The sequence below is a fragment of the Quercus robur genome, chromosome 2 (genome assembly GCF_932294415.1).
Source record: "Quercus robur chromosome 2, dhQueRobu3.1, whole genome shotgun sequence".
Taxonomy (NCBI): domain Eukaryota; kingdom Viridiplantae; phylum Streptophyta; class Magnoliopsida; order Fagales; family Fagaceae; genus Quercus; species Quercus robur.
Window position 1 is genome coordinate 4,606,046 of NC_065535.1, and position 72,089 is coordinate 4,678,134.

At 33.0% G+C, this 72,089-nt stretch overlaps 3 protein-coding genes across 3 annotated transcripts; all 3 read left to right on the plus strand.

The window, feature by feature from the left end:
- Positions 1-6,849: 6,849 nt before the first annotated feature.
- Positions 6,850-9,474, plus strand: LOC126710450 (subtilisin-like protease SBT3). Its single transcript, XM_050410918.1, has one exon. The coding sequence runs from the start codon at positions 6,935-6,937 to the stop codon at positions 9,236-9,238; it is 2,304 nt and encodes a 767-aa protein (XP_050266875.1). The 5' UTR covers positions 6,850-6,934; the 3' UTR covers positions 9,239-9,474.
- Positions 9,475-31,567: 22,093 nt separating this feature from the next.
- LOC126710459 (uncharacterized) lies at positions 31,568-33,682 on the plus strand. Its single transcript, XM_050410927.1, has 3 exons — positions 31,568-32,266; positions 32,364-32,549; positions 32,944-33,682. The coding sequence occupies exons 1-3, from the start codon at positions 31,772-31,774 to the stop codon at positions 33,232-33,234; spliced, it is 972 nt and encodes a 323-aa protein (XP_050266884.1). The 5' UTR covers positions 31,568-31,771; the 3' UTR covers positions 33,235-33,682.
- A 12,316-nt stretch (positions 33,683-45,998) lies between these two features.
- On the plus strand, positions 45,999-49,206 carry LOC126710468 (probable BOI-related E3 ubiquitin-protein ligase 2). The gene is made up of 4 exons (XM_050410939.1): positions 45,999-46,195; positions 46,313-46,416; positions 46,722-47,041; positions 48,635-49,206. Exons 1-4 carry the CDS (start codon positions 46,086-46,088, stop codon positions 49,160-49,162), a joined length of 1,062 nt encoding a protein of 353 aa, XP_050266896.1. The 5' UTR covers positions 45,999-46,085; the 3' UTR covers positions 49,163-49,206.
- Positions 49,207-72,089: the final 22,883 nt, after the last annotated feature.

A 72,089-nucleotide genomic window follows, 5' to 3' on the forward strand; every position in this document is an offset into this window, starting at 1 on the left:
TTTTTAACACACACATGGGGAGAGAGGAGAAGGTAACTCTCACTCAGCAAACCTTTAGGCTTCATTGATGTGGCATAACAATGCATGTACTTCGCCAACGGAGGCTTGGCTCAGTTGGTAAGGCTCGAACTCTTCGTCTAACTAACCTAAGTTCGAGTCCCGCTCCTAGCAGGAGTCCATTGGTGGGCATGCACACAAGTTGGTTGAACCTGTCTAACTCTAGCGCCCTACCCAAGGGCTAGCGTAACCTAGCGAACCCCTCTTTTTTTTTTTACCAAAAAAAAAAAAAACAATGCATGTACTTCTTTGTTGTTCAAATAATTTAGAGACACATGTAATTGCTAAAACAACATTATACTCCCTTGATATCTTATCAAAAAATCGTTGAGTAACACATATTTAACAAATGAACAATAACTAAAACTAAGTTTTTTTTTTTATTTTTTTATTTGATTCTTATTATTGCATTAATTATGAGTAAATATAAGTGTTAATTTTGTGTGTGTATTGCAGTAATCCCAAAATGGTACACTAGAATTGACCGTTATCAAAATATTTCGTTCCAATAAACAAACCAAAATAGATTTAACAACATTGGTTTGTATTTGTCTAACCCTAGCTTCTTCACTTTCTAGCATTATTTTTGAAATATTTTGTCTCGCTGCCTCAATCATAATTGTTAGGACTCAAGCCTTAAGACCAAATGCTGTAGGAACTAAGCACTGATTTATAAATTTCTGTATATTTCAGTATTTCACGTTATATTTTTGGTAAAGGAAATATCAGCCCTAAACTCGGCCTTAAAATTAATTGGACTCTATTTCTTGGCCTTGGCCCGCCATTTGGGCCTAATTAGTATTTGTAGCTTTTTTTTTTAATTTTAGAATTTAGTATTTGTAGCCCAGTTGTATAGATTATTTTAAAAGTTAGAGAACATTCAAAGAATCACCCAGCCAATGCAAAATCTTTGTTGTTTCACTTGTAGCTTCATCCACAAACCTTTTTACAATATTTTTATAAATTGTTGAGATTGTAAATTCTTATTGTTTCTCGTATAAACTCATTACTTATATGTTATATAACTTTTTTACTTACTAATAACCACTCACTACAGATTTATTTGGGATCTATTTATTTTGTTGAAACTAAAATTTTTTTGCTGAAAGTACAATAAATAAATATAAAAGTTAGCTGAAATAGTACAGTGGGACCCATAAATAGTACTAAAAGTGCAATGGAACCCATGAATAGTAGTAAAAATAAGCTAAATAGTAAAATAAATTGGCTTTTTAAGCTCCACAAACCTTTTCACAATATTTTTATAAATTGTTGAGATTGTAAATTCTTATTGTTTCTCATATAAACTCATTACTTATATGTTATATAACTTTTTTACTTACTAATAACCATTCACTACAGGTTTGTTTGGGATCTGCTTATTTTGTTGAAACTAAAATTTTTTTGCTGAAAGTACAGTAAATAAATGTAAAAGTTAGCTGAAATAGTACAGTGGGGCTCATAAATAGTACTAAAAGTGCAATGAAACCCATAAATAGTAGCAAAAATAAGCTAAATAGTAAAATAAATTGACTTTTTAAGCTGGAGACAAATGCACATTACATCAAAAATTTGTAATTTTAGCATTTTTCGATATTTGATATCTATGCAGTAACACCACCATAAATTGTGAGCATATTCTTTAGTCCAGCACATAAAAGATTGGAGAACTGGCATGGATTTTTCTATTCCCTATGTTTGGGCCACAGCCCACAGGGAAAAATTTTGTCATCATTCCTAGTAGTTGGCCAGTGGCCACAGATGGGTCTCGCACTATGACAGGAGTCCATGGACACAGTTTCCAGCTTTAGACTCAATTGTCAGTACTGAAACAGATCTTCGACTTTACCTATTCAAAGTTCAGCAAAATCTTATCCTAGGCCATGCCCATGCCTAAGTACAGACTTAGCCCATGTGTGTTGCACACATTCCAAACCCCAAAAAAATGCAATTTTTTTTTTCAAAAATTACAATAAAATAAAGGTTTAGACTTTAGAGTATATACCCGGTTTCATATTGGTCATAGGATTTTAATTTTATTAGTTATATTCTCAAATTTGTGAAATTTTTTTAATTTAAAACCTTTGTCTATTTCTGTTATTTTTTATTCTTTTATTTTATGTAGTAATAAAGTAGAGAAAAATATGAGACCATTGATTAAACTTTCTATCTCACTTAAGGCTTGGTTATAAACCTTTGTCTTTTTTTCTTCATTAATGCATAGAATAATGGCAATGAAATGCCCTAGTCATACTCTGTAACATACAGAAATAATGCTACTCAAACCTCTAACATTGTCCCTAGGAACATAAAAAGAAGAACTTAAAAAAAAAAAATGATTTGACAGATAACGTTGTCCCTAAGAACATAAAAAGAAGAACTTTAAAAATAAAAATAAAAAAGATTTCACAGATAGAGGATATAAATTTTAACCATGGATACAAAATTTGTCAGTTGAATTATAAGACTTTTTGAATTACAAGACTTTTGGAATAAGGAGAACAAAAGAAGAAGAAGAAAAAATTCAAATACCTACTTTTGCTATTTAATAACTTTGATGGAAGTATTTTATTGATGATTTGGATTTTAATTTTTAGTTTAAATGACTTAAATAAAGTGTGCAAGATATTGTTTTGATATATTATTGAAATTCATTGATAAAATATTTGAACCTGATTATTTAGAATGATTAAGTAAAAGATATTTCAAATTCATAACACAAAAAAAAAAAAAAAAAAAAAAAAAATCAGAAAAATCTTTAAAACTCATTCACCAAAATTAATATCAAGAATTTATACTGATAATTATTTTTCAAAACCTTTGATTTTAAATTCTTAATTCTAAAATTTAACATAAGTTTACTTAGTTTCTTTTTAATAAAATAGGGAAATTTCTTTAAAAGAAATTCTCCTTTCATAATATAAACAGAGAACTCATGAATGAACTTGTAAATTAGGACCCAATAAAAAGGAGATGCTTTTTTTTTTTTTTGAGAATCAAAAAGGGAGATGCTTTGTTGTAAGCATAATAATTATTCAACTAAAGTGAGATATATCTAGATACATGCCAACCCTTTATCATATACGCAACATGTTCAAATGCATCGTAATATTTGGTAATTACTATATTGGATTTTTGTTAATGAACTTTCCTATCCATTTTCATTAATGTTGACATGCTTGATCAAAGACATCCAAGGACCCATTTGATGTGTAGTGTTTCCAACACAAAAATATCAAGAATACCACATCAATATCAGGCTTAATTCTCTCCCTTAATTATTCTTCAAAAGAACATTTTCTAGAAATTAATAACGGTATGGATTCCGGCAATTGGTAAAGTCACTCGTCTTCGAACAAGGGACTTGGATTCCAATTAGCACATAACATCTATACCACAGGAGTTAGTGAAATGCTTGGGCTAAGCTTTTTTTCTTTGCTTTCTTTAAAAGAAGCATTGCTTTATTCAAAAGAATTAAATAAATTAATATGGTAATATGTGAGGCTCAAACCCTCAGTTCTATCATTATTGTTTTTTGTTTGTTTGTGAAATTATAAGTTTTGAATCTTATTGTATCTATTAAAATAGAAAAATAAAATTAATAATGGCAAATTGTGCGGTAACTAAAAAACCTTTTCTCATTGCTTTCTTCAAAAGATAAAATAAATATGGTAGTCATAACGAGGATCAAAGCCTGAGCTCTCCATGTTTTACAAATAAGGAGAAATAATGCCTTCATCATGTCTAGTTTGGAATTTGGATCAGAATGAAGAGCCTCCAGAATATTATTTCTCCATATTTAATGTGTCATTTTTTGATAAATATGTTTGTCATGCTGTCATTCTCGGAAGTTAAATTATGATTTGAGAGGTTTCTCCCAAAAAAAAAAAATTATGATTTGAGAGCTTTAATATATAATGATAGCAACTATCTTGAATTTTCACTTGTTGCACAAAAACTACCCATTTTACATGTTATTGTTTTAGAAAGAAAATGAGAGAAACGTCAAGAATTAAAAGTGACCCATAACCAAATCACTAACTTTTTCAAGCATTTAAGATTATTCGGTGCATAATATTCTTTTTGAAAATAATTTGAATACTCTCCATTTCAAATTAAAAGAAATTATATTGACATTATGATTTGAGAACTTTAATAACTATAGGAACTATCTTGAATTTTCACTTGTTGTTCGGAAACTACCCATTTTACATCTTATAGCTTTAAAAAGAAAAATGAGAAAAACTCCAAAAATTAAAAGTGATCCATAACCATAACCATATCAATACATAATATTCTTTCTTAAAATAATTTGAATACTTTCCATTTCAAATAAAAATGAACATTATGATTTGAGAGCTTAATAATGATAGGAACTATCTTGAATTTTCACTTGTTGCGTGGAAACTACCCATTTTACTTCTTACAGCTTTAAAAGAAAAATGAGAAAAACTTCAAAAATTTAAAGTGATCCATAACCATATCAATACACAATATTCTTTCTTAAAATAATTTTAATACTCTCCGCTTCAAATAAAAATGGAATAAAGATTTTCAATTATAGATTTTTTTTTGGGGGGGGGGGGGGGGGGGGGATAATTCTATGATTATAACATGAATGAAGAATTTAAATTCTAGATATCATGGATATACTAGGAAGTTCCAACCGGTTAAGCTACAATGATCTTGACCCCAGTTGTAAAATTTTTTGTTTGGATTCAAGCTCCAATGGTGGTCCACGTTATGTGTATAATTGCCACATTTGCAAGAAAGCTAAAGGCTCTTCCCCTATATCAATATAATCTAGTAACCTACATTTTTGTGCAACATCACGGTTAGAGGGATGATATTCCATGTCTTATAGACTTTATAGTGTATACTAGGATATCAGCTAGGCACCTCTTGATTGTAAAAGCTTTAAAGTTTAAACCACACCAACTTTAAACGGGATTCTTATCGTTTTGGAAGATAAAAAGTGTCAAAGCTTTTAAGAAAAAAAAGTTGTACAAGTGAACAATTATTCAATTTCTTACCTCATAAAGGATCATATGAAAATGTTTGTGACGTGCCTTTTCAGTTATAACAATATCAATATGCACGAAACTTTGTTTTTGATAAAATATTTCTTTCTTTTCTCTTAGTTTTTAATGAATGGTTATATGTGAAATTACTTACCCAAAAAAATTGATTTTCATGGCAATTTTGTTCAAGCCACCCTGGCCCCTGCATAGGATACTTATTTGCATTTTCATTAGTTGAAATGATTTTGTTTTGTTCATACAAATCATGATTTACTATATATGTGTGCGGGGTAGAATTTAAACTTATGATGTCCACTCAATGATGATTACTCTTATCATTAGACTAATATATCAATTGATTTTTAGTGTAAACGAAGTTTGAACTTCAAATATCTTATTTAACAGTAAGAAGTTGAGCAAACTAGAACCTACAATTTACTTCTTCTTTTTTTAGAAGAATGTTGATAATTCTATTAAAGAAAAGTCATATCAACATATGTATTACATCAGAGAAGTGTGGAGGATCATCCTCTATCCACACTGAACATCTGACATGTTTATCATGTCTAGCAAGGTTGTAAGCAACAATGTTACCTTTGTGACGAACATGTGAGAAACTTATATACCGAAAGGAATCTACAAAAAACTTAGCATTAACAATCAAATGACCAAATGAGATTAGAAATATCTCCTTAATTAGTGATTTCTGAATCTCCTTCAAGTATTACCTTAGTAATCCCTATTTTTAGAGAGAGAATTCCAAAGCTTTGACAGCTGTCATGGCTTCAATTTCTACAACTGAGTGAAGAAGAGGAAACGTTGTGAATTGTGAAACATGGAAGCAATGACCAAACCTCTTGCCAAATGATCATTAGTCATTCTTTTACCTTTCTCTTTCAAAAAAACAAAAACAAAAAAAAGATCGTTAGTCAAAACTGAAGTGAGTAGATACAATACAAATGCAAATTAAGCGCACATGGTGGGCTCTAGCCTCTAAGGCCGCAAATCACTGCAATTTTATTTTTTTTGTCCTGGCCATTGTTGACCAAGCGAATTCACGCTACGCGGAGCTGAGTTTATTGACCGTAATCACTGCAATTACTAGTGTAGTGCCGAAAGTGCGTATGAAGTGGGTTGAAGTCCTTAGTATGGGATATTTCCCACCATAAAGTATCTTTTGTAATAGGTATGTTAATTTACCAAATGTAACAATTTGATGGATGAGAGTAATGAGAAAGCTGGTATAATATTAATAAATTTGAGAGAGTTTCAATTTATAGCGTCTGTTCTTGATGATAGTTCTTTATTATCAAATTAAGACACCAATCAGTTCTTGATATAAGCGGGAAATAACCCTAGATATCTTATAATATTATATGATATTCACTTCTCAAGTCTATCAAATAAATACATAACAAGTTGTGATGTATTAATCATAAAAAATGGTACAGAAAATTTGTATTCGTGACATACCTCAGTTAAATGTCTTAATCTCATTTGTCTAACATTCAGTTTAGGAAGAGTTAATTGGTGAAATAAGAAATTTTTAAAAGATAAATTCCAACCAAATGTCTTGTAATTCAATTGTCATTTTTTTTTAGTGTTGCAAAGAGAGACGTTTATGGTTCAAATTTCACTCCTCAAACTATCAAATCATTATAGAAAAAAATAAAATAAAAAAATAAAAAATTCCACAACAACATTGGGGATAAAATCGTAGTGGAGGCCAAGGTCCCCTACTAATATTTTATGGAGAGACAAGTAGTTAGAGAGTGAGTATCACGGGGTTCCCATACTCGACTCTATATAAGTACTCCAACTTTGCTATTGTGCTCTAAAACCAAACGCCATTGATCATGGTTTCTCATACTCCCTACTATGTGTGCCTTATCTTTTTCTCAATCACTCACCTTGTCTCCACCTTAGCAGAATCTGATAACTACATCATTCACATGGATGTATCAGAGAAGCCCAAAGACTTTGGTAGCCACCAAGAGTGGTACTTGTCCACTCTAACCTCTGCATTAGAAACTTCTAAACTTAGCACCACCAATACTTTTTCTACCTCCACTTCTAAACTTATCTATAGCTACACTCACGTTATAGATGGTTTTGCTGCAAGTCTATCACTTTCTGAGCTTGAGGCCTTAAAAAGCTCTCCAGGTTTTGTTTCTTCAATCAAGGACTTGCCTGTGAAGGCTGACACAACTCACTCACCTGACTTTCTTGGCCTTAGTAGCAACTCGGGCTTATGGCCATTGACAAACTATGGCCAAGATGTCATAATTGGAGTGGTAGATACAGGAATTTGGCCAGAAAGTGAAAGTTACAATGACAAGGGCATGTCCGAAGTTCCTTCAAGGTGGAAGGGTCAATGTGAATTTGGCACCAAATTCAACACATCTTTTTGCAACAAGAAGCTAATTGGTGCAAGGTTCTTTAACAAAGGTCTAATTGCCAAAGACCCCAACGCGACCAAGACCATTAATAATTCCACACGAGACACAGATGGTCATGGGACCCACACTTCAAGCACGGCTGCTGGGAATTATGTGCAAGGTGCATCATTTTTTGGCTATGCGACAGGAACTGCTAGAGGCATAGCTCCAAAAGCCAGAGTGGCCATGTACAAGGCCTTGTGGGATGAGGGTTCTTATTCATCCGATATTATGGCTGCCATTGATCAAGCAATTTTGGATGGTGTAGATGTCATATCCATATCATTGGGCATTGATGGTGTACCACTGCATACTGACCCAATTGCCATAGCCACATTTGGAGCCTTGAAAAAGGGTGTGTTTGTGTCCACTTCAGCAGGAAATCAAGGGCCTCTTCTTGGGACCTTACACAATGGCATCCCATGGGTTTTAACCGTTGCTGCTGGTACCATGGACCGTGACTATAATGGAGTTGTTACTCTTGGCAATGGAGTTCAACTCTTGGGCTCATCTTTGTATATTGGGAAATGGAATTCATCTTCCAATAAAATCCCAATCGTTTTCTTTGATGCTTGTGACAATCTCAAGACATTGCAGAAAGTTGGGTACAAGATTGTTGTGTGCCAAGATAAGAAAGGCTCATTGTCTGACCAAGTTCAAAATGTTGACGATGCAAAAGTGGTAGCTGCGGTCTTTATAACCAACGTTACTGACTTGGAGTTCTACATCCAATCCTCATATCCAGCAATTTTCTTGAACATGAAGAATGGAGAAACTGTCAAAGACTACATCAAAACCAGCAAGTCCAACCCAAAAGCAAGCCTTGTGTTCAAAAAGACAACTCTTGGTACCAAACCATCACCAAGAGTTAGTAGCTACAGTTCTAAAGGGCCATCTATAAGCTGCCCATTTGTGCTGAAGCCTGACATAATGGCTCCTGGTTCATTAGTCTTAGCCTCATGGCCACCAAAAATCCCAGTTGCCAGTGACGGCAGTTCCTCTCTATATAGTAAGTTCAATTTATTGTCTGGTACATCCATGTCTTGCCCACAAGCAGCAGGAGTGGCAGCGCTATTGAAATCAGCACACCCTGATTGGAGTCCTGCAGCCATTAGATCTGCCATGATGACCACATCGGATGCATTCGACAACACACTCAAACCAATCACAGACCTTGGTGATGATAACCATCCAGCCAGTCCTTTTGCCTTTGGAGCTGGACACATCAATCCCAACAAGGCATTAGACCCTGGTCTAATATACGATGTGGATGCACAAGATTATGTGAATGTTCTATGTGGTCTAAAGTATACCAATCAACAAATTCAAATCATCACCAAATCAGCTTCAAATAATTGTTCCAACAAGTCCTTGGACCTTAACTACCCATCTTTCGTTGCATTTTTCAATGCCAAGGCCTCCAAATCTAGTTTTAAAAGTGTACGAGAATTTCAAAGAACAGTGACCAATGTTGGAGAGGGACAATCAACCTATGTTGCAAGTGTGACACCCATTAAAGAAATTAATGTCAGTGTCACGCCAGAGAAATTGGTGTTCAAAAACAAGAATGAGAAGCAAAGTTTCAAGCTGAGTATTGAAGGTCCAGAAAGGCTGAAAGAGGAGTCAGTTTTCGGTTATCTTCGTTGGGTGGATAGTGCAAGTAAACGAATGGTCTCAAGCCCCATAGTGGCCACACGTTACACCTCGGAATTTGTGCCATAAACCAAACTTTAATGGTCTTTCTTATTGCTTGTGATATTTTAGCTAAATAAAGCTTGATTAATTAGTTTCAAGTTAATCTATTTCTAACCGGTTGGTAATGTGAAGCCAACGAAAAAAACAAAACCCAGTTGGTGATAAAAACATTTTAGTTTATTTTTATTGGATAGGGTTTTATGTGGTTGTTAAGTTGTAGCTTGTTACATCATAAAACTATCAATCAAAAGAAGTTTCATACATTTAGCATCTAGCTAATACTATAATTATACATAATATCTTGTGGGGGACAAAAGAATCAGTGCCTAACATCCATGTGGAATAAGAAGGTATGGGCAAATTCAATGACACATGGAAGACGGAATATTGCATAATGAAAATTTTTATGCAATGATCATTTTTTTTTTCTTGGCTCCATCATGTGATTAATTATGTATGATAAGGTTTACAAAGTCAAATTCGCACTATCACTAACATCATCACATTATTTGTTTTGTGCTAAGTGGTGTTATTAATGGGGTATCAATTGGCATAATTTTTTTTAAGTTGGGTTTACTGAGTTGGTTTAATAGGTGACTATTGGAGTTATGTGTTGTAAGCTAATACTAAGCCATCTCTCTCTCTCTCTCTCTCTCTCTCTCTCTCTCTCTCTCTATATATATATATATATATATATCTAAAAGCTAAAGTGTAATATTTATTGTTACTACCCTCTAGTTGAGCTGCATTATCACAATGTCACAAAGTTTTTTTTCCTTTTTTTTTGGGGGGGGGGGGGGGGGAGGGGGGGAGTGGGGTTTCCACTTCACACATTCTCTTTAATCAATCTCATTTTCTCTCTCTCAACTCATCATCTTTCCACCAAATAAACAACTAATGTTTATACTATTAATGAATTTCCATTGAATCCAAATTTCCATAAATTCAGCAATCAATCCCTCTCTCTCTCTCAAACAAACGGCTTATCTCCCCATTAAAACATTCAATTGCTTCCCTTTGGATTTAAAACTCACTAATTTAATTTTTAAATATAGATTTTGAATTGCTTTCTTTCCACACCAGAAGTCACCAAATTACAACTAGAATTGAAAAGTCAATTTGAGATCAGTTTTTCTTTTTCTTCCCTTGAATTTCTTTGCCTTTCTACTGCAGTTGTTATGGTTTGTACTGGATTTTCTTTTCCGAGGTTGTAAATACCATGTTTCTTTTTTCTTTTTTCAATTTTCAATTGATAGTCTATTTCTTTGTATTCATGTTTACAATTTTTCTTTACATAATTGTGTTTTACCCATTAAAATTGTTTATGCCTAAAGAATTGGAATGTGTTTTCTTGATTTAGTCCACGATCATTTGCCTCCCATTTGTTTATTTTATTTTCTAAATGAATTTGTAATTTTTAAATTAAATACTACATAAATTCTTGCTAATTTTCTTTTAATCTCATCTAAATCTATGCTAATTTTTAACTTCTTAGGAAAACTTGGAAGAGGAAACAATATATTATGATTGATAGGTATGGACTGTATGGTGTTCACCTTTTTCTTTGTATTTGGGATTTTAACTTTGATTTATATGATTATTTTCATTAATTATTCAACAAATTATGATGTAAATTACATTATGGCAAGTCAAACATACTAAAGTCTTTTTATAAATTAAAAAAAAAAATCTAATCTCTAATTCTTACCATATATCTTCTCCCAAAAAAAATTTCTTATAATTTTTAAGGAAATAACTTTGAGACGCTTACAATGTCGAACTATTGCATCCATTTTATGACTGTGGACATGCATGCAATATTGCTTTATGTTTTCCATGGTAATATTAATGTCCATTACTTTGGAATAAAAATTTTCTCAATTGAAGCATATACCTCGATGTGATCTCATTCTTAGGAAATTCTGCAACTTAATTTAAATCATGCTAACCAATAGATATTTTATATATACATATCCAACATGAATAGAATGATTTTGTACAATCCAACACGAATTTAATCATATTACCTTAGTTAGGTTAAATAAACTTATCTAATTCTCAAGAGAAAAAAAAAATTAAAAACCTTAAACTTATATCTTATTCTGAGTTCAATTTGATATGATATGTTGCGGTTCAATCCATCATACTCCTTAAATATACAAAAATGTAATAGAAATAACATGAGAAATACAATAGGAAATCAACTAGGCATTTCTTTTGTACTTTAAAAAAAAAAAAAAAAATCTTAATTGCATACTATAGGGGCATTGGGCCTCGGAGCCCATTATTTATGTATATAATAGACCTAAGGCCCAAGCCGAGGACTGAAGACGTCCGAGGAGGGTAAACGTTGTCAAAAGAGCCCATGTTAACAAATGGAGAAGTCAGTTTTGATCATAATGGCCTAGGGGGTTGTGCCGAGGATGAGAGCCTCCTCGGCTAACCAAGGCCGAGGTCCGTAAAGGTGGTCTGCCGTCCAAGAGAACGTCACAGGAACACTCTGTTAATACGGATAAGCACTATTGGAACACAAGACAGGGAGGTGTCCTAAAATATCTAATGGAAAAGCTGCTACCACCATATTGAATGCTCTACAGCTAACTTTCTAGCTGCATTAATGTGGAGAAGACCCCTGAACAATGTTGCATTGGCTACCCCAACGCACAGAGGGACTGAGGGTGTCCGATGGGACAAGCACTCAAGTGGTGGCTTAGATGATCAACAAGTGAAGGGCCAAGATTGTGTAAGAAGAACTATATAATAGAAGAGACCCTCCATAAAGAAGGGATCGAGAAATCAAGAGAGAAACACTGTAGCAATCAAGAACCAACTTTGTGAATAAACTTGTAAGAAATATATAAGAACTGACTTCCTTGAACTTTCCCGAGGACGGTTTTCTTTGGATCAATTCAATCTACTTTCTTGTTCTTGTTAATTGAGTTTACTTTATTTGTTGTCCAATTCATTTTAACCCAGTTTTCCAACCTACTCTAAATTTATTGTTTTGGGCTTTTTGGGCATAGGTCCATCCATCGTCTTGGCTAGGGACTCAAATCTAGTCCTTACACATACTATAAATTCCACTATTATAATAATTCTTAAATAATATGTACTTTTTTTTAAAGAAAAAAAAATGTACTTAAATCTTCACTGTTAGCTCTTTTAGATACGCAATCAATTTTTTTTACTCTAAAGTGGGTATAATTTTCCTCTTAAATTATTCCTAAGACATATATATATATTAGTAACTAAAAAGTAAAAAAAAAAAATGGGAGGGGAGGGGAAGGGGGTGGGAGGGGGGGGGGGGGGAGCAAGAGTAACCTAAAAGGCAAGAGTTAAAATAATTAATTTCTACATACAATTTCTCTTTTGGTATAATTGGAGGTAAGAAGTCATTCCCAACCTGTATATTTCTTCTATCTAATTGAAAAAAAAAAAAAAAAAAAAAATCTCATCTATGAAGGAAATTATTTTCTCCAATAAAAAAGTTTTGGGAAAAAAAATAATAATATGGAAAGTCTCAAATTTCTCAAAAACCTATATGGTACCCCAAAAGTCCTCTATTTGGTCTTTCTACTTATCTTACCACATTGGATATGATGAGGTTTTTTTTTTTTTTTTTTTTTAGAATATATATTAACTATGCAACTTACCAGTTATAAACACATATTTACCAAAACATACAAGGTCTCTTCCTCTTTCCCAACCTTTCCTCTCCCTCAACACTTCTATATCGTATATACCTTATTCCCTTCCCCTATATATTTTATTTATTTATATTTATATATGTTCTCTTTTAATCTTTTTTTTTTTTTTAATACAAGATAGAATTTTTACTTTAGCTTAATCTAAGTGTATATATGTGTGAAACTCTCTCCTGGAGACTTGAACTCTGGCCCTTACCCCCCATACCTCACAAGCATTTATACTTATGGTGTGACTACCGTACCAATAAGCATAGTAAAATGCAAAATAATGTTAACTTTCATATGAAACTATTAAGATTCATTTTCATGTTCTAATAAAAATTATACATTTTCCATTTTCTAATTCTGTTGTGTTTTGATGCATATCTCACTCTATTATAATGTATGTCATATATAATAATTGAAAGTAAAGTGCAATAAGATTAAAAAAAATAAGTGCATTATGTTTCCTTGCCAAAAAGAATATGAATACAAAAAAAATCAAAATATAGACTTCTTTACTTAAATAAAATATATTATATGGACAATACTTAGGTACGGTACTTTAGGTATTGTTTATTAGGTTTCCCTCTTAAAATTCAGCCATGTAACTACTTAACTAAAAAATACACTTTCTTTCCATGAAAAAAAATTCACATAACAGAATCTTAAAATAAGAACCTAAGGAACAGCACCTAAGTACTGTACCTAAGTGTTACTCATATTATATATATTACAATGTAATCACATTATTGTAAGATGAGTTTGGGATTATTACTTATAAGGTTTAACCACTATTCTTATTCTTTACTTAACAAAAAAGAATATGATGTCAAATTTTCCTGCTCCTTACGCAGGTCTGCGAATAGTTATCTCTTAATATTCATGCACGGTCAAGACACCATTAGATATCCATCCATCAAAATTTATCTCATTCAGGAAATTATTATGGTGTTCGCTCCATGATAATTGTTGCTCTTTATATCTGACTAAGATACCAATAGATTTTTTATTTGACGGAAATCGAATAAATTAATTTACAAACAAGAGAGTGTGAAACATTGAACGAGACAGTAACAATAAGAGGCAAACATAATAATATGTATAGGCGGTATAGCGTTGAATCGTAGTCGACAATAAAGATAAAGATTTTGAGAGTCGTCCATAATGTGTAGTTGACAATAATAAAGCCCAAATTTTTGAGAGCCATTCATAATGCTTGGAAAAAATGACAAGAATGGTGACTTAGCAGAACAAAGATTCTAGAATTTTGTGGTACAGTCGCGCCCCTTTTGCAACATTACTCTTGGATGTTGTTTCCATGTAGAGCACTAGACCAACAAATTTGTATAATTTCTTTGAGATATTAAGTTGTTATTAATTTTTATTTGTGACCACTTAACATGATTTTATTGTTTATCATTTATAACTCGCGCTATTTAGTGACTATGAAATTTTTTTTTGTAATATATATATATATATAGAGAGAGAGAGAGAGAGAGAGAGAGAGGTAATTCTAACTTATTGTTCCACTTCCACATAATTTCCTACTATTCTAAAAGTTCTTTTTATTTCTTTTTTTTAGCTCTTTTGTCTCCACATGTATATATGCAACGATCCCTCCTGATTCTATGTGATGCAACATACTCAGCTTTTGATTTAATTGCTACTGCACAGTGCACACTACTGAAGCTTAATCTTTTTTCTTTTTTTTCCACCGAGTTAAATATATATATATATATATTTTTTTTTTTTTTTTTGGTATTTGTTAGCATATTCCATGCCAAATTTATTGTTTTCTTTTCTTAATTTTTTTTTTTTTTTTTTTTTTTTTTTTTTTTTGTGGTAATATGTACATTTGTGGGTTCATTATACTTAGTGAGAGGTCAAAGAGCTGGAGTGGAAATTGCTGAAGTAAGAGTCTTGGTCGAGCAAAATCAGCATGTCAAGGGAAGTACAATTTTTGAAAAACAGTTATCTATTGATCTTGCCCGACACTCGTTTCTCTCTCGGTCGAGCGAGATTGCGAACTTGAGAGAAGTTTGCTACATTCACTCGCTTATGTACGCATGCATTAAGCTCTCTTATATACCCCTAAACCATGAGATTCAACATATAATTCACACTCGTTTCTTTGTTGTTGTTTGATGCTAGGAGTCATTGGAGCAATCCCAAAATCTTCAAGAGCCCTTGGAACAACCAAGGTTGGTCTTGCGATTTGCAGCTCAAAATTCGTAGAACCAGTGACTAGTAAGGAGAAAAGATTTGTATAATTAATTGCGAACAAGAGTAGAGAGCTAGAATATGTTGTTATTTACATAACTTGAAGGGTTTGTAAGAGCACTAGCATTGGGGGTGTAAACACCTCCCAGTTGCTATTTTACAACCTAGCCACCCAAAACCCACTCCATCCCGATTTGTAAATTTAAAAAAAATTTGCAAACTATGAATAGTAAGAGCACTAGCATCCAGGGATGCAAAAGAAAAACCTATTTTGCATCCTCAAATACTACTTTATCTATTTTACCAACTCATTTTACAACTCACTTTACATCCCACTTTTTTATTTTTACATAAAACTTAATAAAATAATATAAACTAGCTAATAAAATAATAAAAAGTATTATTCTCTCTCTTTTTCCTCTCACTATCTTTTTCTCTTCACACACAACCACTAAATTAATTTTTTTTTTTTTTACAACCTATGAATACTAAGGTTATATATATGCAACTTTGCTATTAATAGGTTGCAAATTTTTTTAAGTATACAAATCTAGATGGAGTGGACTTCTATTGTCTTAAGTTGTAAAATAGCAACTGGAGGTATTTACACCTCCCAATGCTTGTGCCCTTACTATTCATAAGTTGTAAAAATATATATTATTTTAGTATGTGGTTATGTGTGAAGAGAAAAAGTGAGTGGGAAAAAAAGAGAGAATAATATTTTTTATTATTTTATTAGGTTGTTTATAATATATTATTTTATTGGATTGCATATAAAAATAAAAATTATGATGTAGAGTGAGTTGTAAAATGAATTGGTAAAATAGATAAAATAGTGTTTGATGATACAAAATGTTTTTTTTTTAATCCCAAATGCGAATGCTCTAAGTGAGGTGTATTGCAACCATTCTTGTTAGTAACTTTAGTTTGGTGCTATAAGCCTAGAAGCCCACGGTGATTGAGCATTAAAATTCTTAAGTGTGAACTCTCAGCATTTTTCAACTTTTCGTATAGATTGAGCATTTGAATTACGTTTGAATTCTTTATCCAAACTTGGTTAATTAATAATTATCTCTTCAAAACTTCGGTAACGGAGTCACCTTAAAATTTTTATTTATTTTTAATTGACTACAGAAATTTGAAAACCCTCCGCGTGAAATTCATGTTGATCCTATAATGTGTCAAAAGAGTATTAATTGGCCGGCCCAGTGGTTTACAAGAAAACAGCTAAATGGATACGCGTTTCGTTTACCGCATCTGGCATTTTCTGCGTTTTCCCTTTCTTTTTTTTTTCTACAGCACGCATTTTAGGGGTTAAACGGCTACTGTTTATGAACAGTAACAGTATATTTATGATTTTTCAGTCACTTTTCATCAATACGTGGGTCTCATGTACTGTTCACGGGATCCACAAACTTTACTTTTTAGTAATTTTTTCATTAAAAATTGGTCTCACGGCATTATTCACACATTTAAAAATTATTTTACTACAATATTTTCAGTTTTAGAAAAATAAGTTTTATCCATGTACTTTTTCTTTAAAAGGGAAAGAAAAACAAGTCTTTTTTTATCAAAAAAAACAATTTACTCTTTGTAAAAATGAGAGCTTTTCTAAATAGAAATGAGAATTTTATTGATTTGAGAAAAATCTAGAAGCTCACAGCAAATACAAGCTCTTCTATTCACGCAGCAAAGCAAACAAAATAACTAACCAACCATAAAAAACAAACCAGTTAATCAGAGTCCTACATGTGTAAGCTATTTACAGCAACAGAAACAAATGATTGACAGCTGTACATTTAGTCTAATGACACCGTTTCTTCAATTTGCTTTTCTTCTTTTTAATCAAAACACTGTTGTTTTCATCTGCCTTTAATTCTTGACAGCCCCTGCTTTTGTTACTTGAGATTTCAGCATCATCTTCACTGAATGCTTCACTGAATGCCTTTAAACTCAAATATTGTTTACCATAGTTTCCCACATGCTAAGAGGAAATTGAGGATATCCCTTCATATTGAATCCTCAAATTTATAATAGTTTTTATTTAGATTTAAGATATATGTCATTTAAAAATCAAATAAATATCATGTGTCGTGCATCCGATTAAAATGAGAGTAAATTGAAGAATTCAATTAAAGAGATCCTCTAAATCTAGAGAGCAACAAACCCTTGTAGTATGAGTTTTGAATTAAATGGTAAAGAGCAAGTATGCTTCAAATATCTTACGCTCTCTTTTCAGCCTAAATTTCACTTTGAAGTTAAATAAAAAAAATAAAACAATGATTCTTTTTATGTAAATCAAAATATGAGGCTTCATGTTCTCATAAGATAACCTTTTTTTTTTTTTTTTTTTTTTGAGAAAATCTCATAAGATAACAACTACAGCCACTATAATCTAGTTAAGCATTTGATAAACTCCTGAGTGAAAATTTTCATTTGAGGCACGAAATACATGATGAGACATCACTAAATTAAGAGTTAAAATAGAGAATTTGGATCCAATCCAATCCAATCCAATCACTTTTCTATCAAAATCAAAATCAAAATCCTAATTTCTATATTTTTCAAATCCAAATCAATAATTTCTATATCTGTATCTAGGATATCCTAGTCATAACTTCGTTTTATTAGTAACCTTTTTATGAATTTCTTTATTTTTATGATGAAAAGCAAGGAAAATTTTCAAAGCGAATCTAATCCTAGCTGCAATGTGGGGACACTCCCAACTTCTGGTGTGCCATTACAGTCTAATCCATCCTAGGCCATCGATTAAAATTCAAATCATTGGTTAGTTAATCTTTCAATTTCATGCCCCACCTGCTTGGTCTTGCCTTGCTTCATGTTTACAAAAGCTTTTGGTTTTGGGTGTCACTTATCACCATGCCTTGCTTATGTTTTTGAACAAAAACAATGCAACTTTATATTGTCACTAACTAGGCTTTTAGTCCATGGATGTTGCAACGACACTTTGTGATCCTAGTATGAAAATTACATCCATCATCGCATTGTCTTTTACTTCACGATACCAAATGCCACAATATAAATCTTGGGACTTGGATTCTTTTTCTTTTGAAAAATAAAGTAGAAAAATAAAAGAAACTTTCAAGTTTCAACATCAATTATCATCCATCATAAAGATTCCTTCTGATCTAGAATTTGAGAGACGTGGGTTGTTGGTACTTCCATGTACGTAACATTGCTCAATTATTGATGGAATCATTTGGATTCTAGCGCGATGAATATAAAACTAAAAATATACGAATATAGTATCAATTACAATTTTTCTTTTCTTTTCAATAATGTGATGGTTACATCAATGGGAGAAGGGGGCAAAAAGTCTTCTGATTCAGTGAATCTGATCTATCTTATGAAGAAAACCAAGATCAAAAGGAGAGCAAGCATCAATCACAATTATTGTTGTCAATTTTAAAAATTAATTAAAACAAAATTTATATTGCTTTTAGTATTTTTCATTCAAGAAATATATACTCCTTATTCAAGACGGTGGATCTTATACCATTAAGGAAATCAAGTTGTCTGTAGGTGGGTAATATTTTCAAAGAAAAGACAGAACCGTAGAACTATTTTGACGGGGACCAAACAATGACAAATCCTTGCAATCTAATGGGTATTGGGTACCTTACTAAGAAAAAGAAACCTCAATTTGGTATGGCTAACCCCGAGAGTAGGCCAAGTAGGCTTCGATGGTTAAGTTTGTAAATTAGTGGAAGAAAATGGGAGTAAAAATGGCAAAAAATCAATACTAAGAGGAAAATTCTTAGATATTTTCGAAGTATGGATAAATAATACTTCATTCTTTCATATTCATGATATACCACACCATAAATTTAATGAGTAGACTTTACTATGAATGTGAGAGGAGGGAATATCATTCTTCGTGCTCTAAGAGAGTATCTAAGAATTACTCATACCAAGGTTTCCATACCTGGTTCAACAAATGAGGGAGTATTTAGAGGCATATGAGGGATCCGTTTTAGCAGGAAAACCATTTGCCCCCAAGACTATCCAGCTAATCACGCGTGAAAATAGTAATTCTCAATCTATAAGCAGACGAGATTGCTCAATAACAATAAATGCTATGATCTAATGTGAGTTATAATAAATATTAATGTGAAGGAATCTGTAGGTCGGTAGCCAAGTCGACCAAGATTATTGTCTAAGGTTCAATTGTCTTTGTCAATAGTTAATTTTCTCAGCTTTGTTTAGTTAGTGGATAGCAGCAACTAAGAAAAAAAAAACCGCACTTTACCATAGTCACCATCTTTGGCCGAGGACTTTAAAAAAGAATTCTGCAGAGGAGATTGAGTAAATTCTTAGAGCATTCGCATTGGTGGAGCCATAAATTTTAGCAATATGATTTTACAAAAAGCTACTTTATCTATTTTACATTTTCACTTTACAATATACCTAACACCAATAGATTTATATTTTTAGCTATTTGATTAAAATAATATAAAAAATTCATTGAAAAGCAGTATGAACACAACCAAAATAAATTTTTTATTATTATTAAAAAGTAGTGTGAACACAACAATTTAATAAATTTTTTTTTTTTTTTTTTTTTTTTTTTTTTTTTTTTTTTTACATAAGAAAAACAGTGCAAAGCCAAAATTAACTATGCACAATAGCTGTGGAGCCAAAAAATATGGTTTTGGCTCCACCAATGTAGCCATATTTTGATATTTGGTGGTGCTAAAAATAGCAATATAGCTTTTTAGCACTACTAATACTAGTGCACTTAGCGCAAATTGCTAAAAATTATTAGAGAGTATGGAAATTTTTAGTTTCCAAATTCATCAATTCCCCTTAAAGTATTTAGGGTGTGTTTAGATACTGCTTATTTGCTGAAAACTGAAAACTTATTGTCGAAAATACTGTAGTAAAATAATTTTTAAATGTGTGAATAGTATTGTGAGACCTAAATTTATATTGAAATATATGTTTGGATGACTTTTGTGGGTCCATGGAAATGCAAGGATTGGGGAAAATGCCCAATCTAAACGTATTTGGTGGTGCTAAAAATAGCAATATAGCTTTTTAGCACTACCAATACTAGTGCACTTAGCGCAAACTGCTAAAAATTATTAGAGAGTATGGAAATTTTCAATTTCCAAATTCATCAATTCCCCTTAAAGTATTTAGAGTGTGTTTAAATACTGATTATTTGCTGAAAACTGAAAATTTATTGTTGAAAACACTGTAGTAAAATAATTTTTAAATGTGTGAATAGTGTTGTGGGACCTAAATTTATATTGAAATATGTGTTTGGATGACTTTTGTGGGTCCATAAACACTACCCATGGACCCACAAACAAAATGCAAGGATTGAGGAAAATGCCCAATCCAAACGTATACTTAGGATGTGTTTGGATACCGTTTATTTTGCTGAAAACTAAAAATTGAGAATATTGTAGCAAAATAATTTTTAAATATGTAAATAATGCCGTGAGACCCATTTTTAATGAAAGTTTTGTTTAAAAAAGAAGTTTGTGGGTCCCATAAACAGTGCACCAACCCCACTAAAAAAGCTAAATGCACTTCTCAAAAAAAAAAAAAAGGCAGAGGCAGACGAAAACGCCGATAAGTTGTATCCAAACGGGTATTTAATGCCTTACACAATTTATTTCATTGGTTTTTTCAATGTTCTGCTACATATTTTGAATTTTTCCCCCCAAACAAAAAAAAAAAATCACATACTTTTCCTTTTTCCAATGAGGTCTGACCGAAGTTATCTATATAATAGGATATACATTAGCTACAACAATTATCATCTATTTTCTTCCTTCATACTCAGGATATGTAAAGAAAAAATAAAAAACTAAATATAAAGTTAATAATATCAATGTAAATTTACACAGTTATTATAGTAATTCTGTAAATTTACGCATTTTTAACTTGACTAATGTGAGTGATTTTGGAACCTAAATTTATAAAATTGATACATATTTCTATTTTGCATTGTTTGATGCTCTAAAGGATTTTTTTTTTTTTTGCCTGTCTATATTTTGTTTTCCCTCTTTTCTCGGTAGTTACATAATAGAGTTCCAAGAAAGAATATATGATGAATTAAAACCATTCACTTCTAATAAATCAAAAATTAGATCCAATATCTAATATCTTAAGCCTGTCAGATGAGTGATGAATTAATCATGGACCTTATTTGGCTTATATGATATGACTTGTCTCATTTGAACAAATTATCATAATCATATGATTATCTTCTTCTTCTTCTTTTTTAGTATTTTTTTATGAGAATATGTTTTCATTGCATCATAGAATAATTCATTACATCTTTGATTATCTTTGTGCACTTACCTTGGTGCTTTGCTAATTGCCATCATATTAATCAATCTTGACTCTTGACTTTTTTTTTTTTTTCTCTTTTTTTTGAGAAAGTTGACTCTTGACTTCTAAAGGTAGAAAAATACAAATTTATAATAACCTAACATAGAGGAGGACTTTTACTAACCAAAAATGATTAACTTGAGGATTAGTATTTTTTTTTTTTTTTAATTATTTCATCTCTATCCTTTCCTTTTTGAAGTCAACATTTTCTAAAATTGAACGTCACTTTGCTTCTGTCCCAACTCAGACCTCCTTCCCATATATGCTCCATAAAGCGAAGAAATTCCACCACGTCTCTGACATTCTGGTCCACCAAATATTACATGCGGTATTCCTTTACAAAAAATAATGTTAATAATAATTACTAGGCAATGACCTCATCTTCACAAAGTCACAAGTAACAATATATATATATATATACACTAGCTAACTCAAGTGATAAAATTTTTTATAAGGCCGTAAATGAACCAAGTCATTCATAAATAGCTCGGAGTTGACTCCATAAAAAACTTGTTCATGTTTGTTTGTTTAAAAACAAGCCAAGTTTAAGCTTTAGTTTTAAGTTTGTTTAATAAACGAACCAAGCTCAAATAAAAAATATTGTTCGTAAACAAACTTGTGAACACTAAGACTCGATACAAAAATAACAAAACAAGTTGAGCATAGGCTTATTTATAAATTTGGTAATAAAATTGATATAAGCTTGACAAGTAAACTCATATCCTTCCAAGACTTTAATTAATTATAAGTTGAGACCACTCATCTAAATCAAATAAGTTAGATAATAAACTTGATATAGGCTTGATAATATACTTGTGTTGGATCTCAAGTTAAAAAACATGATATTGAGCTTGAGTTTGGACTTGATATTGAGCTCGAGCTTGGCTTGACCAATGAATTAAGCCAAGCCAAGCCGAGCTTAAACTTTTATACTTTTTAACAAGCTCAAGTTTGAACATTATTTATAAGCTCATATCAAGCTCTAGCCAAGTTTGAACATTCTACTTTTGCTGTCGAGCCAAGCTTAAACATTCACTACTCGACAAAGCTCAACTCGTTTACAGCCCTAGTCTCTAATGATTAAATAAGAAATTTGGGGTTTAATCCTCGTTTAGACCAAAAATCAATTGGTTTCTTTGTCTGATAATAAAAAACTATTATAAAAAAACAGACGCTATGGGTTGAAACTCTCTTAAAAAAATACATAAACAATAAATTTTTTTACAATATTTTTCACATTTGTTAAGTTGATAAATTTTTATTGATTTTTATCTAGATTTACTATTATTTTGTATTTATTTATTTATTTTTTTGGCTATCACTATCAATTCGTCACAATAGTGAGTGTTGGAATTTTTTGTCAAATTTTTGGTGCGTCTAGAGTGTTACTTTCTCTCTTCACAACTATTAATTTATAATAAGGAAGAAAAAATCGAATAAATAAGAAAGAGAACAAAATGCATTGCTTTTTTTCCTTTTGAAAGTGGACAGCAGTGAAAATTGCACTGTAATAAATTAATAATAGAATCTACGAGAGCCATCCCTTTTACCAGTTAGGGTTGACCGATGTCTGATGAGATTTGGCCATTTCTTCCTTTATCTTCATATCGATTTTAGTAAACTTGAATGATTCAACAATATCCCCTTGTCATGCAGCAACTGGGCAAAAATGGCCAAACATCATTATTTTTTTAAATTATTAGTATTTTACTACTATTTCAGAAATATTTAACAATATATTACTTTTTTAAAACTCGAGTTTGTGAAACTCGATTTTGACATGAAATTCGAGTTTACAAAAATCGAGTATCTTAATAAAATCCACTTGGAACTCAAGTTCCTTTTGCCTCTGTTTCAAACACTTTCACTACCTTTTCACAATTGTTAACTTATCTTCCATCTCACGTGACCCTAACAAAAGAAAGAAAAAAGAGAAACCCACACCTTGAAGAATAAGAAACAAAACTGGAAGCAATGAGAAAAAAAAAAAAATATATATATATATATATATATATATAGATAGATAGAAGTTGAAAAAATTAAAAAGTAAAAGAGATAGAAAGGCGTGCTGTGGGAGTCATCAATTGTGGCTATGTGAGTGCTATTGTTGACTATGTGAGTGCTGTGGGAGTCAATTATTGTGGCTATGTGAGTGCTATTGTTGACTGTGTGAGTGTTATGAGAAGTGGGAAGTGTTTCTTGCATGGTACTCGAGTGTCTTAAACTTGAGTAACACATTACACTGCACTCGACTTCCACATAATCGAGTTCCGTGTGGCATTTTTATGATACTTGATTTTCTTAAACTTGAGTTCCATGTCAAACTTAAGTTTCAAAAATTTGAGTTTTAAAAAAATGGTATATTGCTAAATATTTCCCAAACAGTGATAGAACACTAATAATTTCAAAAAATAGTAATATTTGGCTATTTTTGCCTAGCAACTAGCTGGTGGAAAAAGGAAATACATAGAAAAGTTTAAAATTAAAATTAAAATTAAAATTTTTTTTGAGAAAGAATTTATTTCAAATTAGATCCTAAGTTTTTAATATTTATATATATTTGAACAATCAAATCGTATAATACAATAAGAATTATGAAAATAAATAAATAAATAAATAAATAAAAGACCATTTGAGTAAAGTGGGAGAAATTATAATATCCTCATGGACCACGTCATATGTCTATTATTTCACTTAAAGATCCTCACCTGTTTAAAATTGCTAAATTAGCAACAAAAAAAAAATTTAAACAGAAACTAACTACTGACTCAACAATCTTAAATAAATGGGGTCTTTTATAAATGAATTTAGTGGAATAGTGGATAAATAATAGGGTCCACCATAAATACAAATTTCTCATAAAGTGGGGATGGGAATTAATCTCTACACCACATACTCATATTGTAGAGGACTAAATTACATGATTACTATATCGATCCTTAATAAATGAGAAGTGATACATCTATAATATTTTTACAATATTTTTAATCTGAACCCATCACAGCAAATTACTTTCTTGCCCACCAAAAGTAGCAACTAACAGTTTCTCACTTAAAATTTGTAGTGAAAATATTGTGAATATAACATTTCTTTTAATGAAATGAAAACTTTCCAGATTTTTTTAAAACAAAAATTAAAATAAAGTAATCATGAACTGTACAATGTAAGTATTTACGCATCCTATTCACCAATCATCAAATTATATGACTCACATGTATCGAGAATATTTATCTTTATTTATTTATTTTTTTTTTTTTGGGTAAGAAGGGGATTTTATTTATATAAAAAAGCTAGTATATTAGATTTGTCCAATGGACACCTGTGAAAGATGTCTAGTTACAGGAACTAAAGGACCCCCACGTGGAGTCCCTATACACAAAAAGACCCATACATATTTACAGAAGACAAAAAAAAGGACAATCAGAAAACGTTTCCAAAAAGCTAGCTTGCATCCTCCGCCAGAATATTTATCTTCACAATCTAACATTATTGTTGAGACAAAATAAAACATGCACATCATATGCTCCACATACTGTAGAGATAATGAGATATGCATGTGCTACAAACCTGGATTTGGTACAAAAATTTACTTATCTTGTCGTACTGCTTTCATGGAAACATCGTAGAAACTAAAAAAACTTTTATTTTCATGGGCCAGGGTTGAACCAAGTTGACCCAGTCAGGGCCACCATAGATTGCCTTCAATTTCGGAAGTTGGGCCAGCTCATTCGTGTCCCCCTTAGCAAGCTACAAATCTAACCCTATGATTGCGGAGGTAGACTAATCTTTCATTGAAAATAGACCCTAATTGGGATTTGATTTATGGGCTACTTTCCCAAAATAGTTGGGCTCTAACGAAAAGGAATAGATAGTTCTGGCCAATGTTTTGGGCCTTTGTTACGATTTGACAATTTGAGAGTAGTAGAGAATTACAGATGTCAATTGGATAGGCCTTCAATCCTTACTTTCATCAGTGAATTGCTAGCTACAATCCTAGTTCAGTCTTGGAGTGTTACGACATTAACCTGATATTATTGGCCCTGGTATGATAAGCCCACTGTACTGAGTCCATTTATAGGTTTCTGGGTTTTTGTGTCCAGGATCTTGCAATTTCGTGCCATAAGCCTACACATGATTTGTCATTAGGCCTAATGTTATTTTCTCGAAAATGTTCAGAACTCTTGTAACGCCTGATTTGGTGTATATGTAATCTCTTGTCCTACACACATTAAATAATTATAAAAAAGAATCCCTTTGAGGTGACTCCAAGATGGTAGTTAGAAGTTTTGAACTCATGAGACCTTACGAACCACTAGACTAACCCTTTGAGGTTTGGTAGAGCATTTACAGTAGTGGAGCTAAATTTTTAACTTTTTAACTACACAAAAAAAACATTTTATCTACTTTACTTTCTCACATCCTACTGCAATGGAGCTATTTTATCTTTTAACATAATAAAATAATGAAACACTACAATAAAATAATATTTCATTCAACCACTAACACACAGCCACAACCACCGTCAAACCCATAAAAATCACTGCACAACCACAACCTCATTGTGCCCATCAAAACCAGTGAAGAAGAATAAAGCAAAAACCTAGAAAAATTAACACAGTCAAATCAAAACGCATGCCCGATACTTTGTCCAATTCGGTATTGGCCGACAAGACCTGCACCGAGGGGCACAGTCTTCATCGATGAATTGAATCCTAACTGATATTGACCACCCGATTTCATTGCCAACGGCGTGGCTTGAGGATGAGTGCAAGGCGAAACAAAATGCTCCAATTTGAGGCGAGTCGGGTAATGTGGGACCCGATCAGTGCTAAAAACGAAGAGAGATAGAAAACGAAATAGGGGTTGAGAAGTGAGAGAGGAAAAGTGGGGAGAGAGGGGTTTGTGGCGGTTGGGCTTGTGCAGATTGGTGATGGGTCTATGGAAGAAGAAAGACGAGATAGAGAGGCAATAAGGAGAGAGACATGGGAGAATGAAATGCAGAAAGAATAAAAAATAAAAAGGTAATGCGAACGCAAAATAATTTTTTTTTTTTTTTTAGCTCTCAGCTATAGTGCAAAGCCATAGATAGCTATACATTATAGCAATGAAGGTACAAAAAATACCTTTAGCTCCACTACTATAGGTTGATTTTTGTGGAGCTAAAATAGTTATATAACTATTTAGCTCCATTGCTGCAAGTGCTTTTGAGCTCCAATGTTTGCATAGATTGGCATATTTTATATTTCTATGAACTTTAATCCTAATCTAAGACAGAATATATATATATATATATATATATTTTTGGTTATGAGATAATACTCATACCAAATAAACATATAACAGGAGCAATTGGTATATTGGTCTGATGATAAAGAACTATCATCAAAAGCAAACACCATAGGTTGAAACTCTCTCAAGAAAATAAAAATAAATAAATATATAATTGAGTGAATACTATGTAATTTATGTTGGGCCCAATTCAATTTTTTTGTGAATTAAATCCCCTCAAAAAGATATTCCAACTAAATTACCATGTCAATATCACAAATCAATAAGAAATAGATCAATCACACAAAATGATATTCCTCTCAAGGAATAAATTTACTATAACAAAAATAATGTGTGTGTGTGCGCGCGTGCACGCACGCGTGTGTGCGGTGGTCTGTTCCCAATAACCTTGGGTTGATTAGGCCTAGACTCCCAATTTATTTGTATCCTGGTTTAGACTAATCCCACGATGGGAGGTCCAAGGAACAGTAGATGGTATCAACGATGATCTTACGATCAGGCTCTAGCTTCAAGTGGCCTTAGACTTAGCTAGGCTGTGGAAGTTATTAAGCAGTCGAGTTCCCTCTCTACAGTTCGAACAAGACTTTCTTCTCCCCCGGGTAGAGTTTTCTCACTTTTCCCTTATATGTCTCTTCCCAGATTTTTATTACACCCCTAACATCTCCTACTTCCTTCCTATTCATACTCTTCTCTGAGTGGGAGCGTCATGATAAGTGAAGATTCTATGTATTAGTGGGGCCCACTGCCTAGGTGGCATGAGTAGCTTCTTCAGTCCAGGCCACTATTCCCAAGCGTCAAATCTCGCATCAGAGGGATGACTCACTTTTTGCACTTAAAGTGACCTTCTAGTAACTTGCACTTGATGCCAGACTTTTGCTCAACAGACAAATTCTCCCAAGGCATTATCTAAGCTTCTCAGCTCCTACCCTTTCGACTCCCGACTATATGGGCTATAATGGGGCCGTAATAGGGTTAGGATTACCATGAACATGGGCCTAAACAACTTCAAGAAGTGGCCCACGGTTCTTGGCACACTACAACACACACACACACACACACACACACACAGAGGAAATAATAAATATTTGTCTTGATTAAATGCTATTACAATATGCATTATTATTTGTCTTGTATTGGTGGAATGATGCACTATTATTGTCTTGTTATGTCAATAGACAAGGTTATTGTTAATGATATTTTGAGATTCTCAATTTTTACATGGGACCAATGAGTTGTCTTGTTGTGTCAATAGACAAGGTTATTGTTAATAGTATTTTGAGATTCTCAATTTTTGCATGGAACTAGTGAGTTGTCTTGTTTGTCAACATACAAGGTTAATATTTATGATATTTTGAGATTCTCAATTTTTACATATGTTCCTTAGGTTCTACTCTTAAAATTCTCCCATATAGATTTTTTCTTACGAGATGAAAGTGTATTTTTTTAATTAAATAGCCACATAGCTAAAATTTAAGAGAGATCTAAGAAACAGTAGTTAAGATATTATACCTAAATTTTGTTCCATGTATATAACATTCGGTTCACATCAAAACGATATTCTTCTTTAGGAATTAATTCAAACTAATATGAGATCTTTACTTAGAATATTACGAGCTACAACACTCCATGGTCTCAGCACCTCAAAAATCTCCACCCGGAGAAAATCCTAAATATTTCCTTCAATGTGTTTGTCTCGCCGTTAAAGAAACTCTCATTAATTTGTTTGCTCTCTCACACATGTGCAAGTCTTTTTCTTTTCTAACTTCTTGAACACTTCAATCCAAATGTCACACATTCCCTTTAATTTCTATCCTCTACAAAGATTCAAAAGTCAAAACTTGGCCTTCTAGCCTTTTACCACTTTACCCTCTAGGCCTCTACCACCTAATAAATACATAGAAATAAAGGCTTTGTATATTGGTTCAAATAGTAACTTCACATGCACCAGAGGTGACAAAAATCTTTTTCTTTTTTTATTCCAGGAGACAACATCTTTATTATATGTTGCTCTGTGCAGGTTACGATTCGTGAAAATTTGATTGCGCCATGCTCAATAATGTGCCTAATTGCATATAAAAATGAAATACAATAATCTAATTGGACCTAAGCTTTTTCTTTATTCTCTAACTTGTAAAAGTTACTAAAACTTTCGCCTAATCATCTAACCAATAATTGTTTCCTATGATAGGAGTAATAAACTTAACTTTTCAATAATAATAATAATAAATGGAGGATAAACTATAAATCCAAAAAAAATTACTCCATAAAATAGTTTTACGTGAATAGATAGGTTACAATGATTAGACCTCAAATATTAATAAAAGTTTAAATCATTTTTAGATTACGATTTCTTGAATTTTTTTTTAGAGATAAAAGTTCAACTTATAAAGTCCACTCCTAACAAAATCAAAATACCAGTTGATTTTTCGCTGTAGGTGAAGATCGAATCTTAAATCTTTTATTTGAGGATATAAAATTTTTCAATTGAGCTAACTATAATTTACACATGTTCTTGAACTTAATAGTTTACTACCTACCAGGCATGTCCCTTTCTTGAATTAAATGATACAATAAATTGGATTATTAACCAATATCCTAAGGGTATCGTTAGCATTTCCCTAAAATAAATAAGAGAAGATCAAAATTATTTTGGAAAATCAATTTTTTAGTTCTTGAGGAGACAAAGAAACTTAATTAAAGATTAAGATAAAATAGAACTTAACAGCGATTCAATAGACACCTCCATTGACTAAACAATTTATAGAAATAAAACAAAAACTATTATAAACGAAAGGATTCAACAGAAAAGGTGTAGAGTCATTTTCAGAAACTCATAAAATCTGTTCAAATTGAGATTATTCCACATGGGCCTAGGACCGCTGGCTACACACGCTGCTCTTTTACTTTAAGCTTTAGCTGTTTTTTTTTTTTTTTTTTTTTTTGGGAGAGTTAAGCTTTAGCTGTTTAGCATTAAATTAATATACACACTGAATTAACAATAAGTCCCAGCCCACTAAAAAAATTGCGATGCCAACTGTGTTGTGGCTGTAGGTAATTAAGTTCTAATTAGCTTCTTCTCAAAAAAGAAGAAGTTCTAATTAGCTTCTTAATCTTTCTTAACCTGCACAAAATACACCCAACAGACAAGAGCACTTTTGTCTTTCCGATGGGCATAATTGTTCTTTGGATTTGGTAAGATACAGTTATAAGATCAAACCAGAACTAGCTAGGAACCCCTCATGTGATGAGTTTATCTGAAACCTTCAACTTTGATTTCTGGTCAAATTTATTATGAAACTAAAGCATGTAACATAGATGTAAAATTTGATATTCTTGCCACGGCCCAAGAGGATGAGATTCTAAGCACATTACTTATTACTCCGTACTTGTAAATTGGGTGATTTATACCAATTTAAAAAAAAAAAAAAAAAAATTCATATCTTTGTGCTACTTGAACCCTTTTTCACAAATAAAATAGAGCCGCTATTTAGCATATTCTGAAAAACATTTTACTAATTAAATTTTGAAGAAATAATCTGGCCAGTAATAGACTTACAGTCCAGTCACCAGTGGTATCCTACCTTTTTTGCTCTCTCTTGTTGTAGGTTTAGTATAGTTTGAAATTTGAAAAGGAAAATATCAAGATTCTTATAACTCAATTGGTTGGCTATTGAATTTTTTTTTTTAAAAAAAACTATAAAATATGCATATTTATTATTAGGATTGTAATACTCATAGATTTGACTCTCTAAATAAATAAAACCTCACTTAAGCATCAAAAAATTTGTGGTCGGCATTACATTGGTATCTTTCTAATCATTCTCTTTTGTAGTTGTTCATTGTCTGCATCAATCGTGCAATCAAATGATTTATTAGTCTGTCTTACTTTTGTATAAAATTTTTAACCAATCTAAACATAAAAATAATGTGAGGGATTAAAAAAAAAAACCGTCTTTCTTATATATTAAGTTTGTTTTGTCTCCTTCATTTTAATCTAATTTGTACACAATTTCTTATATCTTATGATTTTCCCAAAACCTAATTAACCATCCACCCAAAAAGTGAGATACAAACAATTTCATTTGATCTATCGAACAATAATGAATGGGAGAATTCCTAACCCAAAGAAAACAGGTCAAGTGAAAATTTGACACTTAACTCAAACCCGATTAAACCATGACCCCCTAATTATGTGAAGTTATTACGTGTACTCTATGCACTAAATTTTTCTCTCAATTAAAAGTCTCGCAAATCAACACTTATGTTAAAGGGAAATGTAATACACTAAGTGTACCAATAATTTATCTTGATCTTTAGTTGTTTAGAAAGCTAAGAGTCTTGTATTTCAACTGACACCTCATAATATTTCAAACAGAAACAATCACGTTTTAAATCCCCCTTCCCCATTATTCTAACTAATTATTTTAATCATCGTGCATTCTGAGTACTGTGCTCACTCTACAAGTTTAAGTACTTGTGAGATGTAGGGAATAAGGACTGGGGTTTAAGTCTCCAGAAGCGAACTTTACACACATATACACTTAAAATAAATTAGAGTAAAATTTTTATCATGTATAAAAAAAAATTTTAATATCTCTTTAATTATTATGAAATATTAAAAAATTTAATTTCAAAGGAAGTTCTCATATCATGTTCTACGAAGGTACCTCATAGGCTTTTTTTTTTTTTTTTTTTTTTTGGATGAGCTCCTCCTAGGCCCCTACTCTCATAGTAGTAGCCTCACTCATATGGTCATTAAGGTTAATATAAATATAATATATTCAAGCGTTACAGAGTTGCAAATTGCAGTGTCTCTCCAATTAACCCATTTTCTTAATTACACTCCCAAGTTGACAAGCAAACTCTCCATAAAGTCAGAGCATCTAAAAGATCTTCCATTTCTTTGTACCTTCAGATCAGAAACAAAACCAAAACCTAAAAAAACAGTGTCCCAAAACTTTGATCATTGTCTGAAACACTAAAGCAAAAACCCAAAATGCACGCAAAGACAGACTCAGAGGTGACAAGCTTAGCCCCATCTTCACCAACTAGATCTCCTCGAAGACAAGTCTACTACGTTCAGAGCCCATCTCGTGACTCCCACGATGGTGAGAAGACAACGACGTCGTTTCACTCCACACCAGTTCTCAGCCCAGTTGGATCTCCACCTCATTCTCACTCCTCCGTGGGCCGCCACTCCCGTGAGTCTTCGACAAGTCGTTTTTCTGGGTCTTTGAAACCCGGATCCAGAAAGATCTCCCCAAACGACGGGTCGCGTGGAGGGGGCCAAAGAAAAGGTCAGAAGCCATGGAAGGACCAGTGTGATGTGATTGAAGAAGAAGGACTTCTTGATGATGAAGAGCGTGTAAAGGGTCTTCCTCGTCGTTGCTATGTTCTTGCTTTTGTGCTTGGGTTTTTCATTCTGTTCACTATTTTTTCTTTGATTTTGTTGGGTGCTAGTAAGCCCATGAAGCCAGAGATCACAATCAAGGTATTAAAGATTACGTTTTTATGGTTCTTCTAAGCAAATTGTGAAATGGGTTTTGATTATTTTGATTAATTTGTGTGTATTTGTTTTGTTTTCTCAGAGTATAACGTTTGAGCAGTTTAAGATTCAAGCTGGTTCGGATTCTTCAGGAGTGGCTACTGATATGATCTCAGTGAATTCAACGGTGAAATTCACGTACCGAAACACCGGCACATTCTTTGGGGTTCATGTCACATCGACACCTCTAGATCTACTTTATTCCCAACTCACCATAGCCTCTGGAACCGTAAGTCACAGAAAAGACTAGATTTTTCACTTTCTAGACTAATACATCATATTAGTCTATTACAGTCAGTATTACGGTGGCACATATTGTCACTCGTTTTCACAGTTTGTCGATGTAATCACGAGTGTTTGGAAAAAAAAAAAATGATGGATCACTCAAAGTCAAACAACTTAAACATGTCCATAGATTTATTGTTATCATTTAGCATGAGATTTTTCATTGTGATTTTTTTTTTTAAAGGTCTTTTCTGTTTATATCTGTGACTGAATTTGCAAGAAATCACATTGATGGTTAAAAATGAACATCAAAAATATAAAAATCTCAAATTTAAGATTTCGGGTCTAAAATTTTCAATTTTCTACTTTCTCTAAAATTTGGTGAACTGGGTATGCAGATGAAGGAGTTTTATCAATCAAGGAAGAGCCAAAGATTAGTTAATGTGACAGTAATGAGTGATCAAATTCCAATGTACGGAAGTGGAGCTGGAATGAGCATATCAGCAACGGGTACAACGACATTGCCAGTGCATCTGAGTTTGAGCTTCGAGGTTCGATCTAAAGCCAATGTGTTGGGGAAATTGGTGCAGCCCAAGTTCTACAAGAGGATTGACTGTTCTGTAACCTATGATCCCAAAAAGCTCAACGTTGCAATGTCACTCGGCAAGAATAATTGCACATATAATTGAATATAGTGGGAACACAAAGCATTGAAACCCAAAAAAAAAAAGAAAAGAAAAGGGAATAGTTTGTGTTTTCTTTTTGAATTGTTTTCTATGTTCCTTTTTTTTTTTTTTGTTAAAGAGAAAGTGGAAACTGGAATGGGAGACTGAAAGACAGCTCAGCATGTGTGGGCAAAGAAGTGAGGAACGCGGTTTTGGACTTTTTTTGGGTTGGCTGTCCAAATGCATGAGTACATTGAATATTGAGGAAAACAGGTTGGATTCCACTGTATAACTTCGTGTGATGATGATTATGATGATGACGACCTTTCATTTTGTGTATTTTTTTTATTAGTAATTTATAATTTTATTGTAAAATTAAGAAATAAAGTTTAATTTATTCATTGTTCTATCTAATCAATAATGTAATAATTCCAATCGTTTTGCTGGGAATGTAAATTTTTTATTTTTTTTAGGTAATGTGTCACTGTTAGCAATGCTAAGTTTACTTTTTTTTTTTTTAAGAAACGTCTAGAACAGTGCTAAGTTTACTTTTACGATGATGTAAGATGTAATATTAATTAATTATGTTTAGGTCTTTTGATGTTTGGCCGGCAAATTGGCAATGGCTCACTGCTATCGCCGAAGAACGAGTGTTCAAACTTCAAACATCATCATAACAACTTTTTATTCCCAAGTTCTTAAGGTAAATAATATATGATACTCCGTATTTCCCAATTTACTGTTGGCTGAAATTCAAAGGTAATTACTAATTAACACTCATTACTCATTAGTGAATCATTTTCAATATTATCCCTAAGGCTAGGTTTAGTCATACGGAAGCAGAGGGAAGAGAAAAAGGTTAAGTGAAGGGAAAGGGAAAGGGAAAGAAAATATGGTGTGTTTTGATGTAAAGGAGAGGAGAAAGAAAATAAAGGAAATGAAAAAAACAATAATAAATTAATAATTTATTATGTGTATGTAAAACAGTTTTAAATAAATATAAAAAAATAGTCCGAATTTGGTAAGGATGGAGTGTAAAACTCATGTTTTACATCATACAATAAGGGATTGCCACATTAACATTTTACTTAAAATTCAATGCATCTTATCACATCTAATAACATCTCAATAAACTCCTAATTTGGTTGGAATTATATATGGGTGTTATAATTGATTGGTATAATTGTGTTTATTTTTAAATATGTGATAAAAAGATGTGGCATATTAAGATTGGAGAGGTAAAACATGTGTTTGACACCACATCCTTACAAAATTTAATCTCATAAAAAAAAAAAAAAAAAAAAAAAAAAAAAAAACAACTTTCCAAGATATAGAAGTGATTTTGTGAATGGAAAAATGGTTTTTCTTTTTTTTGGTAAAAAGAAAACTTCATTCAACAAACTAAGAAACAGAAATAGCTGCATCATTGTCAGTACACAGCCTAACATGACCAGGACCATAGAGATTTGAAAGATAAAAATTCAAAAGCAAAGGGGGAGGGAGTTATAAAAAGGCAAATCTGAATCCTAGTGGATTCCTAATCTAGCTAGTGCATCAGCACAGTAATTTGCTTCCCTAAAACAGTGAACCACCTTGACCTATGGAATCTGGGAGTGGAAAAATGGTTGGTACCATAAAAACTCTCTCAAATTTTCTCCTGTCCTATTTTTCATTGAAATTGAACAAAGAAAATAGACGTCATTTCTCTTCCCCTTTCCGTGCAATCAAATATAGTCTAAAATGTGTGATTGGTTCCCTTCCTTTCCAGTCATGGATCAGCTTTTCCTTCAAACAAGTTTGGAAGAACTTCCTCATTATGTGAACATTTTAATAAAAATCCAACTATATTTTAATCATATAATCTAAAATACATGTTGATGGTCTCTGGTCTTTTTGAACAACTATGGAATGAGTTGAAAGAATATTTTCAATTCAGTCATGATCAAATTTGTCTCTTTCGTTTGGTATTTTATAGACCAATTGTATGTTTTGATTGTATCTTATAAACATTTAGTGTTCCTTCATAATGTTTGCAATATAGTATCTTTAATTAACAATTGTTATGGATAATTAGTTAGTATCATGTACATAAACATCTACACTTAGGTCCATCCATTTGGATGCATAATTGCCAGAATACATTTAATATGTCATTAATTCATGTCCGTTCCTAACGGTTATGTATCATGATGATCTTACAACCGTTATAATCAATATACTAACTACATTCCAATTATAAAATGAAATACTTATGAAGTTAACAGTCACTCAGGCTATATATATAAAGGTAGCATGATTCTTGTTACTAAGGCTTGAGAGATAAACCTACTTTTTCTATTTCTTTTAACTTTTCACCTAAATTGAGTGAAATTCAAACTTAAGAATTAAAGAAACTTAGGCCGGTACCATTCGGGTGCCCTTTAATATAGATTTTTCTTCTGGTAGGTTTTACAATGCTCCAAGATATTGGCTAAACATACCCAAGATCTCATTCACCTAGAAACACTTCAGGAACTATTGAATCCATTACCTCACAGTCTAACACCATCATTAGAGATGAAATGTCATTTCAAGTTTTCAACTGTATCCCATTGGGAGTTACTCTCTTTTTACTCCTTGATTCATGTAGGTGTTAAATATGGTGAAATAAAAGCATAACTTGATCACCAAGCGAATAAAAAAGTGTCATATTTCCTTGCCCATTGGTCATCTAACAGCCTACAGTTTGTCCACATGCTGACTTGCAAGGAAATGAATTTGTCAATAATCAAAATGATCTTATGAGTAGTAAAAGTCATTAATGATCAGTTCTGTCTTCTATTATTAATCTTGAGTGTGAATGGGGACTCCAGAGTCCAGACAAACAATGGCACAAAAAGAGTCAGCTAATGCACCAATAATTTCATAATCAAGTTTTTCTAAAATTCCACATTAAGCACCTTTCATGCTTTCCATGTGTGGAGTTACGCTATGCCCACTTTACAACCTGTACATGATGCACCTACCACATGGCAAACAGCCATTGTTTCTGTAAGCATATATAGAATTAAATTATCGTGTTCTATAAGCTTAAACCGACTGTTTTGATACTATACTAAAATACTGACTTTCTTAAAAACTTAAACAAAAATGAATCATTTAATTATAATTCCAACATAGAACATTATTAAAATTCTGTAATGTGTTGCCTCTCTGCCAAGATGTTGTCGGCAGCAGTGGCATAACCTGCTCTTCATCGTCATCCTATTATTTTATTATTATTATTACTGTTTTAAGGAAAGCACCTTCCAACAAAACCTAGAAAGGGATTAAAAAGATGGAAATAGACCCCAAATAGCGAGGTTGTATTTTACCTGGGGTCTATTCCTATGTTAAGCTGTTACATATCTCCATGATAACAAAAACACTATATACAAGGTAAAAGTCCCAAAAAGAGAAGGACTAGTCCCTTTGGAATCAGTGTGATGATAGTGACATTTATTTACCCCCAAGTAACTTCCTATCTAGAAAGAGACATCACTGCCTCACTTCTTGGCCAACAATCGTACAATATACTCCAAGCTTTCTTACAGAAATAATAGGTGTAGCCATCTGGTCATGGAGCTTTTTCACTAGGCAAATAGAAAAGAGTATCCTTAATTTATTCCACTGTACAGCTTTCTGCCAAAGCAAGTTAAGCAACACTTGTTTTGCAAAATAATTGTTACTGAAGAAATTGATTTAGTTTATTCATCAAATTTGTGTCTTGTTGAATTGCATTAGTCCCAATAAGACTTAATAGAAATGAATAGCCTCAAGCTTTTAACCAGACTCATCATAAAAGTATTTGATAGTATTTTCAGCTCTTTTCATTCTTATTGGAATATAGTACCCGTTTGGATCTCACGTCCAGTGTCCATGTTTAGCGTTTTGTTTTTTTTTTTTTTTTTTTGACCAATGCAAGAATTAAGACAAATGAATAGTGTTTGGGAGAGTGAGCAGTAATTCAAAATTTTTTTTTTTAATTTTTTTATTTTCAGCAATAAGTTTTCAGTTTTCAGCAAAATAAGCGGTATCCAAACATACCCATAATGAAAATAAGCTGAATTCGTATAACCTGCTCTAAGCCATTGAATTCTTGGCTATGCTTCCTTCTCTGGATTTCTAATGGTTGTATACTCATAAGCTACTATTTTTCTGCTTGAACATATCCTGCAACCTCTAGGTTCCATAAAGCAAATTTTGAGCTTGGTCCAGATTATTCTTTAGCTATTTTAACTATCAACAACACCGTTATAATGATTCTTATTAAACTTCTTAAGCTCAACTTTCAAAAGTGCAAGCTTTTTTAAGCCAGTACATTGCGACAACCTCAATATGTTGCTAGCATACACTTTGAAGAAGAGGGGAACAGGCAGGCATCATAACCTGCTCAATAGTTAAAGAATTTGAACAGCCTAGGTCCTGAAAGATTTTTTGGCATAAGAAAGAGGAATTAATGGACAGTGGTCTGAGATTCATGAATTCAAGAATTCCAGAGAGGCATCAACACAAGGAAAATCAGAAGTCATTTTTCATTGACCAAACTTTATCAACCTTTTCACATTAACCCTGCTTCATCCCTTTTATTTGTACATGTGAATAAACAATAAGTCTAGAAACACAATATTTTTCACAACTGCTATGTGGTGATTGGTGCACAATTGAAGTTGTACGCGGTTTACCCCAAATCACAATAGATTATGTCAGTAGTTGTAAAAATATTGTAGCATAACATAAGTGTAGAATATGGCTTGAATTAGGAGTTTGACTCCTCGTTGGATTTGGATAATAAAGGAATTTTATTCCTTTTGAGTTACTGTCGTTTGAAGTTATCAAGTTTTATTAGAAGTCTTGTCTAACACTTGATTTTGAGTTCTATTTGGAATAGGAGTGATTCTCCTTTTGTGTGTGGAAAAGAAGTCTAGTCCTTCTTGGTTTTGGATACACTACCCAACTCAAGTCTCCTATATAAGCATAGTGCTGCTACAGAAAATTAGAAAAAAAGAGATGAGAGTGAGTGAGAAAAAGAGGCTCTCTCTTGGTTTGGTTCTTTGATATTTGTGGGTTGCAATTTTGAATAGTGACAGAGGTTTGTTACCGCTTGATTTTGGTTCTGCAGTTTGGTGATTTGCTCTCTCTTGGTGCGTTGCAACTTTTGGATTTGCTTTGTGGCTCTCTTTTTAGTTTGTGTGCAATTGGTATTTGGTATTCGTATTTGCTATTTATGAACCTTTTTTTCTTTGGTTCGTATTTGGTTTTTTGGTTTTGTATTTGTGAGAGAAAGTTATTTGGTTGTATTTGGGATTTGGGTTTGTGAGAGTGTCTCTACACAAATTTGTATTATCCCAAATTTGTTATAGTGAAATTTGTTTATCGTCACCCGTGGATGTAGGCTATTGCCGAACCACGTAAATCTTGATGTTTTATGTCTATTTTATTTGGATTAATTTTCTTCGTTCCTATTGATTAGTTTGGAGATCTTTCTCAAGCCTAAAATATTTTCACAATCAATCTTGGTAATTTGAGCTTCCGCTATTTTACAACAATAAGTCATGTGAATAAACCTCCAAAAAAGGGGTAATCTATAACTACTTGAGGGTCCACTTTATTGAATCATTGTCTCTAATATTATTACAACAAACACTACTAGATCAGATCCACGAGACTTTATTGCATGCCCAACTAAATTCAAAGTTAAAAACAACTCAAATAACAATCCCATTAACAGTCAACAAATTGGATGCAAATTTGAACACACATTAAATGGGTTTATTAGTTTGACTCAAAATCTTAGAAGAAACTAAGCATTAGATCTATCTCCTGTAGTTGGTGATTCTAGAGCAGCCTCTAGTGTAAGGGTGAACAGGACCCTTGGCTCCAAAACAATTGTGGGTATGGTAATAATGCATTGATTTCCCAAACAAAGACCTTACTCTTCTTCCCTGCTAAGCTCATTGTTGAGAGACATGGTCCATGGCCATTCAAGAGCTTCAGTCATAAGCTAAAAGCTAGTGTGTGTGAAGAAATTCTTTATACTGAGAACTTGTAATAAAGCAAGATTGTGAACTAAGAAAATCAGTGAGAACTGGAGAGAGAGAGAGAGAGAGAGAGAGAGATCTTAATAATGAAAAACTATGATTCTTGCTTAATTACATTTGAATAATAATTTCCTGTTTATAGTGTACAGATCATCACTATAACTGAATAGATTAAGATCCAAACTTTGCGGATCTAGCCCCAAGATTTCAAGGATTACAGCTATGCATAATTTTTTTTCCCGCCATCTTCAACGGACAACTAAAGCACTGCCAGACGACATCGTTTAGGGTCCTGTAGTAATATATCTAGTACTTAATCAAAACGGTGCGCATCACTTGGGGTGTTAGTGAAACGATGCATTTTGTTTATTAATCAATTCCTATTTTAACAAAACGGTGCGTGTTGACTTCATCACCTCTATTGAACTAGAGTTAGCTTCACTTGGAATACCTTGAGCTTCAACATCCCCCCTCAGATGACAGGGGGAAGAATCCACCAGGAGTTTGTGATGAAAGAAAAGAAATTGAGGAATAGGCAAGGGCTGAGTAAACACATCAGCCAAATTGTCCTTACATGACACAAAACCAACACTGAGATCCTTACAAAACCCTTTCTCACGAATATAGTGATTATCAACTTCCAAATGCTTAGTCCGAGAAAAAAATACAAGATTGGCAAAAAGAACGAATGCAGAAACGTTATCACACCAAATAATAGGAACATGAGATAGGAAATTTTTGAGCTCCTTGAACAAAATTCAAAGCTAGGAAAGTTCTGCAACAGAGGTAGCCAAGGCCCTATATTCAGCTTTTGTAGATGAGCGTGAGACAATGTTTTGCTTCTTAGCCGACCACGAGATGGGACTGAACCAAGGAAAACCAATAAACCAGTGGTGGAGCGCCTGTCAGTAGGGTCCCCAGCCCAATCTGCATTAGAAAAGGCAATGAGGGTCAAGGGCCTTGGGGAGAAGCTAATGCCATGATGTAAGGTGCCCTTAATATATCTGAGAACATGCTTAGCAGCCTCCAAGTGAACAGAGGTAGGCTTGCTCATGAACTGGCAAAGTTGATGAACATTAAAGGCTAGATCAGGCCTTGTGAAAATGAGGTACTGAAGAGCACCAACCATGCTCCTATACTCAGTAGGATTCGACAAAGCAACTCCAGAATGAGGCACAAATGAGAGGATGGGCAGCAAGGAGTCTTGGTTGGTTTAGAATTCTCCATATGGAATCTATGCAAGACATCATAAGCATATTTTGTTTGACTGAGAGTAATCCCATACTTAGTGTGGGAGATTTGAATGCCCAAGAAATAGCTTAATGGCCCCAAGTCCTTAAGCTCAAAAACCTGACTTAGAGCAGTAATGAGATGAGCAATTTGAGAAGAGTTGTTGCCTATAACAATAATATCATCAACATACAATAGTAGGTAGATTATGGTGCCTGAGGACTGAAAAATGAAGAGAGAACTGTCAGCCATTGAAGCAATGAAACCCAAATGAAGGAGGTGGAAAGTGAACCTCTTAAACCAGGCTTTAGGAGCCTGTTTGAGACCATATAAGGATTTATGGATCTTGCACACATATGAGGGGTGAACAGGGTCCACATATCCAAGAGACTGTTGCATATAGACATCTTCTTTAAGAACCCCATGTAAGAATGCATTGGACACATCAAGCTGTCTCAAACTCCAATTGCAGCTCACTGCAATAGCCAAAACAAGCCTCACAGTGGCAGGCTTGATAACTGGACTGAAGGTTTCATGATAATCTATACCTGCTTGTTGATGAAATCCCGTAGCCACCAATCTAGCCTTGTACCTTGAGATAGAGCCATCACTGTTGAGCTTCAGTTTGAACACCCACTTGCAGCCAACTAGATTGACATTAGGTAGTGCAGGAACCAAGGACCATGTCTGCTACCTTTGCAAGGCTTGAAACTCAGCATCCATGGCCTCACACCATTTGGGGTATTGAGAAGCAATTTTATAGGATGGGGGTTCAGTAAATGTGTAATCCATAATAGCTTTGTAGCATAGTTTGGATTTTGGCTTAGAAATACCACTCTTGGATTTGGTTTGCATAGGGTGTTGGTTGGTATGTATAGATGTAGATAAGGATTGTGAAGGTGGTAATTCAGGTAAAGGATTAGATGGAAGAACAGGTATTGAAGGGACTGAGGGAGATAAAGAAGAAGGAGGAGATATAGGTGGAGAAACAGATGGAACAGTAGTGGACTGTGGGACCAAGGTAGTAGGTTCAAAGTGAGTTATGGTAGGATTAGAGACACTAGTGGAGTGAGGGTGAGAGATAGAATATGGGCCTAGCAATGAGGGTTGGTTTGTAGAATGCAGAAATAATTGACTGGAAAACCATGTGAGATCATAAGGTAAAGAAAAAGATGTAGGTGTAGACCTTGGTGGAGTGATGTAAGAGAACGAAAATTTTGACTCATAAAAAAGGACATGTCTAGAAGTACACAAGTGTTTGGTTTCAAAATCTGGACACAAATATCCTTTTGTGCCAACATAATAGCCAAGAAAGATGTATTCTTTGGTTCTTGGTGCAAGTTTATGAGGAGTATAAGACCTAAGGTTAGGGTAGTAGGCATAACCAAACACTTTTAGTTGAGAAATGTTAGGAGGGGAAGAGTATAGCCTAGACCACTGAGAGTTGAAATCAAGAACTGATGTAGGGAGCAGATTTATTAATGTGACAGCAGTTAGAACAGCATAAGACCAATAAAAGGAAGGCATTGTGGCTTGTGACAGAAGAGTAATGGTGGTTTCAATGAGGTGTTTGTGTTTTCTTTCAACAAGACCATTCTATTGAGGAGTGTATGGACAAGAAACTTGGTGAACAATACCTTGCTGCAATAGGTAAATTTTGAACTCAGAGGAGGTGTACTCACCCTCACTATCTGACCTTAAGATCTTAATTTTAGCAGAAAACTGATTTTCAATCGTGGCTTTGAATTGAAAAAACTTAGCTAAGACTTCAAATTTAGATTTAAGCAAATAAATCCAAGTAAACCTCATAAAGTGGTCTATGAACAAAACATAGTATTTAAAGCCATTAATGGAATTAATAGGAGCAAGACCCCACAAATCAGAATGTATAAGCTCAAAGGGAGTTGAGGTAGTAAATTGAGATTTAGGAAAAGGTAAATTGTGCATTTTTCCATACAAACAGTGTGTACAAGAATTATCAACAGGAGTACACTTATTCAAACCAACTTTGACATTAGGAAACAAATGTTTGAGAGAGCTTGATAAGATGGATGACCAAGCCTCATATGCCAAAGATTTTTATTAAAACTAGAAACACTAGTAACACATGTTACAAACTTTAGATGACAAAGATAGTTGAGAAGCCTTTTGAGGATAGATGGGGTAAACTCCATCTTCACTCTTGCCTTGGTAAAAGATTTTCCCCGGGGCCAAAGCCTGGATGGAAATAATATTTTCATCAAAATAACACCAATACTTATTGTCATGGAAAATTTTATGAATTGAGGCAAGATTTGTTGCTATAGAAGGTACTTTAAGAATATTATTGAGATGAAGTGTAGAGTGAGGAAGGGAAATAGAAACATTACCTAAGTGAGTGATAGGAAGATTTTGACCGTTGTCTATAGTGAGATGATCTTGACCATGGTAAGGTTTAGGAAAACTGAGGTGATTGAGATTGGATGTAACATGGTATGTAGTAGCACTATCAGCAAGCCAAGGCTGATCTTGAGTGAGACAAGCATTTGATGCAGTGGCCATCACTGCAAGTTTGGTAGGAGGATGCTTTCCTTGATAAGCATAATCCATCCTATGATAGCAATCAAGTGCCAAATGACCAACCTTTCCACAAATCTGACATGTTGGTCTCTCTGACCTAACTCCACTGGAATTAGACTAAACTTGTTGAAATATTGAAGTGAGTAAATTGAGAGGATTGCCCATTAGGTCCTCTACACCTCTGCCACCTCTATTATTATAGTTACCTCTGCCCATTCCTCTGTTGTAAGATTGATTAAAGCCATTGTTATTAGGCTTTGAATTAGCTACTGTTGCCATAGCAAAGATAGGGTCTTTAATCTCAGATCCTTCATTTAGAAACTCCTCTTCTGCATTGAGCATGGTTGAGAGTTCATCAAAACTCAAGTGAGTACTTCTAGTCCTTATAGCAGATCTAAATGCATTGTACTCCTTGGGGAGTCCCTTGAGAGCAATGTGGAGTAGTTCATCATCTACAATTACTCCAACAGGTAGCAATTTATCTCTGGCCACTTTGATTTTAAGCAAATATAGATCTACAGAATCAGCTCCCTTCTTGAGATTATGAAGATCACCTCTAAGGTTCATTACATGTGACTTAGAAATGGATGAGAATCTGTTCTCCAAGACCTTCCAAACTTCCAATGCTAATGAGCACCCTACAGTAAGTGCTAAGATGGAAGGAGAAAACGTAGAGCTCAAGAAGGTAAGTAAAGCCTTCTCTTTTGATTTCCAAATCAAGAAATCAGGATTCACAATATTAGTGTATGCACCAGAAAGATCTTTGAGATATTTATTAGGAATCAATTGAGGTTCTTCAATCAACTCAAACAAGGAATAGGTTTCTAACACCATTGTTATTTGATGCTTCCATACTATGTAGTTCATATTATCCAACTTTATGGTCATCATGTTGGCCATATTCGAGAGAAGAAGTGGTTGATTGAGCACATTCACTGAGGAACTTGAAGAAGATGATGATGTTGAAGAGGAAGCCATTATTGTGCTTGTGGCTACCATTGTTGAACGGTGATCAATAATAACAAGCTCTGATACCAGGAAGAAATTCTTTATACTGAGAACTTGTAATGAAGCAAGATTGTGAACTAAGAAAATCAGTGAGAATTGTAGGGAAAATGAGAATGAGAGAGAGAGAAAGTTTGAGAGAAAAATCTTATTAATGAAAAACTATGATTCTTGCTTAATTACATTTGAGTAATAATTTCCTATTTATAGTGTACAAGTCATCACTATAATTGAATAGATTAAGATCCAAACTTTGCGGATCTAGCCCCGAGATTTCAGGGATTACAGCTATGCATAATTGTTTTCCGGCCATCTTCAACGAACAACTGAAGCTCTGCCAAACGACATCGTTTAGGGTCCTGTAGTAATATATCTAGTACTTAATCAAAACGATGCGCATCACTTGGGGTATTAGTGAAACGATGCGTTTTGTTTATGAATCAATTCCTATTTTTACAAAACGGTGCATGTTGACTTCATAACCTCTGTTGAACCAGAGCCAGCTTCACCTGGAATACCTTGAGCTTCAATAGTGTGGACAATCTGAGCATCAGTGGTTACATACAGAGGACAAGAAGCGCCTTTAGAACTGAAAATGTCATTGGTAAAATCCTCTAATGTCTGGATTAGCTAAACAAAAACAAAGAGGATGGTTTCTGTTTTCCTAGTAGTACTCAAAGTGTGAATGTGAGTGTAACCATGAGAGGTACTTGGGGACAGGAAATCAGGAAATCACACGGAAATTGACTGTTTCTGCCGACTAGTGTGAGTGTAACAATGGATATGTGACTATAAATCGAACACTACATGTTATTGTCAACAATTAATTAGTTGATATTATGTTTTGTTCTTGTGACAAATACTACAATCTCATCAAAATTTTATTCAAAGAGAAGCGGAGTAAGACAGTGTAGAACACTATTAAGAAACTGCTTATTTGTGAGTTTTACTAGCAAAAAAGTATACAATTATAAAATTCTTATTTTCTATGTTCTTCAATTTTTCTTTGCAATATGTACGTTGTTAAAATTATGTGGTTAAATGATTAAATTATTAAGACAATCGATAATTTAATATACATCACCACCTGTTTAGTGCTTTAATTACTGTTGCTGCGAAACTTTTATGTGATTCTTATTGCAAATAGGCAATCACGGCTGTTGTATTTCTATGAACATTACAAACTTGTTGAGTCTGTTATTATTATATGACTAATGCCCCGCTCTAAGCACACGAATCCAAACCATGGCAGATCCAGATCAAGTTTATTTATTCCAGGCTCTTTTTATTTTCAAATGGACCCCGTGATTCCGTGAAGCACAACATCTAGCCATTTTCATGCCCCCACTTGCAGCCTCGTGAGCTCACGAGGGGGAAACATTTAGCCCAAAACTCACTTTATTTAAAAGCTAAGCATGACAAATTTATAATTTATTAATTTTAAATATCTATTTTGTTTGTATTTTATAGTCCAAAACTAAATAGTTTCTCCAAAAAAAAAAAAAAATTTGTTTGGCCCAAATAGAATAAAATTTCTTACTTTTTAACCCAAAAATTAAGATAAAAATGAATTTTTGAGCTAAAAATTCAGAAGACAACTTACAAAAAGAATCAATTTAAGGCCTAATTAGACCAAAATAAACCGAAATGAACCGAAATAGACCACAATAGACCGAATTGGACTAAATATTTTTAAAAAGGGATGCAAATGCTCTGGGCTTTTGCACACTCACTCACAGCAAGGCGCAAGCAGTAAACAGTAGCAACTAGCAAGCCAGGCTCGGCCTGGGTCCAACCAAGCCGGCCCAAAATTCACACTTTTCCAGTCCACACCTACCCCAAAACAAAAAAAACGAGCCCATCAACGAAAGAGCCCCTATTCACCACAAATTCTAAAAACACAGAGGACCAAATAGCAAAATAGGAAGAATCTTCCCCCATCGGCTACCTCGCCAGCCCCTCTTTCTCTCTCTCTATATTTCGTTCAGACCTCTTTTCTCATTTCTCTCTCTTTCTTTCAAAATGGCTTCTTTTCCTCAACACCAGTTTCAACCACACTACCAACCCCAACAACAACATCAACAACACCATCAACAACAACAACAACAACAACAACAATCCAAATCCTTCAGGTAATTAATTTCCTCTTCAAAACTCATAACATAAAACCATTTTATTTTCTCTCTCTCTATATATGTTTTTTTTTTTAATTTTTTTATTAATCATTCGCTTTGATTTTTGAATTTCAGGAACTTGTACACAATCGACGGTCAGATATCACAGCCAGTGTCGTATTACAACCCCACTACTCATCTTCAAGATCAATCTCAACACCCCCCTTATATTCCTTCATGTAATTGCTCTCTTCTTCTTTTTTAGCTTCTGTAAATAAATTATATAAAAAATGCATTTGTTTATGCTCTGTTTGGTTGCTCATAAATTGTTCTTTGGGAAGCAAATACTTATTGATTGAATTTCCGGGAAATGATTAATTTGAGCTGAAACTTTCCATTTCCAAGCTTAGTTAGGGTTTCTTTTTTTTTTGCCTTCTTTGATGAGTAAATTTTGAGCTGGAATTTTTCCATTTCCTGAGTTGCCAAACAAAGCCTTAAAAATATAAACCCTAAAATTCAAAATTTTGTTGTTGTTTTTGTGTAGTCCATGTGGTAGGGTTGGCTCCTGGTCCGGTCGCTGCGAACGACGGCAGTGACGGCGGGGCCGAGTTGCAATGGAATTATGGGGTGGAGCCCAGGAAGAAGAGGTTGAAGGAGCAGGATTTCTTGGAGAACAATTCTCAGATATCGTCTGTTGATTTCTTTCAACCGCGATCGGTGTCCACGGGTTTGGGCTTGTCTCTTGACAATAATACCCGAATGGCTTCCACCGGAGACTCCGCCTTGCTGTCACTCATTGGGGACGATATTGACCGCGAGCTGCAGCGGCATGATGCTGAGATTGATAGATTCCTCAAAGTCCAGGTCTTTTGTTTTGTTCAAAGACTTATCAATTATCATTCTTGCTGGTTATTTTGAGTTATGGTTAATTGTGTATTAGTTTCTACTTTTGTGTTGATGATATAAATTGGATTTATTGGGAAAGTTTTAAGTTGTTGATGTAGCATATTTGATGAGCGGTGTGGGAAATGTTTTGGAACATGTCAATTAAGGAGATAGAGTAGAATCACATTAGTAGAAGTAATAAAAAAAATGACATCAATGAAGGAGATAGAGTAGCATTGTGGAAAAGAATGCATGTGCTTGTTGTTGTTGTTGTTGTTGCGGGGTATTGTTTGTGTTTATAATTATGCATGTTCATGCATTGGTCATGATTGCATAAACATTGATTAAACCAATTTCTATGGCATTTATAAATTATGGATATAAATGTGTTGCGGTTGCTATTTGTGTTAACTTGGGTTAGTGATATTGATAAAACATATTTCAACTCAAATAGTAAGGAAAAGGATATCCATAGCATATGAAATGTTTGCATTCCCCATGGAAGTTGCCAAGTTCGTAGTTTGTTTCCTAGGCTTAGAAATGAGGTTGTTGATTCTTTGATTGTTTTTGAAGTGAATGATCATGGCATTAGCATTTAGTTACTTTTGGATCACAACCCCCTTCAAATGGACTAAATACGAATAACTTAAAATTGCTATTTCTGAAATATAATTCCTATTTGTTCCTCTTGAGGAGGATCTTTTAGGTTATCTTTTGTTGCTGGGAATTTAATTCTTGCTGGAGGATATGTGGTATGACATAGAGAGTTGCACTGGAATTATTAGGAGTTGGAAATATGTTTGTTTCTTTTCAAGGTTAAGGGGCTGGTAGTGTAGGTGATGTCTTGTGATGGAAGAGTGCTGTTTGGATGTTTCCTGCTATGTTTATCGGGTTTGTCGTTGGAGGTGGTGTTGTCCAATTAAGAGGGTAACAGGGTGTTACTTCCTCCTAAATAGCTTTCTAGAAATTTGTTTAGTTTAATGTATGAGAGATGTGCTAGTTGGTTGATTTATTTGTTCCTCTTTATGGTGTCTAGAATGTTGTATGTCTTTTTTCCTTTTTCCTTCTTTTTTTGTTTTTTGGGGGGGGGGGGGGGGGGGGAGTTTGGTAGGCTGATGAGATCCGTTATACATATTGTCTTTAACAGTGCGTCGCATGTGGTTGTTTAATGGACTTTGGCACCTTCCTTTTTTAGTCAACATATCTAAATTTTCAATGCTTTTGTTTTTACCTAGAATCTTCTCAGATTCTTTTTTAGTTTTTCCATTTCTGGTTGACTTCCAATGAGCACCCTTTGCTTTGTACTTCTTGTGTGTGCTATTTTCTCGGCTGCTTTTATTCACCAAGTATGAAGTAATAACTAGAAGATTAAAATCAAATCAAACTAGATGGGAAAGTTAAAAACTGTTTATGCTTTTGTTCACTCCCACCTGGGTGGAGGGAGTTTACTGCACTAGAATTGCTTTCTATTTAGCATCACTTACTAGAAAATAAGCATTTGTAAGTTTATTGCTTATTTTTTGTGAAGTGTTTCTAACTGATTTTTTTTTTTTTTTGAAAATAAATTAATAGGGTGACCGGTTGCAGCAAAATATTTTAGAAAAGGTACAGGCCACCCAACTTCAAACTCTCTCTTTTGTAGAAGAAAAGGTCCTTCAGAAACTCCGTGAGAAAGAGGCTGAGATGGAGAGCATTAACAGGAAGAATGAGGAACTTGAAGAGCGAATGGAACAGTTAACTGTTGAAGCAGGTGCTTGGCAACAGCGAGCTAGATACAATGAAAACATGATCTCAGCTCTTAAAGTTAATCTTCAGCAAGTGTATGCTCAAAGTAGAGACAGTAAAGAGGGATGTGGTGATAGTGAAGTAGATGATACAGCTTCTTGCTGCAATGGCCGTTCCATTGATTTTCACCTGTTATGCAAGGAGAACAATGACATGAAAGAGATTATGACTTGTAAGGCTTGTAGAGTCAATGAAGTTTGCATGCTTTTGTTGCCTTGTAAGCATCTCTGCCTATGTAAAGAATGTGAAAGTAAGCTTAGTTTTTGTCCCCTGTGTCAGGCTTCCAAGTTTATTGGCATGGAGGTCTATATGTAACAGATACGTGTGAAAGCTCTAATGTTATGTTAATGTTATATGCATTGCTCTTGTCATTTTGTTGATTGCTTTATTGTTCTGTTCTTATGTCTTCCTTTTTGGTTCTTCTGTATTTTTTTTTTTTAAATTCATTTTTCATAGTCTAGCACATTAAGGTTTTTGCACATCCCTTTTTGAAAATTGTCTAGTAAATAAAAAAATATCATACCTACTGTGATTAGGGTGGGTACTAGATTCAGGTTTTAGCAAGAAAGAGGTGAGAAGGAAAACTCTGCTTGGAGTCAGTTAGAAAAGCTGGAGAATTAGGATGGATATGATAATCAACTTGTTGCTGAAATTTGAGTGCCCAGTGAGACTTTGTGACTCCTTGTCTGGCCTGTATGTTTTGTGGAAACAGTTTTACAGATGTTGACATATCATTCTTACCATCCTTAGCCTTGTTGTGAGTATGACTCTTTCAGTCTTCGTGGTACTCTACTACTTGTCAAGATTGAGAGTGGAGTGTTGGGCCTTGGCTCAGGGAATACTTTATGGAGGTGGGTTATGGCAGAGCCCCACCCCTCCTTTTCTTCCCTGTGGCAGGGTGCAATTTGATGTGATAATTATGGTAAAGCAGGCATGCATTTTAGTCCTTATTCGCTCTAGACCTTTAGTTGCTGATACTTAAAGTAGCTAATTTAATATCTACGCCTTTTTTTATCCAAAAAAATAAATTAATGTCTAGATATGCAATAATATGTAAGGTAAAAAGGGCAGGTGTTCAATAAAATGGAGCAAAAGCTTTATGTATTAGATGATGCATAACTTGCACTGATCTTTTCATGCCATTTTGGTTGTGAGAAGATATTTTATTTTCCTTTTAAATCTACATAAGTGGCAAGTGGCAACCACATAGTATTGTGTTCACTTCATCTGGTCACATCTTGAACTATTCTATTCAAGGTTGTGCAACTAGTTGTGTGCAATTGACCCGTTTTGTTTGGCTTACACCAGGGAATTGTCCACACAGGTACCAGATGAATTGTACCTAGTCAAAGCTTTATATTTATTACTTGAATAAGTTTAGTCCACAAGACAATGCACTATACTTATTTGTGGACCATCAGGCATAAGCATGCCATAGCAAAAGTTAAATGAAATAGCAGAATCGGATGACATTTTACCAGTATATCTAGGAAGTCTTGTGTTAGATTAAGGATCATCATTGGATTATTACTAGATTCATTAAAAATGCCAATTGCATATAACCACACAAGCTTAGATTTGATATAGATGGATATTGTACTAAATGGAAAGTATCTGTACATTATTGATGACTGAAGCTTGCTGTTGCATTAGTCTGCTGCAGTGTCAAGAATCAGGATTCCCTGTCAATGATTTGTGTGTGTGAAATTTGGTTGATGGATCCGGCTGGGGCTAGCAAGTCTTTTGATAATAACAACACTAAACTTGCGAGTCAGCATTTTGTAAGTCATACATAGGATGTGGCGGCCATGAATATGAAACTCATTAGGGATTCTAGTGACAATGGTGTCTTTAAGTTATGCTGCTGGAATGGAAGTATTCCTTTTGTAGTCTATGATCATATATTCTGTGAGCCAAGGAAGATCCTGGCTTCTGGTATTTGACATTTTCTGATTAGTTCATTTAGCTTCCAGAGATTCTAGAATTGGTTTTTCAATGGAAGTCATGAATTTTGATGGCCTGCATTGACCTCTTTGTCTACTTTTGAGATCACTGGCTATGGAATAGTTAAATCAATTTCTAGAAATCCAATTAGTATGAAGTCAATTATTCCTACTTTGATTCAAACCCCTTGTTCTTTGCATAAAAATCCAATTATTAGTTTTTGTATTGGGTAAAATAAAAACTCTCCCCACATGCTCACATTAACTCACGTGAGTGAACAAGCTGTACATATGAGCCATCCTGTGTGTCTTTTTTTTTTTTTTTTTTGAGAATGACCATCCTCTGTGTCTTGGTTTGGCTTCCACCTCCAAGACTGCGTGTTTAATGTCAAATAAAACATTGGATTTTCTTATTTTAGTTGTCTCAACTCTGAGAGAGTGTCCTCCGGTTGAGGAGTGTTCCAACAAAGCTTTGGCAGAGTGTTTTGTGTTGGAAGAAGAGCAATTTTTTTCCTGATCTGTCCTCTCCCCTCTATTTATAGAGAAATTTTTGGGTTTGAAGACTCATTTTCAGATGAGGAAATAAGTGTTTAGTCTCACAAAATTCTGGACATACAAATTTAAAAAACATTCTGAAAGCTGAGCTACCAAGAGTTGTTCAGCCCTCTTTGGTTTGGTCCGTTAGATGGTCCAAATGGTACTCTATAACTCTCTTTTGATTTGGTTTGGCAAAAGCAGGATCTTCTTTAGCACTATGTACATTGGACCAGAAAGGGACCCATATTGACGATCCTATGATATTTTGAAGTGGTTAGGCTTCAATAATGATGTCAGTAATTGTAGATGAGATTAGGTCTCTCTTGAATTATCCACCCAACTATATATCTCTGGAAAAAAATAAATTTCAGTTCTACGACTTTATCTCTATCCATAGGGGTATCATATGTGTGCTTAAGTCATGATAAATCTTTTGCTCAAAAAAGAAGTCGTCATGATAAATCTTTTGGTGAACCAATATAAACCAAACATTTGGTTGACGTTTATTGACTCATCTACGGACCAATCTAATTAATTAGCAGTAATTTATGCAATCAAGGTCAAGTTAAAATCATGTTTTGATTTATGAGAATTTATTCTAACTTTCTATCAAAAAAAAGAGATGATTTAGCTCAAGAACTATGAATATGATACCCATTTTGGAAAACGATAATTTTGTCCTAGAATTTTTTTTAATGATAACTAATTACTGTGGATCCAAAATTTTATAAAAATATAAAATTACGGATTAGGATCCTCTATAGTTTAATTCAAGTTCAATCTACCCTCTTGGGCTCTAGGCAGACCTTGATCCGCTGTGGGCTACGAGGACTTGAAGCCCAATACTGGAGTGCCCCAAGACATCTTCACAGAGTGAAATCAACGGAGAAAATAAGACTGGAGCTAATAACTTACTAGACTGGATCACTGGGCTTTTAGCCCAATAAACTGGGCTGGGTTGTAATTAAGCGAAGTCAAGCCCGAGTCGTGCTCTACTGAACTCACTATTCAATTCAATTTCACAAAACTAATGCAGGTCGGTCGTTACAATCAAAGCCCCTAAACATGATGAAAGGTTTTCTCATTCATAATATTTTGTTAAGTGATCTGCATTTATGTCACATTTTAATAAATATATAAAATTTTCTAGCATCATCTACATATAAAAAATAATATGATCTCCCTTAAGGTTTTTTGAAATTACATGATATTCCTTCTTATTTCAAATTGATCAATATCCTTTGGATTGAAAATTATTATATACTAGCCTTTAAGTACGTGCATTGCACGTGTTTAGAGGCTCTTCTATTTTTTTGGATACGCGATTGCTTAGAGACTCTTCTTTTTCTTATCTTCTTTTTGGTAAAAATTAATAATTTGTATCTATTATAATTTGGAAATATGTATTTTTTTTTCTTTCAAACAAGTAAAAAGGATAAACTTTAAAGATAGAAAAAACTGTATTTTTTTTTTTTTTTGGAAAACAGAACGATACTTCATTCATATATAGATAGCGAATCACAATACAATCCTTCCAAAACTGGTGGTGGAGAATCTTCCAACCAAATTACGTCATCTAAAATGTTTTTTTGCATAATATGCTAAGTTATGGGCAACCAAATTTTCACTCCGTTTCAACCATTCTACCTCAGCCCAACTTAGTCCAGAGATAAGCACCTGGATATCTTCAAAGACATGGCCTAGCCGAGACAAGTTTGCATTGCTGGACTTGATTGCATTCATCACCTGCACACTATCTCCTTCGATAACTAGTTCAAAGAATCCAATGTTGATAGCAAACTCCAGAACTCTACGGCATGAACCAAATTTATTTTTTGGACTTGTGTTTGAAAGTGGTATAGTGATATAGAGAAAAGTTTAGGTAGGAAAATAAGATTAAAGTGAGGGGAAAGAAGGATAAATTTGAGGAGTTCTCTTAATTTTTAATTTTTTAAATTGGGGGTGTTTTACTTTTATTTGGATGAAAAAGGAATAAAAAAAATGGCTAAATTGCAGGGAATAAAAATATGAACGTGAAGGAAAAAAAAATCCTAAAATTTAGGAGTTCTATTTTTTAATTCAAAATAAAATTTGTCAGTTGACATTTATGACCCTATTTCTAAGAGAAATTACCCTTCATTGATAAGGATATTTTTGAACCACATAAAAATCTAATTCAAAGAGAGAAATCCTCTTATAGATAGTATAGATTAGTCACCCTCAAGGCACTAAAAATCAATGCTTTTAAATTATTTTAATGAGTTACTTATAAAAAATTAAAGAAAAATGTTTGCTATTTTCTAATTTTTCTAATTATGTTCTCACTTACAAAAAGTAGAGCGCTTCAAAAACTTTGAGTTTAATATTAATAAAAAAATAACCAAAAAACTTAGATTTTTTTTTTTTTTTTTGATACTAAATAGAAATTCTACTATAACATAATCTAAGTATATATGTGTGTGAAACTCCTTCCTAGAGACTTGAACCCCGACCTTTGCCCCCCACACCCCACAAACACTTAAACTTGTAGAGTGACCATCGCACTAAAAAACTTAGATATTGAATGAAGAACAATGAGTTTGTGAGAGAAGTGCAATAGTCAAACCGGCTGGTAGTAATTTTTTCTTGAATAATATAAGCCCCTATTGATTAGTACAATGGTTACTGAGCAAAAATTTTATAGCTGTTGCATTTCTTAAGACAAAAATAACATATTACACATTTTGACATTCAATAATTAATATTTTTTATTTGACAAGAAATTTTCATTAATCCATTGACTCAAAATTAGTATGTGTGTTTTTAATTTTAATTTTAATTTTTTAAATATTTTTAGACCTAATTGCAAATGAGATTTTATCCGTCCAAATATTTATCTAAAAAAAAAAAAATTGGTTAGATAAATCTTTTGGTGAACTTATACAAACCTAACATTTGGTTGACTTTTATTGACTCAACTGAGGACCAATCTAATTAATTAGTAGTAATTTACACAATCATGGATTTTTTTTTTTTTTTTTTTGAGGGGGAAATCATCGTGATCAAATTAAATTCAAGTTTTTATTTATGAGAATTTATTCTAACTTTCTATATGAGAATTTATTTATATATTTTTTTTGAGAATCTTCTATCTGAGAATTTAGCTCAATTACTATGTGGATCTGTAATTTTTATAAAATTACAATCCTCTATAGTTTAATGTAATTTCATCATAATGTTCTTAAATATTTCTCTACCCACTTTAAAATGAAAATTCAAGTTCAATCTACCCTTGTCTCTCAACCAAAAAAAAATAAAATAAAATAAAATTTCAATCTACCCTCTTGGGTTCTAGGCAGACCTTGATCCGCTGTGAGCTACGAGGACTTGAGCCCAATACTGGAGTGGTCCATGAGATCATTAGAGAGACTGAAATTAACAAGAGAAAATCAAAGTGAAACCAATCACTTACTAGACTGGGCTTTTAGACCAATAAACTGGACTGGGCTGTAATTAATCCAAGTCAAGCCCGAGTCATACTCTACTGACTACTGAGCTCACTTTTAAATTCTACTTCACAAAACTTATGCAGGTCGGTCATTACAATCAAAGGCCCTTAACATAATGAAAGGTATCATAACATTTTGTTAAGTGAGATGCATTTATGTCGCATTCAAATAACTACGTATATAAAATTCTAGCATCATCTACAGTAAAAAATTACATGATCTCCATTAAGGTTTTTTTTTAAAAAAAAAAAAAAAATTACATGATATTCCTTCTTATTTCAAATTGATCAATATCCTTTGAATTGAAAATTATTATTGACTAATCACCCTCAATGCACTAAAAATCAATGCCTTGAAATTATTTTAACGAGTTACTTATAAAAAAAATTAAATAAAATGTCTTTTTTTTTTTTTTTTTTTTCTTAAGAGTTGTTATCCTTATTTTCTATTTTTTCTAATTTTAAAAAAATTATGTTCTCTCTTATAGGAAGTAGGGTGCTTCAAAAACTTTGAGTTTACTTTTAATATAACAAAAAACCAAAACTTAATTACTGAATGATGAACAATGAGTTCATGAGAGATAAGTGCAATTGTCAAACCGATTGGTAGCAAATTTTCTTGAATAATATAAGCCCGCTATTGATTATTATTATTATTATTATTATTATTATTATTTTTTAAGAAACAAACCCCTATTGATTAGTTCAGTGGTTACTAAGCATAAATTTCGTAGCTTGCATTTCTTAAGACAAAAATAACATGGTACTCGTTTTGACCAATCAATAATAATTTTTTTATTTGACAAGGAAATTTAATTAATCCATTTACTCAAAATTAGTGTGTGAGATTTTAATTTTTAAATTAATAGTTGGGTAGAAAGATTTCAACATTGCATGTTTCTATTGAAAACACAAAAAAAAAAAAAAAAATGTCAGTTGAGTTACAAATTTTTTTTTATGTCTATGGATATGTTTGGTGTATAATATTTTAACAAATTAAAATTTTTTTTTATTGTTGTCTAATTCAAAAAGGAGGGAACACAGTAATATAACGAAACTTTGGAGAATTTAATTTTACTTTTACAGTAACTAATTAGTTTTAAATCAGATAGTGAGGGTCCACCCTAAGTAGGTGATGAGTTTATCAATTACCTAGCCATATCTCTATGGCCCGCACTTAAAAAACTAAAATTTTTAAGGTAGTGCCTTCGTCAAAATTCATGGGCTTGAACAAAGACAAAGAATATATATACACGGACTAATCAATTAACCTAGTTTATAATAATTAATAATATTAACCATGAGCTTTTTCTCCTATTCATATATTCTATTTGGTATTGTAGAAGCCTTGGGAAGCAAGACTTTTGTTTTGGTGTTATATTAATTCGACAAATTGGAGTGGTAGTAAGAGAAGGAAAAAAAATGCTTTTTCTTTAAGGGGAGGGAGAGAAGATTGATGAACTTTTTTCTAATCATGCCCTAGAAAGTGATGACAAAGAGGAAAGTGAATATGCTTCCCCCATGATTATGAACTATCTTGTAATCCATTATTCTTATTATTATTCCCACCACCTAGCTCCACTTTCACCGCAAACCCCAGCCGATCTATAAGTCCTGTCATACTCATTCATACCCTTTGCCTTTTTCTTCTTTTCTCTTTTTCATTTTTCTTAAAAGGAATCATCAAAACTAACATATATATATATATATATATATATATATACATATGGATTTTACTGCTCGTATGCTTTTAGGACATACATTAGTAAATCATTTTAGAAAAAAAAAATTTTATAAGAAAATGAAAAAATAATTAACTTTTTTGATAGTTTTTTTTAACTTTTCATAAAAAATTAACGAAAATTGATGATTAATGTATACTCTGTGGGCATGGACATTATAAAACCGGAATCTGTATATGCATATATATATCTTTTGAATAATGAAATTCAATGAAAGAAGAATGTAACTTTACTTCAGTTCAATCATCCAACTCGCCTCCATATTCCCTATAAAGCTGTTTTCTACTTTCTTTTTCTTTCTTTCTCTTTGTGGGGTCTTCTGGCCCCCCATCTATAAGGCTTCCTTCCACTTTGTATCTCCATACCCTTTTCTTTTCTTTTTCTTTTCAGAGATATCATACATGAGTGAGTATTCAAGTGGGTTAATTTGGGACTCTCTCTTACCAAATAAATAAATAAGTAATTTAGGACTCTCAATATGTATTCTTTTTTGCAACCAAATCTTTACCCTTTCTTTTAAGTTTTAACATGTAACCTGTAATCCCTACAACTTCTGCTTTCGATGGGTACTGTTGCAGTGTTGCTCAGATGCATGACAGCAGTTCCAAAATATAATTAGGTCAATTGTTTTTTGGTTAGGAATAATGGAATGCTTGTATTACATTGTTTAAAAAGTAGTTTCACCTAGTTTCTAGGTAGTTGGATCATTTTGTATTGACTGTCTTTTGGGACACCATTGAAACTAAAAAAAGAAAAAATGAAATGGTTTTTAGAACTTGAAACTCGATTAAAATTGAATTTTTTTTTTTGGGGGTTTTTTTGGGGGGGGGGGGGGGGTGGGAAGAGGAGGGGGGAAGCATGTATAAGTAGAAAATGTTGGGTGCTTACATGATTTTCAAGTTTTCTGTTTTCTCATATCACTTTGAGAGGAGGGCATTTTATATTTCCTTCAGATTTATTTATATGATTTATTTTTATTGTTTATTTTGACCAAAAGATAGGTCTTGTAAAAGTATAGAAACACTTTGGAGATAAAAGATTTTAAAATGTTGTATCTAGCCCAAAAAAAAAAATTATAAAACAAAAAGACTTTTAGAAAATCTCTGTTAATGGTATTGAAAACCTTGACAGAATTGACAGTGACTTTTAAATCAAGTGACATTTCTTAGTGATCCAACAAAGACATCTGAAATTCAAATTCTTTTTTTCCACTTCAAATGCATCATAAAATAAATCTTGATGGATTTATTATGAGAATTTTGAGTCATTGTTACAAGCTAACAAATAAAAGTAATTGATCTACAAAGAGTCACACTCTCACTTTATAGAGTAATGTATGTATTATATTTATATATTTGAGAGTACTATGAAATACGTATTGGAACAAATAAAGTGTACAAAAATTCAAAAGTGCTAAGAAATTAAATACAAAAGACAAAGGATAGTTCAATACGTCCTCTCAATTGTTGAAGGGCCTCGTGAGGAAAGCTTCAACTTCTCTTGTAGGAATATTAACCTCAAAGAAGAGACGCCTTTGGTCATGATGTAAGCCAACTGATTCTTAATTTAAGTTAAATAAACTTCAAAGGCGTCCGATAGGCAATTTTATCATAAATAAAAGGAAAATGTTAGAATTACAAACTATTTTACAATTTTTTTTATTGACAACCTAATCTAAACTTCCCTAATCGCCCATGTTCTCTGTCGAATATTGCTCATCATTTTTTATCCATCAAGCTCATTGACAAAAACTCAACTCATCCCATACCTTAAAGGTCAAGGCTTTCTCAACTTCGTTGATGGATCTAACCTATGCCCTCCCTCCACAATTTTTGTGGACAACACTTGAGCCCCAACTCATTACTCATGCCCTCCTATCTTGGACTCGTCAAGATCAACTTCTTATGAGACTCTTAATTTCCTCCTTGTCTCACAAACACTTACCTCTTGTTATTGATCTTAATTCCTCAAAAAAAATTTGGAACCCTTTGAATCATCACTTGTCTCCATCCCTAAAACCCCAACTCCACATGGAAATCCTACTAGTCCCAATCCTATTTCGTTTCCTTTCTCCTCCGCCATTAATTAGTTCCTCTCTACTACAAAATACACACTATAGCTTTGAATGAATTTTCACTCTCACAATTTATGGAGTATTGTATGTATTATATATTTGAGAGTACAGATAAGACTTGGAACTAATATATAGAGAGTACACAAATTCAAAAGTGCTATGAATCTAATTAAATTAAAAAATATAAAGGTTAGTTCAATAAATAATTAATGAATAACTTTTTTTTTTTCCCGACAATTCTGCAGTCATTTTTTTGATTCAGTGTAACGTAAACATAAGTGTCCAAAGCTTTAAATTTATTAGTATGCAATTACATGCAGTCCCAAAAGTACTAATTACATTAATTAACATATAGAACACTTTTTTCCTTTATATATTTGAGAACTAAAAATGCTCAAGACCAATGGTATTGTTCAATCAAATTTCATTAAAAAAAGTGGGGGAAAATTGTCTAAGGTCTTAAATTTTGATTCAACTAATTGAATAATCAATAATCAACGAAGCAAACTGTCCTATATTGTCCCACACGTTAATTTTTAACTTGGACGGTTTGTCTTATATGCTTGTATTTTTCTGTTCCTTTTTTTTTTTCTTTTCTTTTCTTTTTGTTAGTCTAGCTAGTACGTATCCATGCTACAACGTGGGACGTGAAAACAGCTTCACCTTTCTTCTGTGAATAAAGCCAACGGCAGAGAAGCATCAGCCATTGTTGCTTCCTCGTTACACTGTTGGCTGCAGTGTTCTAGTCCACCTTTATATTGTTATGTATACTCGTACATTCTCTTCTAGTATAAATGTGGATCTCATATATATATATATATATATATATATAAAAGACCCAGATATGAACCTATTTTTATGTGAAAGAAAAGTGTAGTATCTTCAGAGCTAATGCTCGTACCGTCCTCTAGAATGGCTAATTTGTCCTCTCCGATCATCTTTAGGCTAGTTTTTTTTTTTTCTTTCTCTAAAATTATTTAGGAAGATGGTAAATGGGCTTTAATAATTAGCAGCGTAATAAAAGTTAATGAAATTCACGCAGATTGTTTAATATTATTGAAGAAAAAATAGTGAGTTCCAGTAAATTTAGTGTTAGCTAGTTTGGCAAAAAAATTTGAGCTTTGTTTTTAGCGTGCGTATGTCTCTTCTCATCAGAGGGCTTTTTAAGCCCCTCTTTGTGGGTTTTCTCGGCCTTTACTAGCGACTTTTTCCCTCAGGTGGGTGTCTTGCGCTAGCCTTGAGAGTTGTATCTAGAATGGGTGGTTTTGGTTTGGATCTAAGCTCCTTCACACAAAAATGGCTGGATCTCATAGCTCGAGCTCTAGTACCATATGGTTTTCTCTTCTTGGCTTCTGAGCAATGGTGTTTTCACGGCAAGAGAGTAGGCGTTTCTTTATAAATATAAAGTTTTCCTTGTGCGGTTCTGATGGCTTTGAGGTGGATTTTTGGAGAGGAATGGAGATTTGTTTTCTTGGTTGTGCAATTGTATCTCCCAACATATATTGTTGTTAATTTTGTTTTTTTAACAATAAATTTCTACTGATTTCATTCAAAAATAAGTTGGAAAAAATATTTTGCTTTTTATTTTTTTTAATATAAAAGAAAACTGATTTTTCACTTTTTATTGTACATTTAACATAATAACTACAAATAAAATATATATTTTGACAAAAACCATGCAAATTAACTATCGCAAATTACGGAATACCCAAATGGATCTATGCAAATTAACTATCGAAAATTACGGAATACTCAAATAGACCTTTTATTGGTAAAATCTCTTATCAACCAATAAGAGATATAATCTTACCCAAAAAAACAAAAAAAGTCTCCATATTTTGAGCCGATACTAAAGAATAACTATCATAACTTAAAAAAAAAAAAAAAAAAAAATATATATATATATATATATATACACACAGAACAGTTATCAATAAACAAAACATAAGTTTCAACTTGCAAATCCTATTGCAATATGAACCTGTCAATTCTATCCAGTAGAAAAAGAAGATTGGGGGAAAAACTAATAATGATGATTGTTCCCCCATAATTGGGGCATCCTTAGAACTTCCCTGTTAAGGTGCGCGTGAGAATAGAGCATTTTTCACAATTGGACCAGGATTGTGGACCGCCAATTTTTTGTGCCCTGGCTAGTTGAATGATCAGCATCACAAAAAAATTCACTTGCAAACTTTATGTTTGACATGATTGAGTAGCCAAAAGGGTTTTTGTTAGTGGATAATTAGGTGGCAATAATATTAGTATGATTATGGAAATATGTAAAAATCTACTATTGAGTGAAAAACTTGGACAGTCCGGATCAACCAAACAATGCAAATGATTTTTAAGATAAAGAGGCATAATTGTAAAACAGATTTATCAACCATATAGTGATAATAATTTTTTTTTCACCGAATTTCGATGAGGCTCTCTCTCTCTCTCTCTCTCTCAATTGCCATTTTTATATCATGCATTATTGGCTGTCATCAGAAAAAAATGCCACTTTAAGAATTTGCTTTGTGAGTAATGGACATGAGAGGTGGGTCTTCATATATATGCATAAAATGATGGTGAAGATGATGGAGGGACCCAAATTGTTTTGATCATAACACGGAATCCCTTGGATTGAGGAAATAGTTATAGCTATAGCAGCCTTGAATTTGTGGGGCCCTAAATTTTAATTTTAATTTTATAAATAAAATTATAATTTAAAAAAAAAAAAAAAAAAAAACACCTTTTCTTTAACGTTCATCAGCCACAGTATAAAAAGAAGAGAAGAGAAGGAGAAAAGGAATGTGATGTGCATGTGATCCAACAGCCTTTATGTTCCCCTTCATCTTCTAAGTTTCTAACCAAATACACAAAACCACCATTCTTCTTCTGTGTCTTTTTTGACATTCGGTGAGACTAATACACAACTTTTTTGGTTAATCATGTTTAGGTCATATATAGATAATAGATGTCTATGTTTTTGTACTAAAAACTTCAATTTTGGGCCCATCTCTTTTGACATGCGAGGTCGGCCATGGTCTTTGTTCATATAATATAACCATAAAACAATCAAAAAGCAAGTTATTAGTGGAATTCAAAAGGCCCAATATCACATCAAAGAGGGATTTGTATCTAAAAAAACCATCTTTATTAGTTTGGTGTAGAATATACTGTATAAATTGGCAAAGTTTGTGACGTTTATGGAAGGATATCCTTTTTCACGTAGAAGTTGAATTGGGTGTGTCTTTAACAAAGAGAAAAAAAGAAAGAGGGAAAAGAAGAAAAGAGATAGGAAAGAAGAAAGAAAGGGAGAAAAAGATAATGGAGGAAAGACATCTCTTGTTGTTCTCTCCTTTTAATGTAACTCTAAAGTGAGTTAAAATTAGCTTTCTTTAATTGATATGAAACAATATGCCATGCAAGTCTACATTTTTAATATGGAAACCCTTTTGGACCTAAGATTTGGGGTATAGATTATTCTTGGAAGAAGCTGCTTTTAACGTCTTTTTTAAGAAAAAAATAAACTTTTGCATGGATGCAACACCACTCCATTATTCTAATCTCAATAGATCCCCTTTCAATTAAATCAATCTATCTATATAAAGAGCTTCATTTGAGACGATATATGTCTTTGTCAATTTTGATAAAATATGTAATTTCCAACTACAATTTAACACAATGAAATTTATTGGTGCTAATTAAACATCCTAAACCATTTTCTAGGAAGAAGAAGTACATATATACATAGATAGCCATGTTTTAAGGATATACGTATATATGTGCAAAACCTCATTATGGGTTTCTTGATTAAAACTGCTCACAAGTGTGGACACTATGATTGGTGTAACCATAATCTAAATTAATTAATCTTGGATATTGTTGACATTTATAATTATTATCAGAATAAAGCTTGGCTCCCTAATGATTGTATCCCACAATTTGCTTTAAATCCAACTTTTTTACGTTGAAGGGTAGTTGAAGACATGGAATCTTGTTCTGCAGGCTTTACAATAAATTTGAAAAAAAAAAATGAAAACAATCTTTTGTATTATCGGTTCTATTTATTTCGGACTATGGGCATGTTGGTTGAATCAAATCGAATATAAGGACCAAAAAATAAAAGAAGTCTTTTTGGCCAGTAAATAAATCAAATTGCAAGTTCTAAGAATATATAATCCATAGTTAAATTCATTGCACAGACAGCACAATTTCTAATTTAGTAAACTACTAAATTTCATTTGAAATCCTTTTTCTTTTTACTAAACTTTATATTACCACTTATTTATTTTTTTATACAACAAGGTTTTAAATTTATAGTGTTCGTTCAATCATGAATGTTATTACTATTAGTTAAGACACCATTGATTTTCTCTTTTCAGTATAGGCAAAATTTGAACTTAATTTCTTATTTAACGGCAAGAATAAAGTACTTTATCAAGTGAGTTGATTGAAACTCTTGATTATCTTGTTAAGTATAAGTTGCCTCAAAATGCAGAATGGTTTGAATATAATATTTTTGCCCATTAAATATGTTGTAGATCGCCTGACAAGTACAAAAACTGGGAGATTCTTCCATAGACCAGGTTTAAATAAAGAGCTCAAGCACAGCTTGACACTATAGCTTTATTGAGATTGGGGAGACTGGTAGCCAGAAAATGTTTTTTAGAACAGACCAATAACATTTTCTACTATTCTCTCCCTTTGATTTTTATACAGTACTTCTATATATATATACATATAATAGTAGGAGTTAGCTGTGACCCCCATTAGTCCTATCTTAATTATTAGATGTGTTGAAAGGCTTTTCTTTAGAGAAGTTGGGAGTTAGGTTAGCACTCATACTATGTTAGTAAATTAATGAGTGGTCTACCTAGGACTCGAACTCGGAGTAGTGGATTCCTGATTCTTCTTTCGGTTTTGATGGAAAAATACCTTTTTTGCTCTGAATTGAAGGTAATTTTAGTTGGGAAACCACCCATCTTTATCAGTCAACACTCAGTTTCTCCCTTTGATGACAACTCTCTCACTCTCTCTCTCTCTCTGTACAATCATTGTATTAAAAAATGTCCTTGACTCTAATTCAAAGACCATTCAAATCCTTGACCCTATATTTAGACAAGAAATTGGAACGAGTTCATGAATTTAAGAGCTTATTATTTGTATGAACTCACCTTTATCAACCTAAAATATTTACTGTAAGTTAGAAAATAAATAAACCATACAAAAAGAATGAGGAGGTAATTCTCTTTAAAGCAACACTAAGAATAAGTTGTCATTGAAGATACATACAAGAATTCACCATAAATATCACTTTTATTATAAATCAATCACAATTATAAAAATAGTTATATAAAAAAATTGTGAACATAAGTTGTGGGGACGCAAAAACTAGCCCCCGTGGAGTCCTTCACAGATTCACACTCAAATTATTCAATCAACTAATAAATAAGTAAACAACAAGGAAAAACACTCCACAATGGAAAACTCAAGCAATTGATTTCTCTAAACTTAAATATTACCATTTCAACCTAAATATTACAATAGATAACTCTCACGTTCCCGCGGTGTTACCTTTACTCTCTCTCTCTCTCTCTCTCTCTCTCTCTCTCTCTCTCTCTCTCTCTCTCTCTCTCTCTCTCTCTCTCTCTCTCTCTCTTATTGATTTTTCTTCTCTATGTTCCTTTTCTTTTTCTATTTTCAGCCCCCTCTTCCTTTTGCCTCTCCTCTCACTTTTATATCTTCAATCCTTGCTCTTATCACTACAGCTGCCTTGTTGCCTACCAGAGCCTCAGTGATATTTTCTTTAGCTTTATCGGTTTATCTTGGAATTATGAATTTTGGGGGTTGTTTGTACTGTTCAGACTGTCTTACTTGTATTTAATGCGGCAGAGGTAAGGTAAGAACCCTATCATTAATGTGAAGGTAAAGATCTTCAACCTTCTTGCATGTTCCGGAAGTTTCTCGTGGTTCCAGGAATCTCCTGAAAATTACAATGGATTATCTATGCACCATACCTCAGGTAAGTTGGCACCTTACCTTTTCCACGGGAACTGATTTCCTGTACCACTCATCTTTTCCGTAAAACTTGGGATGACCCAGTTTTCTTCATTTCATAGTTTATTACCCCTTAAGCATTCATTTTAATACATAGGCTTGGCCCAATTATTTTTTGGGCTTAAGGCCAGAGTGGTGACTATTCCACTCCCCATATAAGTAGAATTTAAATAAAGTTATATATATATATATATATATATAAATATATATATGAGATGAGTTCAAATTACACCTTGTGTAAAAAGACCCTCATTATTATAAATATTCTTATTAGAATTTTATTAATTACCCTCATTTATTACATTCTAAACCTATTTTTAAACCCAAAAATGTTTGACGCTTGACTCTCTCTCTCTCTCTCTCTCTCTCTCTCTCTCTCCACCATTGTTCCACCTCTACAGTTTGCCAGTAGAAGAAAAAAAAAATTGGGCTTAAGCCTCCTATGGCATCCGCTTTTTTTTTTTTTTTTTTGGGTTTAGTTTTGAGACTCGAATACCCTTTTACTTACAATTACAAAGAAGGAAAAATAAATTTTGAGCACTACAACCCTTTAGATGTTCATAGGAAAAGCTTGATAGGTAAGCAATGCCTTTGGTAATGGTATTTGGTGACTTAATAGACTGAATGCTTATACCACATGATTTTCAATCTAGTAACCATTTGGAAGCATTCTATAAATTGAATGACTGTTTTTTTAGTGAACTCAATATAGTTCTAAAAACTTCATGTTATTGAACCCAAACAACTCATTCAAACTCAAAATAGAAACAGAGCACTCACAAACCTCTATTGTTAGTGTTAAGCTTGGTGTTTTTTTTTTTTTTTTTTTTTTTTTTTTCCCTTCTGTTGGCAACCTGTAAAGGTGGAACAATGGTGGAGGAGAGAGAGAGAGAGAGAGAGAGAGAGAGAGAGAGAGAGAGTCAGATGTCAAACGTCAAACGTTTTTGGGTTTAGAGATAAGTTTAGAATGTAATAAATGAGGATAATTAATGAAATCCTAATAAGAATATTTGTAATAATGAGGGTATTTTTTTAACCGTTGGATCTACTTAAATCCAACGGTTTAAAAAATGTGTAACTCTTTAGAGTTATACCAAGTGTAACTTGAACCCATCTCTCTCTCTCTCTCTCTATATATATATATATATATATGGGCAAAACTTAGGTACGGTACCTTAGGTGCAATACTTTAGATTCCCTTTTTAAAACTCTGTCTCATTAACATTTTCATTAAACGACGTTAGAGACCAACTATCTCCAGTTAGAAAATTCATCTAAAGCACAAACCAATTTGCATAGGACCCAACATAAACCCATTGAATTATTGAAACCCAAACATAGACGGTAGACCCATTAAATTATTGAAAGAAAATTTAGCATAGAAAAGATAGATCAAAGAGAGTGATTACAAGTTCTAAGAGGGTTAGAGAGAGAGAATGAAGTGGAGATAGATCAAGATGAGAGAATGAAAGAGTAGTTGATCCGCCATGGCTAGCTCCCTCAAGCTTCTCTCTTAGCCCAGACCCAAAATCGAGACCATCCTTCACTGCCACAGCCGCTTGCCATCGCCACCCCAAAGTTTCTCTTTCATTTTCTCTCATCTCGATTTGTCTTTGCTTCTTTCTCTCTAAAACCCCCTCGAGTTCTTTGATTTTTCTCTCTTTAATCTACCCAAATCTCTCTTCGATCCAACTCATAAAATAAAATAAAACAAAATCAAAATAAATCAACCTCCAAAGCCAAGAATTTCACACAAAACTAAACCTTGGGCTTGAGATTGGACATGTCACCAAAGATAGTAAGGAAACGAAAGGGGAGTGCAACAAGGGTGAGAGGGAGGAGGTTCGCTAGTGGTGGGACTCAGGTGGGGCTTAGCTGGTGGTCGGCCATTGGAGGATGAGAGCCAAGGCTGCCAAAGTGAGAGGGAGGTCGCCGAAAACCCTCTCTTTGACTCTAGTGTTGTCGTTGCTCAGTTGTGGTGATTTGGTTTGCAGAGAGAAGAGCTTGAGAAGCTGTCCATGGTGGGCTGAAAGAGTTTTGGCATTCTGCATTTCTTTGATTTTAAGGGAATAGAGTTTTTTTTTTTTTTTTTTTTTTTTTTTTTTTTTTTTTTGTGATTAACGCCGTTTAGCCGTGATTATTAAATAGTCACGTGTCAGAATTTTAAGAGGGGAACTTAAGATACTGCACCTAAGGTACTGTACTTAAGTTTTGCCCTATATATATATGAGATGTATCTTAGGTTTTTTAATTAAATGCAACACAATATTATCTTTTTTAGAATTTATTAATATCAATAAAATAATGTATATAAGTTTAAGGGTAAATTGCAAATTACACCCCTAAAGTTTGAGGGTGATTGGATTTTACTCTGAAGTTTCAGAATTTAGATTTTACCCCTTGAAATTTGGGGTGTTTGGATTTTACATCATGACATTTCAGAACTTGGATTTTACCCCCTAAAGTTTAGGGTTGATTGGATTTTACACCCCTAAATTCTGAAACTTTAGGGTGTAAAATTCAAACACCCCAAAACTTTCGGGAGTAAAATCCAATCACTCCCAAAATATAGAGGGTAAAATCCAAATTTGAAATGTCAGGGTGTAAAATTCAAGCATCACAAAACTTCAGGAGGTAAAATCCAAATATTGAAATTTCGGGGTGTAAAATCCAATAACCCCAAACTTTAGGGGTGTAATTTGCAATTTACCCTAAATTTAATTAGGAAAGTCAAAGTAAAACAACAAAAGAACTTGAATTTAAGTTTAGGTTTTTTATCGGAGTTTGACTTATCTCTAGTACTTTTTTAGCTGGAATCTTCTTTTGTTTTAATGAGAAATTGTAACATCATATACTAACTAAATAAAAGGTGGAGATTAAAATCCACTGCCACTTGCCGTTATATATTTAAAATAAAAGGACACATTCAGTTAAAAAAGTAATGAAAGTAAGTCAAACTCTTATTATCGTATGCTCTTAGGATATGCATTAGTAAAATTATTTAATAAAACTTTTTATAGGAAAATTAAAAAATGACCGAACTATTTTTTTTATAGCTTTTAAATTTTTCATAAATTTTTTTTAAAAATAGATGTTTAATGTATATTCTAAGGTACACATTATCCTTTAAGTTTGAGTTTTACTATCGCATGCACATACATTAATAAAACTATTTTAAAAAACTTTTTATAATACTCATGAAAAAATTTATGTCGATATAACTGCTGTTATTGTTCATTGTTTTTTTACCACTAAAAGCGAAGGCAAAAATAATGTGGAGAAAAGAAAGAAGATAATGCAGCATTTTTGAAGATTTTTGCATGTATTAAATAAGTGTACAATGTGATTGGGAAGAGGAGGTGATCTAGAAGGACAGAGATGTCAATCTCATGCACAGAGGACAAAGCCTAGGACTGGGTACATTAGTGCACTAGAAAGACAAACGGGTATCTTGTCTGGTCCATTATTATCAGAGTGCCATTTCCTCGTGGGATCCATATCCCCTCGTGACTTCTTCAATTTCTTCTCTCTCTCTCTCTCTCTCTCTCTCTCTCTCTCTCTCTCTCTCTCAGATAGATACACCTTGGCTCCTGAAGAGATTGAACTCTCTTTGACTAGCTAACTCAATTAGCTATATAGCTAGGACCATTACAATGATATTGATATTGATATTGATATGATATAGCATTGCTTTGCTTTGCTTTTTTTATTTTTATTTTTCTTTGGGTCAGTTTAAAATAACATGTTAAATAGAACATAAGATGGTTGTGTTTCTCGCCGTGCACAGAAGGGTCCAATGAATCGGACAAAAGAGAGTGCAAGAAGAGACAGAAGAAAGAACCTTGTAGCTTGTCGTATAGAATACAGATTTTGATTCTTTCACTTTAGAAAGAGTGATGGAGATAAAGAAAGGTGTTTGTAAATATAATATTAGGTAATATAAAAGTGCCTAAAATATTGGGGTTTTATCCGTATTCGCTCTATGTTTTAAGTTGTCTCTCCTTGAAATTCTCATTTTTATTAGATTATACAAATAGTTTGTAAAAAAAACTTGGTGTGGGTTTATTTTATATTAGTTTATATTACTATTACAAAACAAATGTTTTAGTGTATATATAAATATATTTTGAAAGATACCGGCGGTGGTCATGTGAGGGGAAGTGGGGTTGGTTTTCACTTTCACTGCGTTTTAGAAATTAGAATAGAATCTTCTTGGCTCTCAACGTGTAGAAAGAGAAAACAGGAAGGTTTTTGTGTGTGTGTTTGTGAGTATGTTTTGGGTGATTTTTTGCTAGTCATAGATGGTGGTGGGCTCGGTAGGATCTGTCTGAGTTGCTGACAACTTGTGTGGGAAAATTCAGCCTTTGCTTCTAGTTTTCCATACTTTTGGTGGACCCTCTTCCTCACTCACTCTCTCTCTCTCTCTCTCTCTCTCTCTCTCTCTCACACACACGGATGTCTTGCATTGCATTGCATTATTCAGGCAAAAAAAAAAAAAAACTTCCATATAATCACTAGTCCCTCTTCTTACTCATCAATTATTTCATGCTTCATTTACATTTCCTATAAAAACTACTTATTTTACATCAATGAGTTAGATCCTTCTAATATTCTCAAAAAAGAAAAAAAAAGAGAGTTAGATCCTTCTTATGATTAATGGATATATCTAACCACATTTCCATAATGGTTCAGCTTTGGATAATCAGTTAATTCAATAATTAGTCTTGTTCAAGCCCATCATCAGCCATAATTTTGTTACAAGATCAAAATTTTTGAGTTGTTACTTTGGTATCTAATTATGAAGCAGAAGGCCTTTTTTCTTTACCACTCTTTTTTCTATTTTGTATTTTTGTTGATGCTCAGTTGGGATAGCTTATTTTTATTGAGTAATTGGATTTAAAAAATAAGTTGAAGCAAAAAGATATGCATATAGTTTGGACCAAAATTTATCTAGCAATTCAAAATTTTTTTATTTATATACTTACATGGTTTATTTAACAATTAACTAACTTGTTTAAATGATTTACTTAATCGGGTAATTTAAATGATGTACTTTATCTTACTTTTGTAAAAATTAAGAATATCATTCAAAAACCAAATAAATTGAATAAGTTCCTCTACACTAACCTGAAAACACATTTGAAAAATTAATGTGTGAACAGAAACTACATGGGAAATATCCCAAGAATATGCATGTAACATGAATAAGGAAATGGGGTGGTGGGAAAAAAATATATGGTATAAGGAAGAAAACAAAACAGGAATCACGAGAATGGCATACTCCACAGTACACAGTACACAGAACCAATACATATTAAAAGGACTACTGTCTCCACGACAGCCGCTGCAATTGCTCAGAGATTGCAGATGGGGGTAAGGGTGTGTGTGTGAACGGGGAATTAGGAAGAGAAGGAGAAGATAAGAGAGATAGAGAGAGAGAGAAACAAAGAAAGCAAGCAATGGAAGTTGAATTAGAAGGTCATCTTCTCTCATAACACACAGACCATTTCCCATTATAATTGAATATCGGGAATTGAAGCTGACAGTGCTAGCTTCTTGCTTCATTTTTATTTAAAAAAATAAAATTTAAAAAAAAAAACTTTTTTTTTTAATTATCCAAAGACAAAAGTCACGCAAAATATTTGAATGTCACATGCAAACCCTTATTTTAAAATAATCTTAATCTTAATTCAAAGTTTCAACCTGTGATATTTTGTGGATACTTGCAGTGCTTTGGCTTATTATTAGTTCTACACATGGATTGCTTTGGAATTTTGCTAATGGTTTAAAAGTGAGTTTACTTTTGATGCACTTGATTGTATTAGTCCCATTAATTTTAAGTATTTTATTTTATGTTCTAGTGACTGCAATATGTCATGAATATGTTTATTTATTTATTTTAATTATACTTTGATTGCTTTATAAGAGAGAAAAAAAAAGTATGCTAGACTATAACACTCAAAATAAGACTATAGAGTCATAGACTAAAGATTTTTATTCATGGTTGCTATTTTCACAAGCATGAGAAAATGAGATAACAATGTTGCTATGGGGTGCTAAACAAATAAATTATCATCATTTTTCATTTTATTTTCCTCTTATACATTTCCAAAAATTTTTTAGAGGTCTATTATATACAACAACAAAACTTTAATCCCAAAACGAATATATAAGCCACCCAACAAATAAGCAAGAAGTTAACTTTTTTGTACACCACTATTAAAAGTGTATCCAATACATAAACCTCTCTCTCTTCAAAAAAATTGGTTAGTGTTTCTTTAACCTATTTTTTAGGAAAAGAAATTTGTTGGCTTGTTCAGTAAGACTGTAACATTTTTTTAAAATGGCAATCGATCACTTTGGAGATATTATTAATATCAAGCTTATAATTTTGATTTTGAATATGGAAAAGAGCTAAAAGAACATGTAAAAGTGAGAAATTATATAGGTGGGGAACCAGGACAGTTTAACTTTGTTTTTCCAATAATGAGAATCATAGACATTATCAAAATAATCAGTTGAGTATCTATATGAAATAATTAGTAATCATTTTCTTATTCTTTCACTTTGGCACTGCTTTGTGTCCCTGCCCTTCACTGTCACTTACTCATCACTTAATAAAACCATCTCTGTTTACTTTTATTGGATCCCTCATTAACCACTTATTGCAATGGTTTTCATGCAATCTTGTTCTAATTGTGACACCTGTGGCATTTTACTACCTTCAAAATAGGGACCATATATAGGAAACTTGACCTTACAATTCTTCCAATACTCTGTTCAGTTTGATATTGATTGCAAAAAAATCAAACTTGAAGCTTAGGCAACAATTTTCTTTCACAAATGTCATTATTTCATTAGAGGGGCATGAAATACCATGCCTCCAAGGAACATTATGAGAGAAGGGAGGGATGAGTCATTAGTATGTACGTATATAAAAACAAATATTTCTTGGGGCATTACAAAGGGAAAAGCTGTAAAAAATATTTTTTTTTCCAGTTATTCATAGAAACTTTTGGGACCAATAATTCAATCACCTGGACACATCAGCAAAAAGAAGCCGAGCCGAGGAAGAGCCAAAGTTGGAGGCTCTCAAAGTAGGCAGAGTTCAAAGGGCTAGAAAGAGTCATTGTAAGTTAGTGAGTAAAGGTAGTAGTGGGCTTTTAGTTTTACTCCCCCAAAAAAATAAAATAGAGAATAATAGTGTGGGCAGAAAGAGCATGACCCCCTAGCCCTATGATATTGAAGTTTGGAATATTATGAACCAAAGAAGAAGTAGAAGGAAGAGAGAAAAAGAAGAAAGTTGGAGAGAGAGAGAGAGAGAGAAGCAAATGGAAGAGAAGCATTAAGAAGGAAGAAATGTCGTCACTTAACAACAGGCTTTAAATCCCATCACGTAGTTCGATGTATCCTT

Bases quoted from the DNA above. Each gene is read 5' to 3' on its own strand.
- LOC126710450 (XM_050410918.1), top strand. From the start codon at position 6,935: ATGGTTTCTCATACTCCCTACTATGTGTGCCTTATCTTTTTCTCAATC.
- LOC126710468 (XM_050410939.1), top strand. From the start codon at position 46,086: ATGGCTTCTTTTCCTCAACACCAGTTTCAACCACACTACCAACCCCAA. The intron at 46,196-46,312 runs GTAATTAATTTC...TTTGAATTTCAG, and splicing joins CAACAATCCAAATCCTTCAG to GAACTTGTACACAATCGACG. The intron at 47,042-48,634 runs GTCTTTTGTTTT...ATAAATTAATAG, and splicing joins ATAGATTCCTCAAAGTCCAG to GGTGACCGGTTGCAGCAAAA.
- LOC126710459 (XM_050410927.1), top strand. From the start codon at position 31,772: ATGCACGCAAAGACAGACTCAGAGGTGACAAGCTTAGCCCCATCTTCA. The intron at 32,267-32,363 runs GTATTAAAGATT...TTGTTTTCTCAG, and splicing joins AGCCAGAGATCACAATCAAG to AGTATAACGTTTGAGCAGTT. The intron at 32,550-32,943 runs GTAAGTCACAGA...CTGGGTATGCAG, and splicing joins TCACCATAGCCTCTGGAACC to ATGAAGGAGTTTTATCAATC.